The sequence below is a fragment of the Schistocerca nitens genome, chromosome 4 (genome assembly GCF_023898315.1).
Source record: "Schistocerca nitens isolate TAMUIC-IGC-003100 chromosome 4, iqSchNite1.1, whole genome shotgun sequence".
NCBI classification, from domain to species: Eukaryota; Metazoa; Arthropoda; class Insecta; order Orthoptera; family Acrididae; genus Schistocerca; species Schistocerca nitens.
This window is the reverse complement of record NC_064617.1, coordinates 506,249,103-506,321,191: the sequence shown is the minus strand read 5'-3', so window position 1 is coordinate 506,321,191 and position 72,089 is coordinate 506,249,103. Positions and strand designations below refer to the sequence as shown.

General features: G+C 42.0%; 2 protein-coding genes across 2 annotated transcripts; both read left to right on the top strand.

Annotated features, from left to right (window-relative positions):
- Nucleotides 1-12,124: 12,124 nt before the first annotated feature.
- Nucleotides 12,125-44,066, top strand: LOC126252395 (cuticle protein 16.5-like). Its single transcript, XM_049953286.1, has 4 exons — nt 12,125-12,133; nt 12,839-13,042; nt 30,339-30,542; nt 44,025-44,066. Exons 1-4 carry the CDS (start codon nt 12,125-12,127, stop codon nt 44,064-44,066), a joined length of 459 nt encoding a protein of 152 aa, XP_049809243.1.
- Nucleotides 44,067-44,444: 378 nt separating this feature from the next.
- LOC126252869 (cuticle protein 16.5-like) lies at nt 44,445-47,021 on the top strand. Its single transcript, XM_049953823.1, has 2 exons — nt 44,445-44,480; nt 46,737-47,021. Exons 1-2 carry the CDS (start codon nt 44,472-44,474, stop codon nt 47,010-47,012), a joined length of 285 nt encoding a protein of 94 aa, XP_049809780.1. The 5' UTR covers nt 44,445-44,471; the 3' UTR covers nt 47,013-47,021.
- Nucleotides 47,022-72,089: the final 25,068 nt, after the last annotated feature.

Below are 72,089 nucleotides of genomic sequence, written 5' to 3'. Positions count from 1 at the left end.
TTGGCGTCCATCTTTATAGTGTAAAACGATCATCAAGAGAAAATAAGGGAAATCAGAGCACACATAGAATTATTTAAGTGCTCTATAATCCGCGTGCCGCTCAAGAGTGAAACGTTAGAGAAATTGCTTGAAGTTTGTACGATGAAACATATGACAGGCAGTTACTTGGAAACTGCAGAGTTATCAGGTAGACGTAGACGTAGATGAAAGAGAAACATTATAGTGCTACTTAAAGTAAGCTCAACGAAAAGACTTTTTGAATCCTTAAAGGAGGCTCAAATGGTTCAAATGGCTCGAAGCACTATGGGACTCAACATCTGAGGTTATGAGTCCCCTAGACTCAGATCTACTTAAACCTAACTAACCTAAGGACATCACACACATCCACGCCTGAGGCAGCTTTTGAAACTGCGACCGTAGCAGGAGTGCGTTTCCGAACTGCTCGGCCACAGCGGCTGACTCGTTAAAGGAAGACACTTGTCACTTCTGAGCACTGTTGATAGTAAAGAACCAGTGTTAATCATGTGACAATCCACTGCTGGCATAAGCCATAACAGGCAGTGTGTAGATGCCAGACAGTGGTATGGAATCAGCGCAGTAAGACCTAGAGACATGACAGATGGATGGTAGACGCTACCTTGGTTGAATGTAACCGCGGCCACACCGTGAATGAAGTTGTCCTGTTCGTAGGTGTGTCAACAAGGACTATCAAAACGAAAGGCAAAAAATTTGGGTAACTCCCCACCAACTTCAGGCGAAATAGCTGTCCTTTGAGCCTGCACAGCCACCAGAGATGTGGTCACTTGATTTGTTGAGGTCGCCAGTGCAGCCATGAATTACTCCCTGGAAGGGCCACCTATGTCGCTCCGACTGTTTCTACGTCTTTTCTCATAACTTTTTGTAGTGTGAATCCTAAAAAGTCTCTCAGAAAATGAAGAAAGTGGGGTAAATCATTACGTTAAGGCTTGGTAAAAAGCTCTCCAACGTCGCGCACTAGTAGCAGCAGTAAACATTTCATTGTTGTTGTTGTTGTTGTTGTTGTGAGCTAAGTTAATCTATTCTGAGCCTCTTCATGTCTGCATAGTTAAGGAAACCTACCGCCTTCTGAACCAACTTACTGTAGCCAAACTTCATCATCAAACTATTCTTGGATACCTTGGGATGTGTCTTATAAATATACCCGTTCGTTTAGTCAAGTTTTACCACATACTTCTCTTCTACATAACTCGATTCAGTATTTCTTTGTTACTAAGCCAACTACCCTTCTAGTACTCTCTTCTCACGTGCTGGGCGTTGTGGCCTAGCGGTTCTAGGCGCTTCAGTTTGGAACCGCGCAACCGCTACGGTCGCAGGTTGGAATCCTGCCTCGGGCATGGATGTGTGTGATGTCCTTAGGTTAGTTAGGTTTAAGTAGCTCTAAGTTCTGGGGGACTAATGACCTCGGATGTTAAGTCCCATAGTGCTCAGAGCCATTTGAGCTTCTCAAGTGTTCCTATTTACGGTTTTCTAAATAATGTGCATTAAACGAAAACAACATACTGCCCTAACAACAGGATGCTCGTAATTCAACAGGTGTTATATCATTGAAAAAATGCTTCCTTAACTGTGGGTGTGGATATGGAGGAATAATACTACTGGCTAAATAATATTTGAAGCGCATCGTTTAATCAACAGACATTAAATGACGTAAACGTGACACGAGGAAAACGGAGACGCAGCGCCTCCTTAGAAGACATATAATGAAATAATGTACTGTAATTCAAATTTTAAAGACTGACGTGGAATAAACAAGATTTGAACTTTTGTATCTGTAAAATTTAATTATTCAGAGCCAGTGTATATGGAACTACCGTTCATCTTGCATCTCCGAAATGACAATTTCGTGGAAGTGTACGAGTAAAGTTACTGGAAATGTAGCGCGTGGAAAATTAAGTTTTCTCATCATGAATTCCTTACTAATTTTTTGATTTGTGCGTATGATGTTCTGGTATTTTAATGACGTCAGGCATTTCGCTTTTTTCTGCAGTAGTTACGTTGCTTTGAGCTTGCATACTTCATACATGTTCTGATTTGCATATGACATATGTTCCATAAAAGATCGACGAAAATAATTAAATTTGATAGAATAAATAAAGACAGGACCACTTAAGCTGTAAATCCTTTATTTGTAAGCACAACCAGTATCTCAACATGTTAGCTACATCATCGGGAGCAGTCTGTACAAACTAATAGACAAACACTCACGTAAGGTAGCAATGAAACACAACTAAAATGAAAATTTGTATACGGAATGAACACACCCACAAAATATAGTCATAAACAGATCTAAAAAAGAGAATGGTATTACCAAGTATTCACAGCCACAAAAAATTCTTTTTGTAGTGGACGTCAAAAATAGCATGGAATGCTACCGTGATACCTATAAATGAGGAAACTAATAAAAAGAAACACTAATAATATTCTATCAGATACATAAAAACTAATAAACACCACTCACCCGGAGTGACAGTATCAGGTGAGCTAACGGGATTCCTATATGCCAAATGATGATCAAATAATGAAAACATTGAGCAACTAACGCACCAACACTTGCCTAAAATGGATTAAAACAGTTATTCAGTGTAAAAGAGTAGTTAATTCCCCCAAAATATCCGTCCCAAAACTATTTTAAAGCTTAGCACGCGAAAGACATGACGTAAATAACGGGAATGAATATTATCCCGTACTTAAACAGCTGAATCGGCAGAAAGCAACGCATAGCGGGGGCAGATAGCAGGAGGCTGAACTTATCTACAGAAATGCGCTCACCGAATCGTGTAGTGAGCGGAACGCAGTTGCAGCAGCACCAGCTAGCGACATGGACAGAGCAGTCATGCGCCGTGCGCATGCGCAACTGCGAATAACTAGACAAGAGAAATGATAGCTGAACTGATAAGAAGTCTAGATAATTCCTTACAATGCGTCTATTTCTCTTCTTTAAGAAAATAAAAAAACGTAAATTCGTAAAAACTGTTATTAGTGTCAATGTTGCAAAAGGTAGCCAAAGGAAAAGCATCGCGTTAATTGCTGCAGAACTACTTAAAGGTTATCAAACATGACATGTAACGATATGTAAAGAACTAATATATGCTAGGATATAGATTAACGTGATGCCCTGTACATGAATTGTGCTTAATTTAAATTTAAGTAAAAAGCATGAAGCATCTCTAACAGGACAAAGTATTCCAAAATAGCACCAAAGCGAAGCTGGAATAAACCGATCGAGTCAAGGTCATAGAGGGGGTTGGATGAAAGTGAATAACAAATTTTTGCCCTTAAAGTACCGAATCACCACAACAGGATGATACAACGTAATAAAACATAACGAAACGAGAAAAGGCAGGACGCAACTCACCGTGGGCATAAGCAATCACTGAACGCTGGTGCAGTCTGAACTGCCCTATAATCCGCCGTGTCTGTGCTCAACTTGCCCATTGAAGGTACTTTCACGGAACTTTTCCTGAGAACGCATAATTTCCATATCCTCAAGTATATACCGCCCTTATGTGCCCTATGTAGGATCTGAATTTAGCTGGAAAAGTGTAGTTACAGTCTGTGTTCTAACAGCTGCGAACTTAAGGCCAATTCGAATTTCCCAGCTCCTGGTGCTCTTTAAATCGTACATCAAAATTTCTACCCTTCTGGCCGATACATCTTATTGTGCGGTCATCTTATGAGGTGCAATATAAGCTAGTCGTTTTAAATTTATCGGAAATAATCTGTTCTTTATGCCTAAAAACCTGAACCACACTTTTGGGAATAAAGTAAGCTGGTTGAATCTTCCTTGAGTGCAATTGCCTACCAATTTCTTCAGAAATTCTGTGGAATTCTGAGACGTGCTGATAGTCCTGAGTCCTTACACGATACATAAGAAGTCTTCTCGGAAATTACCAATATACAAATGGGATTTCTGAATGAGGATCCAGCAATGTAATCTCTCTTTATGTACAGAGTGTAGGTGGCATTATTTCTACTTAAGTTGTGGGACTGCGCTGAAATGCTGATCACTTGCATATCCAAGCATGTTTTACACTTCATTCCAAGTTGACGTTCCATGTATAATGTCTTCATGGCGTTGCAGTTTTGGTGGTCAGCGGTGTAACTACTTTAAATAAAGATAATAAAAATGAAGAATACATTGTGTTTCTTTCTCGACGCCTGTCAAAAGCATCCTGATTCGAAAGTTAATTTATATGAAGATATTTCAGTATTCCTGGAACACCGAACTATCTCGATCGGCTAATAAACCTTCACTAAATTTGGAATACATGCACTACAGAGATACGAGTTGGATGCCTGTTATAATGTTGTTGTTGTTGTTGTTGTTGTTGTTGTGGTCTTCAGTCCTGACACTGGTTTGATGCAGCTCTCCATGCTACTCTATCCTGTGCAAGCTTCTTCATCTCCCAGTACCTACTGCAGCCTACATCCTTCTGAATCTGCTTAGTGTATTCATCTCTTGGTCTCCCTCTTCGATTTTTACCCTCCACACTGCCTCCAATACTAAATTGGTTATAATGTTGAAGAATTTAATATGCGACACAGTGTTTCGCAGGAGACAGACGATCAAGAACGAAACTTGAGAGTACTTATAACGTCAATCCTAAATGAGTCGCTAGCAATGAACGGATCACTTGTCGTTCACATTTTTTTTGTATTGACGCATTTCCGGCGCAGTCCATCCGGCAAACCAAAAACCAAGTCATAAGGGCAAGTATCATTGTGAAAAAGTCATCTAGATATACACACATACTCCGAAAGTCACAAAACGGTGCGTGGTCGAGGGCACCATTTACTGCTACTATTCATTTCCTATCCTGTTCCACTCGGAGATAGAGCGAGGGAAGAACGACTGTCTGTATGCCTATGTACGAGCACTAATTTCTTGTATCTAATCTTCGTGGTCTTTACGCAATATGTACGTTGGCGGCCGTGTATTTTAAAAAATTTTTATATATTAATAAGAAGGTCTTGTCAGCCACTCTCCAAACGTATTTCATCTCAGAAATTCATGTCATGAAAAATCAATAGTGCTGATTACAACATAATTACTGCAATACTAAGGCTGTGTTTTTTAGACTGTTTTTGTTCTTCCTCGCAATACCGGTTGACTTATTTGAGATGATATTTTCCACTGCTAAAAGCCTCAAAAATCTAATTTTATATGTTAGACACAAGTAGGTGTATCGGAAAACTTAGTAACAGATTAATTATAAACCTAGATTATTTATAAACATAGTGATCATTATTGCCGGCCGCGGTGGTCTAGCGGTTCTAGGCGCGCTGTCCAGAACCGCGCGACTGCTACGGTTGCAGGTTCGAATCCTGCCTCGGGCATGGATGTGTGTGATGTCCTTAGGTTAGTTAGGTTTAAGTAGTTCTAAGTTCTAGGGGACTGATGACCACAGATGTTAAGTACCATAGTGCTCAGAACCATTTGAACCATTTTTTTGATCATTATTTCTAGAAGAATTAATATGAGAGACCGGTTACTACTTGACGAGCGAGCCGATAATTCTGCGTCACATTCAACTGAAATTGTCTCGTATTAGAATACATTGACATATTTTCGGCTTAGAGTACACGAAAGTATGGTGCATTGTTAAGATTTCGTTCACGTGATGTGTTTACCTAGCTTTAAGAACAAAAAGTTTTCCATCATGTCGAAAATTCACTAAAGTCATCAGAAAACGGATTTTCATAAACTGGCCTTATAACACCTAAATTATTTTTTGACACAAATAAAACTAAAATGGAAACACTGTGCAATTCTTACAGAACACAATCATTTGAGTTCCATATCCTGGTTGATTCCTGTAATACTCACTAGGATGTAATAAAGTGCACACCATCTGACACTTAGGGGATTCCTTATTTGAATTCTATACAAACGACAAATTTCTTCTAATCATGCCTCCTACAAAACAGCGATTGAGATGGACAGTGTTGCACTATGTATAATGTGAGAGACACGTTATGTTACTGAAAGTGGCGATTGGCAGATCATACGTGAGTATTTTACAAAAAATGAATGAAACTTAAGATTAGGCACGTGGTCCGTGTGGAAAGTGACAACTCCGGTCCGTGCTTCTGTCGCACTGTCAGTCCGAAAGTAATTTTGAACTGACTATAATGCCCATAATGTTTCCCGTCAAGGCACTGATACTGTGTTACTGGGTCAACGGTCGCTGCCGCTTGCAATGCAGGTGCGGCTCCAGTGCACCCTTTCAGCATGGTAAACAAAATTCACCAACATTGGATCGTACGTAGCCGAGCCTAGGCCCCTGGCACCACTCACGTATGATCTGCCAATCGCCACTTTCAATAACACAACGAGTCTCTCACATTATACATAGTGCAAGACTTTCCATCTCCGTCGGTGTTTTGTAGGTGACATGATTAGAAGAAATTTGTCGTTTGTATAGAATTCAAATAAGGAATCCCCTACGTGTCAGATGGTGAGCACTTTATTACATCCTAGTGAGTATTAGAGGAACCAATCAGGGTATATCCCACTCAAAACGTTCATACCCTGTTGCTACTGGTACGCTTGAGTCAACAGTCTTGGCTTCTCACTTTAAAGGCAAAAAGGCAACAAATACGTAGGGTTCAAATGGTTCAAATGGCTCTGAGCACTATGGGACTCAACGTCTGAGGTCATTAGTCCCCTAGAACTTAGAACTAGTTAAACCTAACTAACCTAAGGACATCACGCACATCCATGCCCGAGGCAGGATTCGAACCTGCGACCGCAGCGGTCTCGCGGCTCCAGACTGCAGCGCCTAGAACCGCATGGCCACTTCAAATACGTAGGGGGAGGGAGTATGGGCCTATGTTCACACTGCCGCGCTGCATAAAGTGCTGCTAGATAAAAGTTTTCTCTCGTCCTAACTAGATGGGTGACACAAAGTCTGAATGCATGCCAGACCTGGCCCGGCTGTCAGACGGCTGTTGAGTACTGCTCTGCAACAGTTCGGCGCTCTGCTGGCATCGCTCGGAAATCTTCAGGGCCTGCAAGGCTGTTGTACAGTGAGTGTGATTCTCAGATCCACTAATGTAACACGCATTCCTGGAGTAAGGAAGACAACTGCTCAGTGCTAGAATTTCGCTTTAACTGCACTGCCCTCTAGAATCATAACTAGTCGCATACAAGAAGCATTGAATTTTACGCAAGAAAAGGAACAAACTGACGTTACATATATAAAAATTAAAATAAACATAATTTCCTAAAAATCTGTATTGGACGACAGGGCGCGCTGAAAGCAGAGATTTTTTGTCCTTCTGCAAAAACTTCAAAAACGTCCACTCCCACTCTCCACTGCTCGAAAAACATACAAAATACCAACAAAACCCCTACACAAAAAGTACATTAAGTTTCCTACAAAAGTCGGGTATAACATTCTGTTGTCACATAAGAGGGTCGGAAGCAAAGCGAAAAATAGGAGAAATGCCTTCTGTGTCCTACAGCTAAGCGACCCCTCCGACCTGTCTATGTCTCATCGGCGCTATACTTCGGTGTATTAAGCTTAAAACCGGTTGTTTTGAAAAAATTAATAGGAAGTAATGATTGACGAAAACATTAAAAAGTATATTTATAAGATAATAGCTCAAAATGGCTCTGAGCACTGTGGGACTTAACATCTGAGGTCATTAGTCCCCTAGAACTTAGAACTACTTAAACCTAACTAACCTAAGGACATCACACACATCCATGCCCCAGGCAGGATGCGAACCTGCGACCGTAGCGGTCGCGCGGATCCAGACTAAAGAACCTAGAACGGCTCGGCCACTCCGGCCGGCAAGATGATAGCGAACAGAAAGCTAAATATGAAATCGGCTTGTAGTAATGTGCATGTGTCATGAAATTAATGAATATCGAGCCCAGGACTCGCTCATCACTTCGAGTACGTTCGACAATTAGAAAAGAAATATGGAATATTGTGATATAATATTCAAAGAAAAGGCAGATAAGTCGTATAGTGACATTAGAAGCACTGCAAGTAGGGTTTACAGGACATTGCCAAGTATAAGGAAGAGGCTCACACTGCGAGACACAGCCCCTACTTGAGCTATGGTGGGTCTATTTAACAGGTCACAGTCCATGTCCCAAACATTTGCATTCATTGGGATGTGGTAACACACAAATCTGCGAATGTGTAGAGAAGATACAGCTGATCATGTCGAGAGACTGCAGACAATTAGGTTGCGGTCTGCAAACAATTATTGAAAGTAACCAAAACTTGTGCGCTACAGTCGATATGACGGAACATCGAATATCTAAAAGGCAACTGATTAATTTTCAGTCTATAATATCAATTGGACGCTCTGAGTATCAAAATAACGTCAACAAATCACCAGAAGCTTATATAAGAAAAAAGAAAGCTAATATAAGAAAAAAGAAAGAATTATATGACAACCCATCCAGTTATGCGTAGACTTTAGGATTGCTGGGGCATGCTCATATCATTGTGGGTGATGTAGAATAGTGCAGCAACAACAGGTTCAGTAGGAGGTATAGCTGTAGTTAGTCGGCAAACCTCGTGTTATTCTGAGGATAACGGCAAAAATCTAGTAATACAAACTGGAAGTTACTCACTTGTAACTTGAATTAACCTCTTTTATTTTATGTTTTTCTTTTAATGGATTCTTACTTTTTTAGTGTTTTGTTTTATTTCTGTAATAATATTACCAATGGTTGCTTTTGATATAACGTATTAATATGTACATAATATAAAACATTGTACATTACCATAATTATTAAATATGTATGACGTAATTAGAGTTTCCATATAATAGGTCTAAAATTCGTGGCAATAAATTGTACTGAAAACTGACTAGTGTAATATCCATCTGTACTGATGTTATGTGTGCAGTTTACTTAATTCTCTCCGTTTAGCTGTTGATGGCCCAAGCAATGTCTCTTGGACCGCGTAAAGTCCACGTGAAGAGTACTCGGCAATGTAAGGTCCAAGCAAAGCGTCAGGGGCTGTTTATGGTCCAGGCTGAGCAGTGATATGTTGTTTTATTCAATTGAAAATATTGAATTGAATGATAAATATTATGATAGAGAAAAATTGATTACTAAAGATGCAAAAGTCCCCAAAATATTGCATTAATTGATACCTTCTAATGTTCTCGCAGAAGAACAAAGATATCACTACTGTTCAGCGCATCTACCACCGATACCATTCATCAGAATAGCAAACCTGATTAGTGCCTGTTGTAGGAAATTATGTCCACATTAATTTTTTTTGAGTGGTCACCTTCGGAAAACACATACATGGTGGCGCACGATAAGTCATCCGATTCAATTTTGATCCTACAAGTGTACTATTAGGGCAATAGCTTTCAAATTGAGCACTCAATTTCGTGCCATTCATGAAAATTACGCCAAATGTCGTTGCGAGTTCATCGCTTCCGTTGTGAGCCCGCCATTTCAGTTTGCCGCGATGACGAGCAAAGGATGGTTGACCGTCGCACAGAAGACGAAGATTGTGTTACTGTTCGAGGCGACGAACAGCGTTACACAGAGAAGGTTTCGTGTTCATTTCGGTACACGGTGGGCTCCCAGCCCACAGACAATATGCAGATTACATCAAAAATTTAGTGGTACTGGATCTGGTTTGGAGTGTCAGCGGCCACATGCATGTACTGTATGTGCGAAGCATAGAAGCAGTTCGAGTTACTTTGACTCGTAGTCCGAGTAAACGAAGAAGAAGAGCCAGTGCCAAGTTGGGAATTTCACGACTATCTGTACACAGAAATATTCAATCCGACCTTCGCCTGTATCCATACAAGATCACTGTGGCGCATAAGCTTACTGCGAGAGATAAGAAGCAGAGAGTGCAGTTTGCAAGGTGGGCAGTCGGAAAGACTAGGAGGCAGCGCTACACAACACATGGTTTTCTGACGAAGCTTATGTTTTATGTGAATGGTGATGTGAACAAACAGAACGTTCGATCCTGGTATATGAACCTCCGTGAATAATCCACACGGAAGACACCTACGGGGAGAAAGTGTGCGTGTGGGTCGCGATGTCAAGCCATGGAATCATCGGTCCGTTCTTCTTCGATGCTACACTATTTACACATGCGGTAAAACCAGTTCTCTCGTCAACTCATCGACTAATGTCTTCCATTGCAGACACAATGTTTCATGCAGGATGGAGCACGCCCCCATACTGCCAACGTTGTACTTGATTTCCTACACGAAAGACTTGGCCTTAGGGTATTGTCAAATAGATGTCCAGAACGTTATACAGGAGGAGGAATGTGGCGGCCCCACAGCCCGGACATTAACCCATGTGACTTCTTCTTCTCGTGGTTTCTTAAAGAGAAGGTGTACCACAGAAAACCCGAAAATGCAGTGCAACTTAGGGCCATCATTGTGTAGTTGTGCCGCGCCATTCCAAAAGGTTTGTGTCGGAGAGTAGTCACAAATGCGACTTGAAGAAATTGTAAACCAAAACGGTAGTCATATTGAACATGTGATTGATTAGGTTGTATTTTCAAGCTGTATTCTTTACTTCTACATCAATAAATTACAAATATTGTCAGCAACAAATGTGTTATTCATGAAGCAAATGCCGGCCGTTGTGGCCGAGTGGTTCTAGGCGCTTCAGTCTGGAACCGCGCGACCGCTACAGTCGCAGGTTCGAATCCTGCCTCGGGCATGGATGTATGTGATGTGCATAGGTTAGTTAGGTTTAAGTAGTTCTAAGTTCTAGGGGACTGATGACCTCAGATGTTAAGTCCCATAGTGCTCAGAGCCATTTAGCCATGAAGCAAATCAGGTGCCTTATCGTGCCACACCCTCGAGATTTAGAGATAAAAGCGAAAAACTGAAAAATGGTGAAAATATTGATGTTTTTTGCATTGTCTGTTGCGTAGCCAAGCCCCAACATGGTAGTAAACATGTAATTCAGATTCAGCTCCCAAAAAAAGATATATAACGGCAGTCATAAGAGATTCCGCAGTTACCATTTGACTGGCCCGAAAGTAAGAAAACAAGAGTTGAAAGAGAAGTCAAGGTAGCTTTTGTTCATCTCAGAAAACTATATTCATCGTTCCTAGATGAAGAATTTAGCATTTAAAACATGGCAGACGTTGAAGGAGGCTATTTAATTTCATAAATACCATTATCTACCTTTTTTATGATTTTAAAAAGTATTCCACTTGCTAGAGAATCAGTCCTGGTGTTCAAAAATATGACGGTTAATTCACGTTTTGAGAGAAGGTTCCGCAAAGCAACAGATAAGCCATAGAAACATTCAATGGCTTTTGCATCTGAAGACAAAAAGTAAATGGAGAGAATAATCAAAGGAACAGAAAAGTAAATATGACATTGAGCGGTAATAATAGACAGAGAACACAAAAATGTGTGGAACTGATGTACTGTACAAATATTAATAATCAAATCCTCGTCTCGCAGACCATATGATCATTTACACGAAAATTTTCGCAGGGGAAGCAAACATAAGATTAAAGCATGCACTTGACTATGAGATGAATAGAGACAGAAGACAAGTTCTCCTTGCACAATACACCGTCCTAGTGCGACGACATCCCTTCGAATAGTAGATTAAAATGGTTAAAAAGAATACATGCAGTTGCATTTGCATTGTCTGGAATCAGCCTATGAACATCCAGATTTGAGTACTTCTTTCTCACGTTTATCTATGTGTAGACATATTCAAACATAGCACTGTTAAAATATAAAGCACAGACCACAGTTGTACATTATTCCAGCCTGAGATCTGGTCTAATGTAGCAGTTCACAAAACTCTAATCTCTAATGAACTGAGAGCTGAAAACTCACCAAGTGCTCCCAGGCAATGACGAACATAGCGATTAGTTGCTCGTTTCTGGGATGGAAGCAACGCATAACCATTGGTTAACGCTGGTCCTCGGCTAGCTGCTCGCGGAGAAGCACGCCTGCACTGAGTGGAGATGCGTAGCCCTGTGACGTAAGGCGCTGATCGCTCGCCAACGTTGCGTCCACCGCTGCCACCGCGCCTGCAGTCCGCCTATAAAAGCCGGCCGCCCTAGCCACTGAACACTGTCTTGTCCACTCAGACGCCGTCAACATGTTCAAGGTACGTATGATGCTGCTTGGCAACCAGTGAGCTGCAACAACTGTTTTAAAAAGGACAGTAACGTCAGCAACACTGTGAGAAATCTCTGGGCGAATCAAGTGACAAACTGGAGACCATTTGTTTAAATGTGGAAAGGTCCAGAACAGAGCAATTCTTAGATTAGAGGAAAAAAATTTTTAAGCAGTTTTGTAACAAATTCCGATCAATTTTGCTTATAACCTTCCGAGCAGGAAAGGGTATGGGTTAACCCTTTCGATCTTCCACCTCTCCAATTAATCTATTGAAAATATTCTGTTATCAATTTACAAATCTAAATTTTTCCACTGGACATCGAACTTTCAACCAAATTCCTCGTTTTATTCTAACCATAGACGTTGTGTCGATGACAATGAGGCAGTGTAAAAGAAGTTATCATCTGCGATAATTAAAGGTAAGGTATTTAAGAAAGACCCCTGATATATAACTATAGCAAAGCCTAGAGCAATTTTATAATAAGACTGATGGGTACAACACGTGTTAACGAAGTTACGTTTTCTTAGAAGGGAGTGTAATGTGCTTTTACCGACACAGTATCCACTCTACCTTCACACTCAGCTGACATTAGATAGTGTTAATACATTGATCAATTTATATCAGTTATCACGTATTGTGTGCATTCTTGTTAGAGATGCTCTCTAGGACCCTTGTTGTTCTTCCTGCTTACAGCTTGTTCTGGTGCTGGCTTTGGCCGCCTGCTGCGTGAATGCCGCCCCCAAGGCCGGCCTCGCCCCCCTGGCCTACTCCGCCCCCCTGGTGGCCGCCGCCCCCGTGGCCTACGCCGCCCACGCGCCGGCCGTCGTGACGGCGCACAGCTCGCAGTACATCGCTCAGAACTTCAACGGACTCGCCGTGGCCGCCGCCGACCCCGTCGTCGCCGCCGCCCCTGCTATCGCTGCCGCGTACCACGCCGCGCCCGCCGTTTATTTCAGATAAACAGTTACCTGCAACCTCTTCATAAGGATAAATAAAGTCATTTTAATTGAAAGTGTCGTGTTCATGTTATTGTTTTTGTAAAGCTCCATTCATCCTACTTTCTGTACATTCTCTAGAACAAGTATCATTACTTCACAAGTTACTAAAAGTATGCCTGTTGAATGACATCATTAATATGCTACAATTATTTGTACATTTCTCTGTGTAGGTGGTACACGAGAATGAGTTGCTATTCGGAAATGGTAATTACTGACAGAGAGGCTTGCCAGAATTTGTTGTTCTCGGGCAACAGTTTCAAAGAGAACAGGAGTGAATCATCCGACAATCAAAACCAATTACAAAATGATTTATATAAAATACATGTATGGTGCGAAAAGTGACAATAGACTCTAAATAATAAAAAGTGTGAAGTCCTTGATATATGGAACAAAAGAAAACCACTGAATTTCCTTTACATGATAAATCATACAAATGTAATGACTGTCATTTATCGAAATGCTTAGCGATTGCAATTATGAGTAACCTAAACTGGAACGATCACACAGACAACGTTGTATGTAAAGCAAACCAGAGACTGCAAATTGTAGGCGCAATACTTAGAAAAGGCAACAACCCCGCTGAAGAGACTGCTTATACCACGCTTGTCTCCCTCTTCTGGAGCACTGTTATGCATTGTGGGATCTGCATCAGATGAGGCTGACGGCGGACATTGAAATAGTTCAAAGAAGGGCGGTTCGTTTTGTACTATCGCGAAACAGGGGAGGGATTGCCACAGGCATGTCATTTGGGATGGCAGTTATTAAAACAAAGTCGTCTTACGTTGCGGCAGGGCCTTCTATCAAAAATTTCAATAACCAACTTCCTACTTCAATTGCGATAATATTCTGTTGGCGCTCACCTACACAGGGAAAGCTGATCATCATGATGAAATAAGGGAAATCACGGCTCACACAGAATGATTTAAGTGGTCTTCTTCCCGCTCGCCTTTCAAGTCTGGAACGTTAGATAAACTGTTTGAAGTTGGTTCGTTGAAACCTCTTCCAATCGATTAATTGTGAATTGTAGAGTTATCACGTAGATGTGGACGTAGATGAAAGAGAAACATTTTAATGCTGCTTAAAGAAACTCAACGGACAAAACTTTTTGCAATCCTTAAAAGAGAACACTTGCCGCTTTCGAGCACTGTAGATAGTATAGAGTTAGTATTAATCATGTGACAATTCACAGCTGACGTAAGCCATAGCAGACAGTATGCCGTTGCCAGTCAGCGGTATAGTATCAGTGCAGTAAGATCATGAATGAGGTTTTCCTGTTCGTAGGTATGTCAACAAGGACTGTCCAAACTAAAGGCAAAAAATTTCGTTAACTCGCACCCACCTGGGGAGAAATAACTGTCCTTCGAGTCTGCACAGCCACCAGAGGTGTGGTCACTTCATTTGTTGGGGTCGCCAGTGCAGCTGCGAATCGCTCCTTGGGGGAGCCACTTGTATAGTGCCATTCGTACGTCTTTGCTCACACTTGATGTAGTGATAATCATGAAAAGTCTCTCAGAAAATAAATAAAGAAGGTTAAGTCATTACGTTAAAATAAATCATTACGTTTAGCGTTCTTAAAAAACTCTCCAACGTCGTTCAGTAGAAGTAGCAGTAACTGTTTTATTGTTGTTGTTCTTGCTGTTGTTGTTGTTGTCGTGGTGAGGCTGGTTTGATGCAGCTTTCGACGTTGCTCTATCCTGTCTAAGCCTCTTCATGTCTACGAAGCTACTCCACGGTAGTTCCTCCTGAACAAACTTACAACAGTCAAACTTTGGTTGCCCTCTACAATTTTTACACATCGCACTTACCTCCATCATCAAACTATTACTTGATGTCTCAGGATGTGTCTTTTAGGCAAGTTCTGCCACAGCATTCTCATCTCCATTATTCAGTTCAGTACCTCTGCATTTGCAAGCCAACTACCCATCTTTTCTTTTCTGAACTATTTACGGTTTTCCAAATGTTGTCTCCATTAAATGGAAACAACGTACTACATGAGAAGCTGTAAGCATGTCATTACACACATTAAACAGATGTATGTCAGTCAAAAATGCTAGCCAGTTCATGTGGCTATAATAGAATCATATTTATAGCTACATAATATTTGAACCACATGGTTTAATCTACAGACACTATGAGACATAAACGTGACAGGAGAAAAACGGATGATTCATAGTAACCTTAGTATATAATCGATTGCAATTCTAATTTTAAGGACAGAAGTAGGAAAAACATGCTTTGAATTTCTGTATCTGTAAAATTCACCTATTCGGGGCCAGTACATGGAACTACCGTTCATCTTCCACCGCCGAAACGACGGAATGTAGTGGAAAGTTAGAGTAAAGTTACTAGAAATGTAGTGGGTTAAAAATTAAGTTTTCTCAGCAGGAGTCCCTTAAAATGTTTGGATTTTCGTGTATACATTTCTAGTATTCTAATGATGTCAGGAATTTAGCTTTATCTGCAGTAGGGACGTTGCTTACGTTCTTATATACTTCGTATATGTTCTGATTTGCATAATATATATCTCTTCCAGAAAGGATTGACGAAAATAATTAGATTTGAAAGAATAAATAATGAATTCTGCACAGAAAAGACAACTTCAGCTGCAAGTCCTTTATACGTATATAGGCAGGACCAGTTTTGCAGCATGTTAACTGCATCATCAGATTCAGTCCGTACAAACTGACTGACAAAAACCCATGTAAGGTAACAAGAAAACATAACTAAACGAAAATTTGTCTACGTGATGAGCATACCCACAAAGTCAAGTCATGATCAAATCTAAAAAAGAAAATGGTATAACCCAGTATTCACAGCCAGAAAATTTTCGTTAAATAGTGGACGTCAAAAAGGAGTGCTCCCGTGATACCTATAAAGAAGGAAACTAATAAAAAGAAATCTTAATAATTATCACATACCTAAAACCGAATAAACACCACTCACCCGGAGTGACACTATCTGTTGAGCTAACGTGGTTCATAGATGCCAAATAATGATCAAATAATGAAAACATTGAGCAACTAACGCTCCAACACTTACCTAAAATGGATTAAAACAGTTATTCAGTATAAAAGAGTAGTTAATTCCCCCAAAATATCCGTCCCAATGCTATTTTAAAGCTTAGCACGCGAAAGACATGAAGTGAATAACGGGATTGAATATTATCCCGTACTTAAACAGCTGAATCGGCAGAAAGCAACACATAGTGGGGGCAGATAGCAGGAGGCTGAACCTATCTACAGCAATGCGCTCACCGAATCGTGTAGTGAGCGGAACGCAGTTGCAGCAGCACCAGCTAGCGATATGGACAAAGCAGTCACGCGCCGTGCGCATGCGCATCTGCGAATAACTAGACAAGAGAAATGATAGCTGAACTAATAAGAAGTCTAGATAATTCCTTACAACGTGTCTTTTCCCATTTTTTAAGAAAATAAAAATAAGTAAATTCGTAAAAACTGTTATTAGTGCCAATGTTGCAAAAGGTAGGCCAAGGAAAAACATCGCGTTAATTGCTACAGAAGATAGCAACTACTTAAAGGTTATAAAACATGACATGTAGCGATATGCAAAGAACTAATATATGCTAGGATGTAGGTTAACGTGATTCCCTGAACATGAATCGCGCTTAATTTAATTTTAAGTAAAAAGCATGAAGCATCACTAACAAGACAAAATATTCGAAAATAGCACCAAAGCGAAGCTGGAATAAACCGACCGAGTCAAGGTCATGGAGGCTGTTGGATGAAAGTGAATAACAGATTTTTGCCCTTAGCGTATCGAATCACCACATCTGGATGGTACAACGTAATAAAACATAATGAAACAAGAAAAGGGAAGACGCAACTCACCATTGGCATAAGCAGTCACTGAACGCTGATGCAGTCTAAATTGCCCAATAAACCACGATGTCTGAGCTCAACATACCCACTGATGGAACGTTCAGGGAACTTTTTCAGAGAACACATAATCTCCACCACTTCAAGAATATACTGCCCTTGTTTGACCTCTGTAGGACGTGAATATAGGTGGAAAAGGATAGGTACAGTCTGTGTTCTAACAGGTGCAAACTTAAGGCCAATTCGAATTTCTCAGATCTACGTGCTCTTTAAATTGTAAGTGAAATTTTCAGACGCGTGGTAGATACAGACATCAAATGAGGTGCAATATACGCCAGTAGTTTTAAATCACACTTCTGGGAATAAAGTAAGCTAGTTGAATCTTTCTTGAGTGCAATTATCTACCGATCTTCTAAAAAAAGGCAGCATGATATACGAGTACCGTGCGTCGAAATCTTCCACGACGTTCGACTCTGTGCCTCTCTAGTGTTATCACTGGTTGTGCCGAATCTCTTTGCCAGAGAGGCTTCTGGTGCGAATTGGTCCGCGACGCGGCGTGGCTCGGGTAGCGAAGGAGTCTTGACTTGGCAGCGGCACGAGGAAGATGGCGACGGCGCCCTGTGCTGGGAGCAGTCCACGTATGTGCCGGAAAACCACTTGACCGCACCTGGAGTGATAGCGCCGCCTAGTTGTAGTTGGGAGCCGTTGATCGGGAAGATGTATTTTGGTGAGGAGCTATCCCTTTGCATGCAGGAGCGTTTCGGTTGCACAGTACTTGTGTTGCCCGAAGGAGATCAGCAGTTAAAGCAACCGTTCAATGTCTGTACAGCCGCCGCTGTAGTGTCGCTGCGCCCTGCTTGAATTGACACACATGTACTGGATAATTCTACGTGGAGCTGAGTAACTTTGTTATCGAGTACTTGCTCATCTGTATGTTGTAGTTGTTTGTCTTGCAAAATTGTAATTGAGTTTTGCTCTTGTGGGGCGTCATTAGTTTCAGTTTTTCGTGACTGGTCGTTTGCTTGTTTTAACTGTTCATGTTACGAGGTTGTTATTGAATTTGCCCTGGCGAAAGGCCATTGACTGTATGCATGTGTGGTACCAGTGGTAACTTATTTATGTATCAGGTCTTATCACGCCAATTTAATTATGTATGTAATGCATCGTCAGGAAGTGTGCGGAAGACTGACGTGTGAAATAAAATGTGAGTGCAAGATTAAGACCGTTAAGAGTGTAGATGGCGTTATTTGTACTTACGTTGTGGGACTGCGCTGAAATGCTGATCACTTGCATATCCAAGCCTGTTATACACTTCATTCAAAGTTGACGTTTCTTGCTTAATGTCTTCATGGCGTTGCAGTTTTGGTGGTCAGCGGTGTAGCTACTTTAAAAAAAAGATAATAAAAAAGAAGAATACATTGTGATTCTATCTCGACGCGTGTCAAAAGCATCCTGATTTGGAAGTTAATTTCTACAACGATATTTCAGTACTCTTGGAATACAGAACTATCACGATCGGATTCTGAACAATCACTCAATTTGGAATACAAGCACTACAGAGATACGAGTTAGGTGCCTGTTAAGATGTTGAACAATTTAATATGCGGCACAGTGTCTCACAGGAGACCTGCAACCAAGAACTAAACTTGAGAGTAGTTATTACGTCAATGCTAAATTAGTCGCTAGCAATGAACGGACCACTTGTCGTTCACAATATTTTTGTATTGACGCGTTTCCGGCGCAGTCTATCTTCACAACTTCTGCGAAGCCAGAAACCAAGTCTTAAGGGCAAGTATCATTTAGAAAAGGTCATCTACATCCAAACACATACTTCGAAACTCACCGATGTACTGCTACTATTCATTTCTTATCCTGTTCTACTCGGAGATAGAGCGAGGGAAGAACGACAGTCTATATGCCTCTGTATGAGCACTAATGTCTTGTATCTAATCTTCGTGGTCTTTTCGCAAAATGTACGTTAGTGGCCATGAATTTTCATAATTTTTTACATATTAATAAGAAGCTCTTCTCAGCAACACTCCAAACGTATTTCATCTCAGAAATTCAATCTATGTCACAGAAAATCAATAGTGCTGAAAACATGGTGCAGCTCTTACAGACAATCCCAGACGCATAGAAGAAGCATTGAATTTTAGCCAAGCAAAGGAACAAACTGATCTTACATACATAAAAATTAAAATAAACATTATTTCCTAAAATTTGATTTTATGACGAGCGGTATCGGAGACAGAGCGCGCTGAAAAGGAGCGATATCTTTGCCCTTCAGCAACAACGTAGAAAACGCCCACTCCAAACCTCCACTGTTCGAAAAACTTACAAAATACCAACACAAACCCTACACAAAAAGCAGATTAAATTTCCTACAAGAGACGTGTATAACATTCTAATTTCACGTAAGAGGGCCGAGAGCAAAGCGAAAACTACGAGAAATGCCTTCTGTGTCCTACAGCTAAGCGACCCCTCCGACCTGTCTGTATCTCATCGGCCCTATACTATCGATATATTAAGCTTGAAAGAGTTTGTTTTGAATGAATTGATGGGAAACCATGTTCTGACGAAAAGATTAACAAATTATATTTATAAGATGACAGCGTACAGAAAGATAAACATGAAATCTGTATGCAACATCGAGCGCAAGACTCGTTCATCACTTTGAGTAGGTTCTCCACCTGGAAAAAGAATAAGGAATTTTGTGATGGAATATTCATACAAAAGTCAGATAAGTCGCATAGTGACATTAGAAGCACTGCAAGTTGGGTTTACAGCACATTGCCAAGCATCAGGAAGAGACTCACACTGCAAGACACAGCCCCATCTTGAGGTCAAGTGCACCTATTTAACAGGTCACGGTCCATGGCCTAAACATCTGCATCGAGTCGGATGTGGTAACACACAAATCTACGAATGTGCAGAGGAAGACATCGCTGATCATGTCGAGTTACTGCAGACAATTAGACTGCGATCTGCAAACAACTGCCGGCCGAAGTGGCCGTGCGGTTCTAGGCGCTGCAGTCTGGAACCGCGAGACCGCTACGGTCGCATGGATGTGTATGATGTCCTTAGGTTAGTTAGGTTTAAGTAGTTCTATGTTCTAGGGGACTAATGACCTCAGAAGTTGAGTCCCATAGTCCTCAGAGCCATTTGAACCATTTTTTTGCAAACAACTATTGTAAGTAACCAAAACTTGTGCACTGCAGTCGATATGATAGTATATCGAATAATTAAAGGCAACTGCTTAACTTTCAGTCTATAATATCAGTTTGATGCTCTGCATATCAAAATAACATCTACAGATCAGAATAACTGTATGCACTGAAGAGCGAAAGAAACAGGTACAGCTGCCTAATATCGTGTAGGGCCCCCGAGAGAAAGCAGAAGTGCTGCAACACGACGTAGTAGGGACTCGACTAATGTCGGAAGTAGTACTGGAAGGAAATGACACCGTTAATCCTGCAGGGGTGTCCATAAATCCATTACAGTGTGATGGAGTGAAGACCTAATCTGAACAGCACGTTGCAAGGCTTTCCACATATGTTCAATAGTGTTCATGTCTGGGGAGTTTGGCTGCCAGCGGAAGTGTTTGTACTCAGAAGAGTGGTCCTGGAGCCAATCTGTAGCATTTCTGGATGTGTATGTTGTCGCAGTATTGTGCTGGAATTGGCCAAGCCTATCGGATGCACAGTGGACACGAGTGGCTGCAGGAGATCAGAGAGGATGCTTACGTATCTGTCACCTGTCAGAGTCGTATCTAAACGTATCAAGGGTCCCGTATCACTCCAACTGCATACGCCCTACACCATCACAGAGCCTCCACCATCTTAAACAGTCTCCTGCTGTCATGCAGGTTCCATGAATTCATGAGGTTGTCTCCATACCCGTACACGTTCATCCGCTCGACACAATTTGAAACGAGACTCGCACGACCACTCAACATGTTTCCAGTCATCAACAGTCCAATATCGGTGTTGACAGGCCCAGTCGTGGCGTAATGCCTTGTGTCGTGCAGTTATCAAGGGTACACGGGTGGGCCTTCAGCTCCGAAAGCCCATATCGAAGATGTTTCGTTTAATGGTTCGCACGCTGACACTTGTTGATGGCCCAGCACTGAAATTTGTAGCAAATTTCGGAAGGGTTGCACTTATGTCACGCTGAACGATTCTTTTCAGTCGTCATTGGTCGTGTTCTTGCAGGACCTCTTTGCGGCAGCTGCGATCTTTGAGATTTCATTTTTTGCCGGATTCCTGATATTCATGGTACACCCGTGAAATGGTCGTATGGGAAAATCCACACTTCATCGCTACGTCGGAGATGCTGTGTCCCGTCGCTCGTGAGCCGAGTATAACACCACGTTCAAACTCACTTAAACCCTGATAACCTGCCATTGTAGGAGAAGTAACCGATATAACAACTGCGCCAGACGCTTTTTGTCTTATATAGGCGTTGCCGATCGCAGCACCGTATTCTGCCTGTTTACATATCTCTGTATTTGATTATGCATGCTTGTACCAGTTTCTTTGGCGCTTCAGTGTATGAGGAAAAACATAAATAATACGAAAAAAGAAAAGGCAGAATGCTGTAACCAGCCATACGGACATGCGTGGACTCTAGGATTGCAGAGGCATGCACATATCTGTGTGGGCGATGTAGAATGGTGTATGCTTAGAGGTGGGTATAGTTACTAAGCAAACCTTGCTTTATTTAGAGGATGCCAATATCATACCTAGTAGTATAAGCTGGAAGTTATTCATTTGGAACTTCAGTTAATCCCTTTTATTCTATGTTTTTATTGATTCTTACGTTTTAATGTCCTGTTTTACTTCTACGTATTACCGATGGTTGCTGTTAACATAATTTATTACTATGTACATAATATAAAGCACTGAATGTTACAACGATTATTCAATGTTTGCGACGTATTTAGAGTTTCCTGATAGTGGGGCTAAAATTTGTGGCGATAAACTGGACTGAAAAAGTGAACTGTCCATGCACGAAGAAATACCTGTACTGATGTTGTCACGTGCGCAGTTTCCTCAATTTTCTCCATTTAGCTGTTGGTGGGCCAGGCAATGTCTCTTGGGCCGTAGAAGGTCCACGTGAAGGGTATTGGGCAATGTAAGATTCAATCAAAGCGTCGGGGGCTATGGATGGTCCAGACCGAACAGTGAGACGTTGCTGTTCTTCAACCGAAAAAATTGTAATTGAGTGATTAGTATTATGATAGAGAAATATTGATTACTGAAGACGCACAATTCTGCAAAAATACTGCGTGAAGTGATACCGTCTGTCGCCTCTGCTGATTCGGACAGTGGTACTGCACGGAGCTTGTCCAAGTCGTCTTCGTCTTCCGTATGAAAATTGTCGTCGATGTTGATGTGATGCTCCTCACATCGCTGGCACTGTTTCGTGCGCAGCAGTCCTGCACGCCTGCAAGCCTACACCCACATCGGTCTTGGCGGTCTGGTTTGCAGCTGGAAGAGATAAGTGGAAGAAGCTTGTCGGAAGCCGGAGGTTTCGTTGTGGTATTTGGAGACAACCCATTTTATTTTTTCAGCGTCAAACCTCACTCGTCTGGATCCAAGCAGTTTGAGATACACTGCTGCACCTGATGGAGAACTCTGAATGTGTGTTTCTGAGCTGCAACTTCAATGGGAGGTAAGGAAGCATGTGTGCTGATATCTTGTAACCTGATGTCACATACTGCTTATACCTCGGCTTGTTGACTGTAGTAGTTGGGTGATACCGCAATGAATGGTAATCAGATATTTTCCCAAGCAGCTGTTATTTCCTTTGGATAGGCTGAGGGATCAGTGAAGTTAGTAATGTATGATTCAAGATCCGGATTTTTGGAGAAGGATTTCAGTAATTTAATTCTGCCAGGGTTGAATAACTCGGACGCAGAGTCGCAACAGTTCATTGAGTGGAGGAAGATAATTTGTTAGGCAACACTTTTCAACACTGCACTTGCTGGATGGTAGAGGAGCTGAGGGGCTGTACCTCTTCCTGGATTGAGGAAATATACATTACAAGGACACTGAAGACCTATTATCATGACAAGAAGGTTAACACCTTCCCCACAATTGTGAAGTCTTGTGAGCCAAAGCCAGAGATTCCGCAGTACATACTATGTGTGTATCATCAGCTGCCTGCGTAGAGGCGATTCCACTTACATTGCACTTTGTCATCAGCATGGAGACTAGTCTATCCTTGTTTTTCACATTCAATAGAAAATTTACGTGTACAATTGTTGGTGTCATGACGCTGCTAAATTATATCACCACAAACTGGGTTTTGCTCAACCTATTCAAGCGCTACATTGACTTGGTTGGATTCTGTCCATCTGAGTACCCATCGAACACAAATGTCGCACTTTGGTTGTTCTTCCTTCTTACACACTGGATATAACAGTCGCAAATTTGTTCGAGGGTGTGCCCGTTCGACCATATGAGCGTTTGGCGTCATTGGCCGGGAGGCTCCTTATGGGGCTGGTCCGACCGCCTTGGTGCAGGTCCTATTACATTAGACGCCACACTGGGCGACCTGCGCGCCGGATGGGGATGAAATAATGATGAAGAAAACACAAAACCCGGTCCCTGAGCGGAGAAAATCCCCTACCCAGCAGGGAATCGAACCCGCGCCCGTAGGACGGCATCCGTCACGCTGACCACTCAGCTATCGAGGCGGACTCGACCATATAAATATGTGCAACATAGTCTCCATCAATCACATACTTGTATCAAGTACAGTGGGAACAGAAATTCACAAAACGGGTTGTTTCCCATTCCGACAACGAAATCCCCGGCTCTCGTGAACCTTCTTCAGCTTATATTTTGAAAATGCAAGACAGACTGCCAACGTAGGTGCGGGTGTAGGCTGACAGGACTATTTTGCACGAAACTGTGCCAGCAGTGTGAAGGGTCGTGCTCAAACATCGACGACAATGTTGATATGGAAGACTGTGACGATCTGGAGTAACCCCTGCAGTCCCACTGTCTGAAGCATCCGAGGCGACAGAAGACCTTACATCTGCACCTTCTAATGCCCAAGATACATTGTCTGGATCACCAACAGCTAAAAGGAGAAAATAAAAAAAGTGCACACATGATATCAGTGTAGGTATATCTTCATTCATTATGGTAAATCCGGAAGAAGCGTAGCATGCGCTATATAGGATGATCCATTGACCGCGATCGGGCCAAATATCTCACAAAATAAGGGTCGAACGAAAAAACTACAAAGGACGAAACTCGTCTAGTTTGAAGGGGGAAACCAGATGGCGCTATGGTTGGCCCGCTAGATGACGCTGCCATAGGTCAAACGGATATCAACCGCGTTATTATAAATAGGAACCCCCATTTTTTATTACATACTCGCGTAGTTCGTAAAGAAATATGAATGTTTTAGTTGGACCACTTTTTTCGCTTTGTGACAGATGGCGCTGCAATAGTCACAAACATATGGCTCTGAATTTTAGACGAACAGTTGGTAACAGGTAGGTTTTTTAAAGTAAAATACAGAACGGAGGTACGTTTGAACATTTTAATTCGGTTGTTCCAATGTGATACATGTACCTTTGTGAACTTATCATTTCTGAGAACGCATGCTGTTACAGCGTGATTTCCTGTAAATACCACATTAATGTAATAAATGCTCAAAATGATTTCCGTCAATCTCAATGCATTTGGCAATACGAGTAACGACATTCCTCTCAACAGCGAGTAGTTCGCCTTCCGTAATGTTCGCACGTGCATTGACAATTCGCTGACGCATGTTGTCAGGCCTTGTCGGTGGATCACGATAGCAAATATCCTTCAAGTTTCCCCATAGAAAGAAATCCGGGGACGTCAGATCCGGTGAACCTACGGGCTTCGACAACCAATCCACCTGTCACAAAATTTGCTATTCAATACCGCTTCAACCGCACGCGAGCTGTGTGCTGGACATCCAACATGTTGGAAGTACATCGCCATTCTGTCATGCAGTGAAACATCTTGTAGTAACATCGGTAGAACATTACGTAGGAAATCAGAATACATTGCACCATTTAGATTGCCATCTATAAAATGGGGGCCTATTATCCTTGTTCCCATAATGCCGCACCATACACTAACCCGCCGAGGTTGCTGATGTTCCACTTGTCGCAGCCATCGTGGATTTTGCGTTGCCCAATAGTACACATTATGCCGGTTTACGCTACTGCTGTTGATGATTGACGCTTCGTCGCTAAATACAACTCCTGCAAAAAAATCTGTCATCGCCTCGTAATTTCTCTTGTGCCCAGTAGCAGAACTGTACACGACGTTCAAAGTCGTCGCCATGCAATTCCTGGTACATAGAAATATGGTACGGGTGCAATCGATGTTGATGTAGCATTCTCATCACCGACGTTTTTGAGATTCCCGATTCTCGCGCAATTTGTCTGCTACTGATGTGGGGATTAACCGCGACAGCAGTTAAAACACCTACTTGAGCATCATCATTTGTTGCAGGTCGTGGTTGACGTTTCACATGTGGCTGAAAACTTCCTGTTTCCTTAAATAACGTAACTATTAGGCGAACGGTCCGGACACTTGGATGATGTCGTCCAGGATACCGAGCAGCTTTCACAGCACACGCCCGTTGGGCATTTTGATCACAATAACCATACATCAACAGGATATCGACCTTTTCCGCAATTGGTAAACGGTCCATTTTAACACGGGTAATGTATCACGAAGCCAGTACGGCCATCTTGGATTTGTAAGATACGACGTATCCCCCCTCAAGATCGGAATACATGCAGAAATAAAATCCGCTTCATATTCCACGCACTTTACGTTAGGTATACTTGCCGAACAAATGAGGCAATAGTTTTAAATAAATGACAACATTTCTGTTGATATTTTTATCACTTAGCATGCATTTCACACAGTGTCAGGAAGATCAAAATTATGCAATATTCCCAAATATATATAAATTACCGGATTACTTGTAATTTACTCGCCAGATACTAACAAAATAAGTAAACCCAATTTATAAATAAAATTATATTTCTAATTTTTAGAGCAAAACACCTTCTCAAACTAGTAGTTGTATGTGGTTTATTTTGGGCTTCATAAAATTGCCTGCCTTTTGCAAACGGAAACCACAGACCAAACCACGCGATCTTTGTGACCCAGAAAGGCTGAAGGAGGTTATTACCAGAATACAGGTGGGGCATATGTCTCAGTTTTAATGTTTTCAACAATCAATAAATTAACTAGTTTACGTAACTAGTATGTAAACCAGTGAACTACTTATATATTCATATTTTATTAAAATAACTGTTGTTAACACTTCATTATTTGTTCTTCACTCCAACATACACACACACACAGACACACACACACACACACACACACACACACACACACACACACACACACACAGTGTGTAAGGGATAGACGCTGAAATATAAAGATGTTTTCATGGTCAGATATTACTTTTAATTGTTACACTGAAAAAAATAAAGAAATATTTTTATTGACAAATGGTATGTTTCGTTGTATACAAAAGTTTTTAGTAAAAGTGCACCATCGAACGTCATATATGTTATTTTGAAAATCTGTGCCATTTCTCCCGGATTTACCCCATAGTTCACCACATGACTTATCTGTCTTTTATCTCCATATTCTAAATTCGTTATTTCTTTGTAGCCCAATCCTGGGCTCAATATCCGTTTTATGACACATGTACAGTACTATATACATATTTCATATTTAGCTTTCTATTCAGTGTCATGTAGTTAATATGTCGTAAATATAATTTATTTATGTTTTAATCAAAATCGATTTATTTTCATTAAAAACAGCCAATGCACCGAAAGTATAGCAATGGTAAGAGATAGAGAGTTGGGTGGGATCCTATGTCTATAGAGTGCAGAAGACATTTTCCTTAATTTTCGCTTGTCTCTGTTCCTTACGAGGAAATTGAATGTTACAGACATCTCTTGGAGGAAATTTAATTTGTTTTCACGTGATGTACGGTTTTTTATGATAACATGAATATTTTTGAAGTGATACAGTATGGGAGTGGGTGTCTTTGACGTTTTCGCAGAAGGGCAAAGAATTGCTAATATTCAGCGCATGTAGCACCGATACTGCTCGTCGGAAAATCAAATGGTTCAAATGGCTCTGAGCACTATGGGACTCAACATCTGAGGTCATTAGTCCCCTAGAACTTAGAACTAGTTAAACCTAACTAACCTAAGGACATCACAAACATCCATGCCCGAGGCAGGATTCGAACCTGCGACCGTAGCGGTCTTGCGGTTCCAGGCTGCAGTGCCTTTAACCGCACGGCCACTTCGGCCGGCACTGCTCGTCGGAATAACACACCGTGTTAGTGCATGTTGGAGGAAATTATGTAAAAAATCTGTGGTAAGATCTTACGTGACCAAACTGCTTAGGTCATCGGTCCCTAAGCCTTCAGGCTACTTAATCTGACTTACGCTAAGGACAACACACACACACCCATGCCCGAGGGAGGACTCGAACCTTCGACGGGGAGAGCCGCGCGGGCCGTGATAACACGCCTAAGCGGAAATTATGTCTACATTAATTTTGTGCAAAGTGGTCATCTTATGAAACCCCATAGTTTTCGTAATACAAGTGAAAAACTGAAAAAATGGTGAAAAATATTGATTTTTTTTCATTGTTAGTTCCTAAGCCGTACTCCAAAACGGCAGTAAACATGGAATTGGATTCAGAATCCCAAAAAAAAAAAACATATATAACCGCTCTCAAAAGACTTACCGCAATTACCAGTTGACCGGCCTGAAATAAAAAGACCAGGTTTGAAAGAGGAGTCAAGGTCGAATTTTTTCATGTCAGGCAACTATTCTCATCGTTTCTAGACGAAGGATTTAGCTTTTTAAACTGGTAAACGCTGAAGAAGACAAGTTCGTTCCATAAATACTATTCTCTATCTTTCATGATATTGAAAAGTATCCCACTAGCTTGAAAATCATTCCTGATGTAAAAAATATTTCATTTGATTAACATTTTGAAAGAAGGTTGCGCAAAGTAAATGTTAAAGCCTTAGAGCCATTTACTGACTTTTGTATTTAAGGTACCTGAAGACATAAAAGTGGATGGAGAGAGTAATCAAAGGAACAGAAAAATAAATATGCCATTGAGTGGAATAATAGACAGAGTGTACAAAAATGTATGGAACAAAAATGGTTCAAATGACTCTGAGCACTATGGGACTCAACTGCTGTGGTCATCAGTCCCCTAGAACTACTTAAACCTAACTAACCTAAGGACATCACACACACCCATGCCCGAGGCAGGATTCGAACCTGCGACCGTAGCAGCAGCGCGGCTCCGGACTGGAGCGCCTAGAACCGCACGGCCACCGCGGCCGGCTGTATGGAACAGATACCTTGTACGAATACATATAATCAAGTCCTCATCTCGCAGACTCTCTCATCATTTGCACTGAAGTTTTCATAGAGAAAGCATACTCAGAGTTAAGCATCCAGTCGACGATGAGATGAACAGAGAGAGAAGACAAGTTCTGCTTGCACAGTCCACCACCCTAGTGCGATGACATAGTTTCCAATCGTACATTGCAATGGTTTAAAAGAATACATCCAGTTCCATTTGCATTGTCAGGAATCAACCCATGTACTTCCAGATTTAGTATTTCTTTCTTATGTTTGTCTTTGTGAAGACACATTTTAACGTAGCACTGGGAAAATATAAAGCTGAGGTGGAACGTACGTCAACCGGAGAACATAATTGTAAATTATTCCAACCTGAGATCTTCTTTAGTGTAGCAGTTCCAAAACACTAATGTCTAATGAACTGAGAGCTGAAAACACACCACGCGTTTCCTGTGAATGGCAAACATAGCGATTATTTTCTGTTTTCTGGGATGGAGGCAACGCGTAACTGGTCCTTGGCTAGCTGCGCAAGGGGAAGCACGCCTGCGCTGAGTGGAGATGCGTAGCCCTGTGACGTAAGGCGCTGATCGCTCGCCAACGTTGCGTCCACCGCTGCCGCCGCGCCTGCAGTCCGCCTATAAAAGCCGGCCGCCCTAGCCACTGAACACTGTCTTGTCCACTCAGACGCCGTCAACATGTTCAAGGTACGTCTCTAGCTTCTGGTCAATCAGTGAGTTGCAAGAGTTGTTTGAAAGAGCACGTTAACGTCAGCAACACTGTGACAGATCTCTGGACGACTCAAGTGACAAATAGCAGAGCATCTGTTTACTTGAGTAAGATCTGGAACAGACAAATTCTTACACTAGAGGAAAATTTTATGAAAATAGTTTTGTAACAAATACCGATCAATTTCGCTTATTGCCTCTGCAGGGCTGATAGGAGAGATAGTTCCAGATGTGTCGGCACCGACTTCTGTATCTCAGAGTTCCTTATTTGTTCCTGACTGAGCTATTTATTTTATTTCTTACACTTTTCTGACTTACGGATTCTTATTTCTCATCTGTCCATAACTGAAGACGTTTCGGTTGCATGTTGTTTCAGGAATGTACCAAAACTTAATCTCAAGTTATAGCACCATTTAATGTGGCCTAGTGTGCATACGATTTTATAAATTTTACATTGACTGAATGTTTCTAATTTTAGGTTCCAGAGCCAATTTTGTATCATAGAGCAAAATGAACGGTCTAAAATGATGATGCCGCACAAAAGTAGACTTCACTGAAATACGTGTTTTTAAAGGACATACTTTGTATATCAACGTAATCGCAGGAGCTAACTCAAATTGGATAATTTGTCTTGGATAACAAACTCCAAATCTTGTGCTGTTTCATGTAGAACAAAAAGTCACAGTGATACTAAATGTCTTCTTGAAATATGGCATTACAGGCTAGTTGAACATTCTGTACAGCTGGTCAAGCACTATCAAGCTTATTCGTACTCGTGCATAAGACTTTTGTTCTTACAACGTTCTTCCCACTCATTCAACGAGTTAACATAACTGGCTTTACCACTGTAATTAGTATATCTATGCAACAGATGTACAGGTTTACGTTGTTCATTTTCCACAGCCTTATTAACAATACATGGAACTTTCAACCACTTTGCTCATTTTATCCTAATCATGGATAGAATGTGTTGCTCATAAATAGAGAGAATAAAAGAAGTCATCAGATGTTTTAAATATAAAATATCTGAAAGGTACTCCTAACCTATAAGAAAAAACAGACTTTAGAGCTATTTTATAATAAGACTGATGGGTGCAATATGTGTTAACAAAGTTGTGATGTTTTCTTAGAATGGGGCCTAATGGTTTGCTTCAGTGTTTATTCAGACTCGAAAGACAGTGGTAACTCAACACTTTTCCTGTCCTACAGATTGTCCTGGTGCTGGCTGTGGCCGCCTGCTGCGTGAGTGCCGCCCCCAAGGCCGGCCTCTCCCCCCTGGCCTACTCCGCCCCCCTGGTGGCCGCCGCCCCCGTGGCCTACGCCGCCCACGCGCCGGCCGTCGTGACGGCGCACAGCTCGCAGTACATCGCCCAGAACTTCAACGGACTCGCCGTGGCCGCCGCCGCCCCCGTCGTCGCCGCCGCCCCTGCTGTCGCTGCCGCGTACCACGCCGCCCCTGCTGTTTATTTCAGATAAACAATTACATGCAACCACTTTACAAGGATAAATAAAATCAGTTTAACTGAAACTGGCGTGTTCATGCTATTGCTTTTGTAAATATTCATTCGTCCTACTTCCTATACAGCCTCTAAAATAAATACGATAATTTCACAAGTTAAGTGTCGCCAGTTGGATGACGTCATTACCACCCAAAATGCTTTGTACATCTGCCTGTGTGGATTTGCTATTCAGAAGTGCTAATTAATCATAGACAGGTTTGCCAAGAGGTGCTCTTCCCAGGCAACACTTTCAAAGAGAACAGGAAAGAATCACCCGATGATCAAAACCAATTACAAAAAGATGTAGACAAGATATATGTATGGTGCGAAAAGTGACAATGAACCCTAAATACTGAAAATTGTGAAATCATCTACATGATTACTAAAAGAAGAAGCTTAATTTCAGTTACACGATAAATCGTGCAGATGTAAAGGCTGTAGTTTAACTGAATACTCAGCTATTGCAAATATGAATAACTTACACTGGAACGATCAAAAAAAAATCAAATGGCTCTGAGCACTATGGGACTCAACTGCTGTGGCCATAAGTCCCCTAGAACTTAGAACTACTTAAACCTAACTAACCTAAGGACAGCACACAACACCCAGCCATCACGAGACAGAGATAATCCCTGACCCCGCCGGGAATCGAACCCGGGAACCCGGGCGTGGGAAGCGAGAACGCTACCGCACGACCACGAGATGCGGGCCTGGAACGATCGCATAGACAATGTTGAAGAGGAAGAAAACTAAAGAATGAGATTTGTTGGCACAAGGTTTAGAGCAGAGGTTCCCAAACTTTTGTTTGTCACGCCCCCCTTCTGCCGAAAAGAAAACTTCTGTGCCCCCCCCCCCCCTAAAAAATATAGAGATTTTTATTAATTATCAAGAAACTATTGAAAAATTTGTGATGGTGACGTCATGTAACATGGTGGACTGTTAATGTATCGAGTCATCAGTCTAGTGATTATAAGCCACTCCTAAAGTAAAGAAAGTCCATGGTAAACAAGGAAAAATATTTGCGACCTTTGCAGATTAGTGGATGTGGGTCATTATTTTCAGTTGAGTGTAGCTTATTACTTTCACTCACTATCAAAAATAGTCACTCAGTCACGGTGTTAACGAACATCACAGATTTGTACGCCTATAGCGCTCCCCATTGTCATTGCGCATAGGTTGGCATTTATGTCAACGACGACAGTTACCGAACGGCGACAAAGGCCCAGTTACCAGAACCAGACAAAAAATAAAAAATAAGTTTTACGAAATAATCGTGCAGACTACACAGAACTTTAAAAACTGTGAATAAAACAAATTCCTTACCTTGATTACATTCCCTTGCTGCACACCATTTCTTCACCAGTATACGATTGTAGGACTACTCTTTGCTTGCCATATCTAGGGTAAACTTTCGCTGTGTCTTCATCCAGAAGAAATACTATTATTAGTTGAAATAACATACCACACGTAACATCAGAATCCATAAGGATCACACGCAGTATTTATATTTAAATCAGATTCACTATGTTTATTTTATATTGTTTCTTCGAAATAGGTTTTTATAATTTTACAGTATTACCTACATGTAAGGATAGTTAGGAGGAAAATAACAAGTTCTCTTATAATTTGACGTATTTATTATAAAAATATTATTTCCACACACATATGGCAAGAAACAAACAAATAAATCCATGTGAAGGATTAGCTTGCATATTTTTTTACAAGATTTTGAATTCTTGGCTGAATAGTAGAAACTGCGCAACGTAAATCATTGGCAATACTGAGTTTACTTCTAAGCTTATTTTTTATCGCCACTACCGCTGAAAATGCTCTTTCGCACAAATAAGTGCTTGAAAATGGTAAATACAGTTTCAGTACTTGTTCTGCTGTGCTGGAATACTCCGTGAGATATTTCACCCAAAATAAAGGCTTATCCATCTTCTCAATGTCATACTTCGCTGCAGAATCATTTTTTATTTCTAAGACTTCCTCTTGTAGTGTGTCTGGCAACGCATCCACGTCAACGTGAAATGGATCCGTCGCTAACCTATAATAAATTTTATCATCACAACTGTTAGGGAAGTATCGTCGGAATTCATCAATGAGGTGCTGCAAATGGTTCGATATTTTACTCTTAGTATCAGTATCCTTAAAATCGTTTTGAAATCGGGCTTCTTCCAGGATTCCAAACAATCTGGGAAAGCAGGAATAATTGCAGGCTAAAACTTTACGTTTCCATAGTTACAACTTATCAGTAAACGCTTTGATAGCAACTCGATGAAAAATTATGTTTGACTTTCCACCTTGTAATTTCCAATTAATGTGTTTAAATATTCGAAAATATCTGACAGATAAGCCAATGCAACATGAACACCGGGCGTTCTAAATTCCACATACAATTCAGTTTGTTTGTTATTTTCCAAAAACTGCATCACTTCGTCTCGAAGTTCAAATAATCTTCCTAGCATATTTCCTTTTGAGAGCCAGCGTACTTCTGTATGAAATAAAAGTGTTTTATACTCTGCTCTCAAGTCTTCACAAAGAGCCGTAAATAACCTGGAATTTAAAGCACTCTTTTTAATATGATTCACGATTTTGATGCACAATTTCAAGACATCATTGAGTTCCTTTGGAAGTGTCTTACCTGCCAATGCTTGACAGTGTGTTACACAGTGGATAGCAGTAACACTAGGATTTTTTTTCTCTGACCATCTGCACGAATTCTGAATGACATCCAAGCATTGATGGGGCGCCGTCTGTGCATACGCCTATCAGTTTCTGCCATGATAACTCATTTTTACAAAAGAATTCAGAGACGTCTGCCATTATATGAATTGCTTTTGAAGTTGTCTTTAACTCTGTAGAAAATAGCAACTCTTCTTTAATTGCTTCATTTTCTATATAGAGAACGAAAGCTAGCAGTTGGCAACAATTCGCAACATCGGTACTCTCGTCTAACTGTATTGCGAAAAACTGCGAATGTTTGACGGCCGTAACTAATTGATTTTGTATGTCTTCGGCCATATCATCAATCCGACGTTTCACAGTACTGTCAGAAAGCTGTATTTGAGAAAGTTTTTGTTTACTTTCTGACCCAAGAACAATATCAGCAGCTTTCAACAAACAGGGTTTGACTAGTGTCTCTCCGATAATATGACTTTTCTTGGTCCTTGAAATAAGTAGCGATAACTCATACGAGGCTTCCAACACCTTTTCTGATGTCTGAGCGAAGGATCCAGCAGTGTCCAACTTCATTCGTTTCAAATTATCACATTTTGCAGCAAAAAATTCCTTCGGCTTCTCTTTCAATGCACCATGCTTTGCCCACAAATGGCGTTCCAGACGAGATGGTCTCATGGAATCATTGTTCAGTACCTCATAGCAAATAACACATTGCGGCTGGTCAACAGCATTTTTTTGTATTGAAGCAAAACCGTATTTGATATAATCATCATTACATTTTCGTTTTTTCACGACACTCATGGTGAAGTAAAAAGAAAACATGAAGTTAACAGTATAATTTGGCACTAACACTGATTTTACTGAGGCACAACTGTGAAAGATTCAACGTGATTTCAGCAAAATCCAATACATCAGATGTGTCAGCAACTGCAAACAACCAACTGAAATAAAGGAAAGCTACTGTCGTCTGTCGGCACCTCAGATGAGTGCCTGTGAGGAGTGGGGCGAGGAACGGGGAAGCCCAGCCACAGCGCAGGTTGTCAGTGCACTGTCTGTCTGCGACCTGGTGGCCGAGCAGGGCTCTTGCTGGTCAGAAACGGGCTTTTCACGGATTAGGGCGGAAACAGCCACAGGCAACCTAAGAATTTGCTACCTGTTCTGTGGTGCTGTTCTGAGCAGTGCAGCCTGGGGTTTTATGCGAAAATCGTTTTCGTGCCCCTATCTTTCGTTACTTATAAACGAAACGTTGTAAGTTTTGAGATAACATCAATGAATTGGTTGTCAAATTTCACAGTAATTAAGTAAGGTCATGGATACACCTCACACGTCGCTGGAAACTGTGCACAGTGCCAAGCAGTTATCTCTGCACTCGTACCAAAATAAGGCATCGTCGCAGCAAAGAACGTACACTAATTTCAAACGAAATTATGCCGTATTTCAAAAAGGCAGAAGAAAAGTAACTGTTTTGTCGGATAAGTAATCCGAATGAAAGAGCTGTAGTATTGACCGCTCGAAAAAAAAAATGGCCTCACTAATGGACTTCATTGTCTACCTAGCTGGGTTATGTTTCATTGTTAGCATTCACGACAATGTTTCCAGAACGGCGTGAAGTACGCTGCTCAGAACGAACACTTGTACTAGTTTCGCATTCACGTCGTGCACATTTTTCTGATGACAAAGGGCATAACCCTGGCGTCCAAATTACGAACCCGCCGCCATATTTGCAGTTACGCAGTATAATTGATTATTACTCTGATGAACATAGCCTACTACGGCTAAAAGTTATAACATGATTACGTTTAGTTCATGTGAACAAATGTACGGAATAGTTAATACCTAACTTTTCTGTTTTCCAATTGTCAGAAGTAAGTTGTTTACAAATCTGATATATTAGAATTAACGCATATCGCCTTCGTAATTTTGAGAGTTTCTGTGTGTGACATTCTAAACGTGACATTCTAAACGTGATCTTCAAAAGCTGTATGTTCTAGGATAGGTTATTGAGATAGGATTGTGGGAAGTGGGACGCCAAACGATTGCATTTAGCACCATAATCTATCATTAATACCTGCACATTCATTTTTATCAAAATATCGATATTAAAAAGAAATATCAGGTTTATACCGCTAATTCTACCCGCGCCCCCCTTGCAACATCATCACGCCCCCCCCCCCCCCCCCCAGTTTGGGAACCTATGGTTTAGAGAATGACAACTGTTCTACTAAAAAGAGTTTTTACACCATGCTTGTCTACCCTCTTCGGAAGTACTGCTGCGCGGTGGTAGATCTCCATCAGATGGGAGTCACAGGGGACATCGAAAAAGTTCAAAGAAGGACAGCTCGTTTTGTATTATGGAGAAATAGGGGGGTGAGTGCCACAGACATGGTACGTAAACTGGGATGGCAATCATTAAAACAAAGGCGTCTTCGCTAGTAAAATCTCTATATACAACTTTCTCCTCCGAATCCGAAAATATGCTTTTGGCGCCCACCTTGATAGGGAAAAATGATTATCATGAGAGAATAAGAGAAATCAGAGCTCGCGCAGAACGATTTAAGTGCTCTTTTTCCCGCACGCCGTTCAAGAGTGGAACTTTGGAGAAATTGCTTGAAGGTGGTTCGATGAAATTATTGTCAGTTGCAAAATGGTTCAAATGGCTCTGAGCACTATGGGACTTAACATCTGGGGTCATCAGTCCCGTAGAACTTAGAACTACTTAAACCTAACTAACCTGAGGACATCACACACATCCATGCCCGAGACAGGATTCGAACCTGCGACCGTAGCGGTAAAGCGGTTTCAGACTGAAGCGCCTAGAACCGCTCGGCCACACCGGCCGGCCTTGCCAGTTGCAGAGTTATCACTTAGATGTAGATGTAGATGTAGATGTAGATGAAAGAGAAACATTATAATTCTTCTTAAAGTAACCTCGATGAACAATTTCTTTCACGCCTTAAAAGAGCACGCTTGTCGCTAGATAGTACAGAGCTAGTATTATGTGAGAATCCACCGCTGACGTAAGCCAAGCCACAGCAAGAAGTGTGTACTTGCCAGGTGGTTGTATGGACTCATTTCATTAAGGTGGGTCGACGTAGAGATATGACAAATGGAAGAAAGGAGCTACCTTGCTTGGCTGTAGCCACGACCACACCATGAATTAAGTTGTCCAAATTGTAAGTACGTTAACGTGGACTGTCCAACACGTCTACGGGGAATATGGGACCACTCGCACACGTGCAACATGACGTAAAAGCTCGAACTGTTCCCAGATCTCCATTCAGATCGATATGTAGTGCAAATCCTAAAATGTGTTTCAGAAAATAAATAAACGACGGTAAATCATTACGTTAAGCCTTCGAAACCGCAACTGAAACATCGCTCAGTGGTAGTAGCAACAGTAGGTGTGTTATGGTTATTTTTGTTGTTGCTGTTGTTGTGATGGTGTACAGTCCAAAGACTGGTTTGATGCAGCTTTCTACGCTAGTCTACCCTCACTTCCCGTCTGCATAACTACTGCAACCTACCTGCTTCTGAACCAACTTACTGTAGTCAGACTTCGGTTGCCCTCTACACTTTTTACCATCACATTTCCTTCCATCATCAGACTATTCATTGGTGCCTCGGGGTTTATCTTATAAATCGATCCCTATTTTTTATTCAAGTTTTGGCACACATTTCTCTTCTCCACAATTCGATTTAGTACCTCTTTATTATGAAGCCATTTTCTCCACAATTCGGTTTAGTACCTCTTTATCATGAAGCCAATTATCCATGTAGTATTGTCTTCTCATGTGTACCTATTTACGGTTTTATAAATATTGTGCATTACGTGGAAACAACATATTGCCTCAACAACCGGATGCACGTCTTAGAACAGATGTTAATTCAATGAAAAAACGAGTTCTTGTCAATGGGTGTGCCTGCGAAGGTATATTTGTAGCTGCGTAATATTTGAATCACATGGTTTAATCTACAGACTCTAACCGACATAAACGTGACACGAAAAAAGCGGAAGATACCAGCATTTTTTCCTGTATAATTCACCTATTCAGGTCCCGTGTAAAGGGAACTCCTCGTCGAGGTCGACGTAATGGAGTACCACTATAGTCCCAGGAGAATAGAATGTTAGTGCACGTAATACCGTGGTGGAGTTTCAGCTGATTTTGAAGTATAATGAGCTAAAACAGACAAGGAGTGAGCAAGTGTGAGATGCATGACTGGTCGGTTCCTAAGGCCGCTACCTCACCTCGTCTCCTGGGATGTGTAGCGTGAGACCGAGCACTCCGCTCGCTGTCAGCCTTCGTATTCGCCCATCGGGAGTGCAGCCTCTAGAAATGCAGCCATGTCTTGTGGAAAATAATAGTAGCCAGCGTATATAATACAGGAAAAGTGGTGTCTACAGTGAGAGAAGTGTTACGTCTGTTCTCTTGTTCATTATAATCATAACATTTGACGCTTTATATTAACAATGGAAACACGGGAGTTGATCAACAATTCATTATGAAGAAGGAACTTCAATGCATAATTTAAATATTGGTTTCTACAATGGCTCAGTTAAACGCACTGTTGGCCAATAAAATGGCAACACGATGAAGAACAGTAAATAATGAAACTTTTTTACTGTGTGAATACAGTACGGTAGAAAAAATTGCAGGCATATTGAGGGTAACAAATTTAGTACACATAGCTCCCATCTCTGACACTAACAATAGCCGTAACACCGCTGGGTATCGAATAGAACTGACATTAAACGAAAGATACTTCGTTACATGCTGTTTCACTTATACGGCAGAGTTCATCATAGCAGTGGCTTGAGAGTTCTGGCGTCCAATCTCTGAAAGTGCCATTATTAAAAATTTCCAGTGGATGGCAGATACAGAGGTCATGTTGACAAGTATGTGAAATCAAACACCTTTCAGCCGTCTAGTTTCCAAACTTATTTTATTTGGCTACCAGTTTCGACGATTTAATACGCCATCTTCAGGTCCTTGACCGACGTGTAGGAAGATTCCACCTCGGGTCTGGTCAAAATAGGGGCCAACAATACTGGTATTAGTAGATTTCTTCTTGCTATAGTGATCACTATCCTTCAGAATGAGATTTTCACTCTGCAGCGGAGTGTGCGCTGATATGAAACTTCCTGGCAGATTAAAACTTTGTGCCGGACCGAGACTCGAACTCGGGACCTTCTTTGTGGGACTGCGCTCAAACGCGAATGATTTGCACATCGTTGTACATCCCAAATTGACGTTTCTCATGGAATTGCAATTTTAATGGCCAGCGGTGTAGCTGTGAGGGGCCTTCAGTAAGTAATGCAACAAATTTACTTTTCTCGCCCTCGGTTGAAAAATGTGTAATTTGTTGTGGGATAGCGTGGAATATTCCCTCTTTAACTCCAAAATGACGCCTGTAACAGAGGTACGTTCCAAGCAGAGAGCTGTTACTGAATTTCTCTACGTAGAAAATCAGAGCAGCTCATATATTCCTAGGCGCTTACAGAGCGGTACGGAGACTTGGCAGCGAACAAAAGCACGGTGAGTTGTTGGACGAGGCGTGTGTCATTATTGCAACTAGGTCGCTCAAACCTGTCCGATCTCTACGTGCTGGCAGGGCACACACAGCCATAACTCCTGCAATGTTTGAACTTGCAAACACACATTCGAGGTTATGGACGGATCAGAATTGAACACCTCTTTGCACAACTGGATGTCTCTGTTGGTAGTGTTGATACACTCGTCCATCAGTTGCGGTACTCACAGATGGGCGCCAGTTGGATTACTCGACGCCTAACGGAAGACCAGAAGGAGCAACGAAGGACCACCTGTTCGGTCCAATGAAGGATGCACTCTAGGGGAGCAGTACGCGAATGACAGGGAAGCTATTGATGCAGCAAAATGTTTGTTCCGACATCGACCAATAAAGTGCTACCATGCGCCCACACTGGCCCTCCCAGTAAAGTTGTGTAACACCGTCGCAATGGACGGAGATTGTGTTGAAAAACGTGTTTTTGTAGCCAACAGAGTGTACAATCATATGATGTATTGAAATCCTTAATAAAACCAACCTGCTTTCAAACAGAAAAGTGATGCATTACTTATTGAAAGTCCTTCGCACTTTAATGAAGAAAATTAAAAAGGAGAGTACACACTACCTCTTTGCCAGTATGTGTCAAAATCTGTCTAATTTGAAAGTTAATTTCTACGACGATATTTTAATATTCCTAGAAGACAGTATTGCGATCGCATACTAAACATTTTGGAGTACAAGTACTACAAAGATACGTCATGAACACCTGTTACTTACGTCCTGCGACCAAGAAGTAAACTTGAGAGCACTTATTATGTCAATGGTAAATGAGTCGTTAGAAATGAACGGGTCACTTCTCGTTCACAATTTTCTTTATTGACTCTGCCAAACACAATACGAAGACATGTGGAGAAGTGCAATTCTAGGAAGTAATTAAGAATAGAGATAGAGAAGGTATTGGAGAAATATTCAAAAATACTCATACCAAATGGAATAGAAATCACAGAAAGTGTGGCGTCACATGCGTCCGTCGTTACCGTTGGTGCTCAAGTAACGGGAGTCGCTGTTTCAAACTCTGATTACCAGATATTGCCATTAGGTGGTGTGGCTGCGTGGGTACAGGGGTGTTACTAATTTTCACAAAAATAAATGAACAGTAGTATTAAAATGTTGCAGAAACAGTTATCAAAATATAAAAATAAATACAAAAAAGTATACACTACAGCATGATGCATTTACAACTTAATTGGGGCTGTTAGGGAAGGGGAAGGTAGGATAACAGAAATAGAGAAAAGGAGGCGGGGGAGATTTGGAGAATAACAGGCCAACCACAGTACAAAATTCGTACAAAGAACAACAAAATTTAATGCAACACAAATACCCTTAGTACTACACGACGTAACGGTCCACTGCACCGACTCAATATTTAGCAAGCCACAGGGTTTTCTAGTAAACTAGAAATTTGTAAGCGAATTATGCACTTCCAAGTAACACAAAAATGTTTTATAAAACCTAATGCAAAGGTCTATTAGAATATAAGATTAATTATATGTATATATTAGTGGAAGATGAATAACTTCCGATCGTTGAGAGCAGTAGTTTTGTGTGCTCTGCTGAATTTTTAAAAAAATTTAATTTGTTTGTAATGGTTTCCGTTGCCTATTACATACTACAAGGCTGTTCATAGTTTCACTAATGTGTATCTCTTTTTAAACAAGACCGTCTGTGATTTTAAGGTTGTGGAAAGTATTTTAATTTCATTCGTTTCTTAGAATTCACTAAAATAGTCCTGACTGCAAGAGATGTTTATTATAGTTGGTAACCGGTTTCGATCTATAATGCAGACCGTCTTCAGGCCGTAATCACCATGATGGTGGCCGGTAGCAGTGGATGGAGCAAGATCCATAAGGAATCGGGCGCAGCTGCTGTTAGTTTCTTTCTCGGTGGTATTCTGATTTGTTAATATAAGGTTGTTCACATATGTTATCTGAGTCCGCGCATCCCATTGTCGCTACATGTGCTGCAACATTACGTCATAGCACCTTGATGTCCCAGTCCTATTGGGTAAGTGATATTATTTTTTGTGTTTCTTGATTGATAAACCTGTCTAGGCTCACAACGATCGAAAGTTGTTCGTCTTTTCCCAATTTGTATACAATTTGTCTCATATTCTCATGGTCTATAGGGTACGGATTTGGAAAACACTGTTTTTCACTACTTTTTGTCTTTGTTAACCTATTCGTAATTACGCTCAGTTTATATTTTGTTTTTTTACTTCGTTATGTAACGATGTTTAGTGTTATTTGGAAAAGGACGCATTGCTTACAGACGCAAAGATTACTAGAAAACTCAGTGGCGCATTAAATATTCAGTCTAGGCAGTGGCACCATTAATACAATGAAGATGTGTGCCCCCCTAAGCCATGATTTCTTCCTTTGTCTATGACCAACTTAAACATTTTTGTCATGTAACAACAAGGATGATTTTGGTGCGTTGGTTTTTTTGTTCTTTGTATAAATTTTGTATTGTATTAGTGTCCCAATACACTGCTCTTCCCTGAATTTTCTCCTCTCCTGTTATCGTTTCTTCCCTTTCCTTACCGGCCCTAACTCAGCCATGTATGCGTTATGCTTAAGTGTGTAATTTTTTTGTATATTTTATTTACTTTTATTATAAGTTTTTGTTTCTGCTTCTGTACAATTTTTAATACTATTGTTTTCACGTTGTTCATTAATTTTTGTGAACGCTAATAACGCCACGTACCCATACAACGTCTCCACCTAGTGGCATTTTCTGGTAGTAAATATTTGAAACAGTGACTCTTCACCATTTAGGCGCTGATGGTGACGACGGACAAATGTGACCCCATACTTCATATGAAGGTTATTCTGATGCTATGAATTCTTTATTTTGGAATTTTTTAAAGCTCTCCATGTCATTACTGAAAATGACTTTTGTAAATTACGTTTGTATTTATGATTTTATATTTTGTTTCGCAGACGTTCTGAAGTTGAGCTGCGCAGGAAACGTGTCAATACCAAAACTTTGGAGTGACAAGTGACCATTTCGTTTCTAGCAACCCATAATAAGTGATCTGAGAAATACATAGAATGCATAATAAGTTATCAACTGAGACCCAAAATCGACTCTGCCATATCACCATTATCCACGCAAAAAAACATGGTATTCTAGTTTGTCTCTGGTGGCAAAGGAGAAGCATTCCTGCTTAATAGGATTATACACAAAGTTTGGCCGTAAATGAAATAGCTCTTTTTCTAGACTCGCCGGATATTCCAGCTACGGTAATGAATGGTGAAATAACACTTCATTCTGGTTTGGAATTGTCCGCCAATGAAAGCGCAAAAGGATTCTAAATTTGCGTTGCACGGAGAATGTCGACAAGTAGAAAAATTCTGAGACTGTGCAGCGTTATGATCTGAAATGAAGGTACAATGATTCGGGTGCAAACATTTGAAGCACTGAATAAAATTCTTCATAATGAAAAAAACAGTAAGTGACTAATCGGAAGCGTCCCATTCATATTGTCATCATGATGTGTACATCACGATGATAAACGAAGTTCAAAGGTCAGTTTCCAAGAAAGTATCTGTTATGGTCATTTCTGTTCACTCACAAGTTAGAACGCCACAAAATATCTTTATTATGCTCCAAGTAATACAACTCTGAAAGTAGTTCTTAAGCTAGTGTTTGAACCATTTAATGTTATCCACTGAATGAACAGGAGGTGAACGATGACCACCATAGTTTCTTGAACTTAATATCACACATCGCCGCTGTCCCATCTCTAACTCACTGTGAATCCACAACTGTTTGGAGTCTTACGCAGAATATTTATGCAATTAAATTCTTCTGCTTGCAACTCGTTATCATCTATTCTGACCTCTGAGAAAGTGAAATCCTAGAGGCAGAATTTCAGAAAAGCTACTTTTTGTTCTAGATCTCTCGATTTACCTAACTACATGTGAGGATTCTCCACGAAAATGGTTTTCTTATACTGCTAACAATATCTGAGAAACGATTACCACTTAGTACATTTATCAAGATACAACATTTATCAATATCTTGAATGTGCGAAATAAAAAAATCTTCTAATCTCGTCTTTTAGGATTAAGTATTTGAATCTCAGTATGCATTGCGTCATGTACTTCGCTACAGAATTTACAGCCACCGTATTGGGCGTAAACATCTCGGAAGCATGTTACTTTACCTCTACTGTGACCACACCCTTTTCTTCTTCTAACTGTCAGTACAGGTAAGGATGGTAAAAGCAAGACAAGGCAATTTCCGGGTTAAAATTCTGTGCTTATCTTAGAAAATACGATCTCTTATTGCTGTATACTTCAATATGGCTGTCTCTTACCATCAGACTAACCTTTATTATTTAATTCCAGGATCAAAGTTGGGTTTATCGGATAGTACGGATATTAATCTTTATTTATGAAAGCTTACTTTCTGTGCCCAAGTGCGCTTTATAAAAACATGTTCTGAAGATTCTTCCTTGAGATAAACACAATTTTTTTTCTCTTCATCCATAATCGTCTCGGTGACGTTTCACAGTCATAAATGGGTGTCCATTTTCTTCCCTCCGACAATAAGTGGAAGTTAAGGAAAATAAATTCAGTTTGCAACTGTTGTCATTAAATTCAAAAAGTTTCAACCCGAATGTATACCTTACTTTGTTGTCCATGTGTCTGTCTTCTGCAGTACAGCTGATAGTTCAATGCAGTTTTTAATCTGCTCTATGTTTTATGTGGAACGAAATAGATGTAGGACTACAACGGATTATTTTGTGCTATGTTAACGTTATTTATCACACTCCTGTTGCCGGCCGGGGTGGCCGAGCGGTTCTAGGTACTACAGACTGCAACCGCACGACCGCTACGGTCGCAGATTCGAATCCTTCCTTGGGCATAGTTGTGTGTGATGTCCATAGGTTAGTTAGGTTTAAGTAGTTTTAAGTTCTAGGGGACTGATGACCTCAGAAGTTAAGTCCCATAGTGCTCAGAGCCATTTGAACCATTTTTGAACACTCCTCTTATTTATTTGTTACTTCTACTGTCACACGTCTATGCTAATTATATTTATTGTCTGTTTACTAGATTAGTTTAACTGTCTACCTATGTTTCTAATTTATTTGACTTTCTTTTTGGGTTACTATGTTTAACAGTATGAACGAGCACTGTACGACTATAATGCGTTCAAGAGGTGAGTGGGTGAAGAAAAAATTAGCTGTGTTTTGCTCAAGGGATCTTAGAATACATACGATTTTGTTTTTAAACAACCAGGTTGTCAATGCAGATGAAATAGCTGGGTCAACTTCTGAGCAGTACCTCAGTTCAATAGTGTGCAAGTACAGGACCTGAAAATTCGCGTGGAGCGTGGTGCTGGAGACATCCCGGTGTCTTCACAGCATTACGTATGGCGCCGTTGCGCTGCGGTGCGTTGCGTTATGTTACGTTACGTTACGTATCGCATCCTCACGGCCTGGAGCAACACCCTGGCCGGCACCCAGCATGCAGGCCACGCCCGCGTCGCCTCCGCCTATAAAGACGGGCCTCCGTCCTGGCAGCGCCACTGTGTCCTCAGAAGACAGCAGCTCCTCGCACCGGACAACATGATCAAGGTACTCTTTCCGTCGGACGAGCAGTCTTTACTTGTCTTTCGAAGACACCTGTAGTGTGTGACGATTGTGTTTGCAACGAGGAAAAGAAAATTTTGGCGACATATTTTGTTTTCTGCATGTACACTCTTTTGTTTGTCAGTGGAAGATTAATACTCTGTGATACACACCTGCAGTTCGCGGGCAATGCGCATGTGCTGCCTGAATCAAAGTTTCGATCATCCACAGGTTCACGTACGAGTGAGTGAAGAGTAACCTGTGCGAAGTTGAAGCTCTGACTCATTCCATGTGGCTTCATTAGTTATTGAAATTGGCTACGCACTGTCAGTGAAAGGCAGGCGTCAGGGATCGTATCAGGTCCAACAATAGGTTTAACCTACGCTGTTTCTGAAGCAGTGATTTCATCGGCGCAACATAGGCTTTGAACCTCGTCAGAAACTCTTCTGAAAGGATGTGTGTGAATTATAGCAAAACGTTAGTTTGAATAACCGGGAACAGAATCGTACTCAGTGGCTTTTCAGTTCTATTTATATGCTCGCTCTCATGTAGAAAACGTTATAATGACATATTTATTATAATTGACTGATTGCTCTAACTTCCACCCAGTGAGAAACGACTTATAATATTATCCCGGACACGGAGGGGACTTTTTTTAACACAGCGTTTGTTGATTTGTCTCCAAACAGAAAAGTGCGAACTTTTATCCGTTCATTATTTAAACTGAGGCTCCTTTCAGGATTTCACATTAAAATCTGCGTTCTGATACTTCAGAAATGGCTCATCACATGACTTTTATCTCACGCACACGAGCAAACTGTAGACCAACAGTAGTACCCACGGAAGAAAATGATGTCCTCTGCGACACTTAAAATTACACGAACATTTCTGTTCCTTCATACTGTGTGTCGCAGGAAATCATGTGTTATGTCTGGTTCTGCAGGTAACACATGATATACGCTGCTAAATAAAAAAATTTTTCGAGATGTATGTTTACGTACAAATGGTCAGTTCGTTATAACGTCAGGAAACTAAACTCTTGAAGGAAACATACGGTACTTTTACACCTTTTATCGATTTATTTCCGCTTGGTTCTTTGCCTACAGTAATTAATATCACTATACATCCTTTTCGTAACTTAGAAAACTGTTGTGTCGAATTTCGTTGCCTTCCTGCTCTACCTTCTTTGAGTATGAAAACTTATTCCGCTACCAGGATTAAAAAGAGTCGTCCACGAGGAAAAGTTAACCCACCCTTCCGTCCACCACACACGATATTTTAGAAAACTTGATGACGAAGAACAGCTGTAAATGAAAGGAACATCAATAAATTATTTGAGGATTCCTACTCTATACAAATTTTTTCTGATAATAATTATCAACAGCCATGTCTTTACTGTCTTTTTAATTGTTCCTGGACTCAGTATGAATATTCCAGTGAAATGAAATGAGGGTTTGGCGTCATTGGCCGGGAGGCCCCTTGTGGGGCAGGTTCGGCCGCCTTGGTGCAGGTCTTATTACATTCGGCGCCGCATTGGGCGACCTGCGCGCCGGATGGGCACGAAATGATGATGAAGACAACACAACACCCAGTCCCTGAGCGGAGAAAATCCCCGACCCAGCCGGGAATCGAGCTCGTAGGACGGAAATCCGTCATGCTGACCACTTTTTTTATCTCATTTTGTTCGGTGTAGTTCCATTTGTCCGGGATAGACGTTCTATGACGTCCGTTTATGTTCTTCGTTGATACATTCACTCAGGTATTTTTTTTTTGGAGGGGGGGGGGGGGGGAGGGCAGCTAACCCTCTGGCCGAGCACGCTGAGCCATCGGGGCGGACAATATTCTAGTAACTCTACATTAGTTATCATTTCTTATAATTTCTCGTCCTGTGAGTACTATACCATAGTTAACAATTAAGCACAGACGCTAGATGCTCAATCGCAAAGTAAAATGGATATACAGTGTTCTTTAATGTTCAACATTAGGAATTTCATTATGTCTAGTGAATTTTTTATGTGAATGCATGACTGGTGTTTGTACTGCAATTGATGAAAACGTTCTACCACCGCTGAAACACTGCAAGAGACTTGTCATTACGGTTTCCTGGAATCTTCTGAGAGCAGATGGTGTTTCTCGCATACAGAACTTTGTATGTGAAAATGTGAGCAATGTCCCACTATGTATGATGCACAAGTATTACCACTGTCAAAATAATGCCACAGTTGTATGTGCCCAATATAACACTGTATTTTTTTTCTACAGATTGTCTTGCTGCTGGCTGCGGCCGCCTGCTGCGTGAGCGCCGCCCCAAAAGCCGGCCTCGCCCACCTGGCCTACTCCGCCCCCCTGGTGGCCGCCGCCCCCGTGGCCTACGCCGCCCCCGCGCCGGCCGTCGTGACGGCGCACAGCTCGCAGTACATCGCGCAGAACTTCAACGGACTCGCCGTGGCCCCCGCCGCCCCAGTCGTCGCCGCCGCCTACCACGCAGCCCCCGTCGTTGCAGCTGCATACCACGCTGCTCCGGCGATACTCGGCTGATAAATTACAGCCAATTCACTGTGTGAAAATGTAAATAGTAAAGAAATAAATAACTAAACTGCAATGATCTCTATTTTTGTAAAAAAGATGCAATTATTTTTTTTTCTTGAGACCTTCTTTAGTCAGATTAAGCTCAAAAATGAGTCATCATAGGAGATGAATCTACCATGAATATATTTGGGCAACGGAGGACAACTGCAGCACTGCATAATTTTCCCTTTCAGAAGTTAATGACGAAAGCTAGAGCACAGGCAGCGATGATGTATTTTAAGAACTATTGCGGGAAATTTTTAATGCCAGTTTGGCTTTTAGTATTCATAGAGAGTTAGACAAACAAATCACAGGCGCTTTCCCCATGAGAGAAAATTTAGTGAGAAAGTCAGATAAGACTGCGCGGCAAATGATGATAGAAGATAGTGTGATGTGAAACGACTCACTAGTATTAGCTTTAATTTTATGTTTTGTAGCAATGGATGCTTGGGATGTGCTGTGGGACACATTGTTCCACAAATAGAAGTCAGGATGTGTGATGAGAGCCCCTATTTTGCAGTATGCAAAGAGGCCAAGTAGGCAAACGTACGCCTCATTCCAAATGCATTTAGGTGTCAGACAGCAATTTTCAAACATTTAACATACACTACTGACCATTAAAATTGCTACACGAAGAAGAAATGCAGATGATAAACGGGTATTCATTGGACAAATATAGTATACTAGAACTGACTCGTGATTACATTTTCACGCAATTTGGATGCATAGATCCAGACAAATCGGTACCCAGAACAACCACCTCTGGCCGTAATAGCGGCCTTGATACACCTGGGCATTGAGTTAAACAGAGCTTGGATGGCGTGTATAGGAACAGCTGCCCACGCAGCTTCAACATGATACCACAGTTCATGAAGAGTAGTGACTAGCGTATTGTGACGAGCCAGTTGCTCGGCCACCATTGACCAGACGTTTTCAACTGGTGAGATATCTGCAGAATGTTCTGGCCAGCGCAGCAGTCGAACGTTTTCTGTATCCAGAAAGGCCCGTACAGGACCTGCAACATGCGGTCGCGCATTATCCTGCTGAAATGTAGGGTTTCACAGGGATCGAATGAAGGGTAGAGCCACGGGTCGTAACACATCTGAAATGTAACGTCCACTGTTCAATGTGCGGTCAATGCGAACAAGACGTGACCGAGACGTTTAACCAATGGCACCCCATAACATCACTCCGTGTGATACGCCAGTATGGCGATGACGAATATACGCTTCCAATGTGCGTTCACCGCGATGTCGCCAAACACGGATCGACCATCATGATGCTGTAAACAGAACCTGGATTCATCCGAAAAAAATACGTTTTGCCATTCGTGCACCCAGGTTCGTCGTTGAGTACACCATCGCAGGCGCTCCTGTCTGTGATGCAGCGTCAAGGGTAACCGCAGCCATGGTCTCCGAGCTCATAGTCCATGCGGCTACAAACGTCGTTGAACTGTTCGTGCAGATGGTTGTTGTCTTGCAAACGTCCCTATGTGTTGACTCAGGGATCGAGACGTGCCTGCACGATCCGTTACAGCCATGCGGATAAGATGCCTGTCATCTCGGCTGCTAATGATACGAGGACTTTGGGATCCAGCACGGCGTTCCGTATTACCCTCCTGAGCCCCTCGATTCCATATTCTGCTAACAGTCGTTGGATCTCGACCAACGCGAGTAGCAATGTCGCGCTAAGGCATACCGCAATCACGATAGGCTACAATCCGACCTTTATCGAAGTCGGAAACGTGATGGTACGCATTTCTCCTCCTTACACGAGGCATCACAACGACGTTTCACCAGGCAACGCCGGTCAACTGCTGTTTGTGTATGAGAAATCGGTTGGAAAGTTTCCTCGTGTCAGCACGTTGTAGGTGTCGCGACCGGCGCCAACCTTGTGTGAATGCTCTGAAAAGCTAATCATTTGCATATCACAGCATCTTCTTCCTGTCGGTTAGATTTCGCGTCTGTAGCACGTCATCTTCGTGGTGTAGCAATTTTAATGGCCAGTAGTGTAGATAGTCAGCGTGACAAACGCTGTGTCCAAAAGAGCAGACACCAAGTGCAATCCGCAGCTATGATACGTATTACGTCAATTATAGGTGTAGGGGGTAGAATGGAAGAAGATCATTTGCAGAAACCAGCACGGTTTTGGGAAACAGCGGTCATCTGAGGCACAGCTGGCCCTCTCTGTGCATCATATACAACAGGCTCTAGACACCGGCTCCCAGGTTGGTGCCATATTTCCCGACTTTCGAAAGGCGTTCAACTCCCGCACTCTCGCTTACTCCAATAAGTGCGTGCTGACGGCCTATCGGATGACACATGACGTTGGAGAGATAGTTTTCTAACAGACAGGGAGCAGTATGTCGTCCTGAACGGCGTGACTTCAAAAGAAACAAGAGTAACTTCAGGTGTGCCCAAGGACAGTGTAGTAGGTCCGCTGCTTTTTACGATTTGCATAAACGATCTGGTTGAGGGTACTGACAGCAGCATTAGACTGTTTGCCGGTGATTCTGTAGTCTACAGGAAAGTAGTATCACACGAAAGTTGTGAACAAATCAATGAAGATTTGCAGAAAATAAATGCGTGGTGTAATGACTGGCAGTTACCTCTCAATATTTGTAAGAGTAACCTACTGCGTATAAAAAGGCGAAAATCCCCATTAATGTACGAGTACAAAATAAATGCCCAGTCTTTGGAAGCGGTAACATCCGTCATGTATCTGGGTGTGATTGTTCGAAATGATCTCAAATGGAATGATCAGATTACACAAGTAACGGGCAAGGCGAACTCTAGATTGCGGTTTATTGGTAGAATCCTAAAGTTATGCAGTCCTTCAACGAAGGAAATAGCTTACAATACGTTAGTTCGGCCACTCTTAGAATATTATTCGTCTGTATGGGACCCTTACCTGTTGGGTCTGATTCAAGAGATCTAGAAGGTCCAAAGAAGAGGGGCAAGATTTGTGACTGATACATTTAGCCATCGTGAGAGCGTTACAAATCTCATTGAAAGTTTGAAGTGGGACACACTTGCAGATAGACAACGCGCTAAACAGAAGGAGCTGCTCACTAAATTTCGAATTCCGATCTTCGTCGAGGACGTGGAGCATATTACCACCAACTTTCAAATCGTGCAATGATCACCATTGAAAGATGAGGTAAATTATAGATCGTACTGAGGCATTCAGACAGTGGTTTTTCCCTCGCGAGATCCGCGAGTGGAACAGACGGTGGGAAATATGACTTTGGCGCGAATTGTGCCCTCCGCCACACACCGCTTGGTGGCTAGCGGAGTATGTATGTAGATGTAGATTCAGAATGGAAAGGAAAGGAACTGTTGATGTCAGCTGCAACGGGACGTTACGTGGAATTGAAAGCGATGAGTTAAAATGTGTGGTGGACTTGGACTCGAACCCATCATCACATGTTTACTAGGCATCTACATCTACATCTACATCCATACTCCGCAAGCCACCTCACGGTGTGTCGCGGAGGGTACCCTGAGTACCTCTATCGGTTCTCCCTTCTATTCCAGTCTCGTATCGTTCGTGGAAAGAAGGATTGTCGGTATGCTTCTGTGTGGGCTCTAATCTCTCTGATTTTACGAGTATCCTCATGGTCTCTTCGCGAGATATACTTAGGAGGGAGCAATATACTGCTTGACTCGTCGGTGAAGGTATGTTCTCGAAACTTTAACAAAAGCCCGTACCGAGCTACTGAGCGTCTCTCCCGCAGAGTCTTCCACTGGAATTTACCTATCATATCCGTAACGCTTTCGCGATTACTAAATGATCCTGTAACGAAGCGCGCTGCTCTCCGTTGGATCTTCTCTATCTCTTCTATCAACCCTATCTGGTACGGATCCCACACTGCTGAGCAGTATTCAAGCAGTGGGCGAACAAGTGTACTGTAACCTACTTCCTTTGTTTTCGGATTCCATTTCCTTAGGATTCTTCCAATGAATCTCAGTCTGGGATCTGCTTTACCGACGATCAACTGTATATGATCATTCCATTTTAAATCACTCCTAATGCGTACTCCCAGATAATTTATGGAATTAACTGCTTCCAGTTGCTGACTTGCTATTTTGTAGCTAAATGATAAGGGATCTATGTTCCTATGTATTCGCAGCACATTACACTTGTCTATATTGAGATTCAATTGCCATTCCCTGCACCATGCGTCAATTCGCTGCAGATCCTCCTGCATTTCAGTACAATTTTCCATTGTTACAACCTCTCGATACACCACAGCATCATCTGCAAAGAGCCTCAGTGAACTTCCGATGTCATCCACAAGGTCCTTCATGTATATTGTGAATAGCAACGGTCCTATGACACTACCCTGCGGCACACCTGAAATCACTCTTACTTCGGAAGACTTCTCTCCATTGAAAATGACATGCTGCGTTCTGTTATCTAGGAACTCTTCAATCCAATCACACAATTGGTCTGATAGTCCATATGCTCTTACTTTGTTCATTAAACGACTGTGGGGAACTGTATCGAACGCCTTGCGGAAGTCAAGAAACACGGCATCTACCTGTGAACCCGTGTCAATGGCCCTCTGAGTCTCGTGGACGAATAGCGCGAGCTCTGGTTTCGCACGACCGTCTTTTTCGAAACCCATGCTGATTCCTACAGAGTAGATTTCTAGTCTCCAAAAAAGTCATTATACTCGAACATAATACGTGTTCCAAAATTCTACAACTGATCGACGTTAGAGATATAGGTCTATAGTTCTGCACGTCTGTTCGACGTCCCTTCTTGAAAACGGGGATGACCTGTGCCCTTTTCCAATCTTTTGGAACGCTACGCTCTTCTAGAGACGTACGGTACACCACTGCAAGAAGGGGGGCAAGTTCCTTCGCGTACTCTGTGTAAAATCGAACTGGTATCCCATCAGGTCCAGAGGCCTTTCCTCTTTTGAGCGATTTTAATTGTTTCTCTATCCCTCTGTCGTCTATTTCGATATCTACCATTCTGTCATCTGTGCGACAATCTAGGGAAGGAACTACAGTGCACTCTTCCTCTGTGAAACAGCTTTGGAAAAAGACATTTAGTATTTCGGCCTTTAGTCTGTCATCCTCTGTTTCAGTACCATTTTGGTCACAGAGTGTCTGGACATTTTGCTTTGATCCACCTACCGCTTTGACATAAGACCAAAATTTCTTAGGATTTTCTGCCAAGTCAGTACATAGAACTTTACTTTCGAAGTCATTGAACGCCTCTCGCATAGCCCTCCTCACACTACGTTTCGCTTCGCGTAATTTTTGTTTGTCTGCAAGGCTTAGGCTATGTTTATGTTTGCTGTGAAGTTCCCTTTGCTTCCGCAGCAGTTTTCTAACTCGGTTGTTGTACCACGGTGGCTCTTTTCCATCTCTTACGATCTTGCTTGGCACATACTCATCTAACGCATATTGTACGATGGTTTTGAGCTTTGTCCACTGATCCTCAACACTATCTGTACTTGATACAAAACTTTTGTGTTGAGCCGTCAGGTACTTTGTAATCTGCCTTTTGTCACTTTTGCTAAACAGAAAAATCTTCCTACCTTTTTTAATATTTTTATTTACGGCTGAAATCATCGATACCGTAACCGCTTTATGATCGCTGATTCCCTGTTCTGCGTTAACTGTTTCAAATAGTTCGGGTCTGTTTGTCACCAGAAGGTCTAATATGTTATCGCCACGAGTCGGTTCTCTGTTTAACTGCTCAAGGTAGTTTTCAGATAAAATACTTAAAAAAATTTCACTGGATTCTTTGTCCCTGCCACCCGTTATGAACGTTTGAGTCTCCCAGTCTATATCTGGCAAATTTAAATCTCCACCCAGAACTATAACATGGTGGGGAAATCTACTCGAAATATTATCCAAATTATCCTTCAGGTGCTCAGCCACAACAGCTGCTGAGCCAGGGGGCCGATAGAGACATCCAATTACCATGTCTGGGCCTGCTTTAACCGAGACCTTCACCCAAATTATTTCACATTTCGGATCTCCGTCAATTTCCTTCGATACTATTGCACTTCTTATCGCTATAAACACGCCTCCCCCTTCACTGTCCAGCCTGTCTCTGCGGTATACATTCCAATCTGCATTAACCACTGCGTCACCTTTCCACGTATCCGCAGTCCTGGTCAAAACAGTTCCAATCGCTCTGAGCACTATGGGTTTAACATCTGAAGTCATCAGTCCCCTGGACTTAGAACTACTTAAACCTAACTAACCTAAGAACATCACACACTTAGAGGCAGGATTCGAACCTGCGACCGTACAGCAGCGCGGTTCCGGACTGAAGCGCCTAGAACCACTAGGTCACAGTGGCCGGCTCAGTCCCAGTCCATGTCCTCCATGACGCTAATTTTAGATTCCATGGAAGCCAGTTGGTATCTTGCATATGCACTGAAGATTGTCGATTCATTGCCCAACGAAAGACCATATACTCTGCATTCATGTAACTGATTCACCTCGATGGGAAAGGAATCCAAAATCTCCGGTGCGGAATCAGAATATCGTTGGGCCCCCAGCTGGAGCATGGAGGACATGGATGCGGACTGTGGATAGTTGGCACTAGGTGGAAATATGTGTCCGGATGGTGCAGTGGTTAACGCAACTTCCTTGTGAGTTGCAGATCTCGGTTTTGAGTCCTGTGCGGTACACATTTTTCGGTCGTCGCCGCCGATTTCGCATAAAGTCCCGATTCATCAGTTTACATAATAACTTTCAAGAAGGTTTTGTCCAGCTTGTACTTAATATTACAAGTTGTATATCATGGTGCATGAAACATTTTCGTTCCTAAGGTTTCGTCCAGAACTATGCTGGTCGTCCTCAGTGTGCACGTGGTTCTGTTGAGCCTTGTCGATGACAGATCACACGTCAGCAGGCCACATAAACAACGTAAAAATGGTTGCACTAGAAGCTCACACGTGATCAGCACAGATAATCTTTGTCAAGGACAAAACTTAATTATCGAAGTGCAGTCTGTGAAAGACAAAACTTGGCTAGGGATTCTACCAAGCTATTTTCCACAAATCACCAAGTTTCACAGATTCTTCTTCCCTGCTAAGCTTATTCTCATATTTCGATAGCTTCTCTATATAGCAGTGGATAGATAAGGTTTTAATTTCGGAAACAATTCATGATTTCCTGACTGGAGGGCATGCTCTGCAATACCTGATTTTTTCTACACATTTTTCTACACATTTTTCATGTCTACATATTTATTTCACAACCTAGTGCCCTGGCGATGAACAAATTTTCCCAACCAGAGACCAGTTCGTTGATACCATCACTGTACAATGGTTGACTTCCTTGTTGGAGCTACGACCTCGCCCTTGTTTCCACCCCTTCATCACTATCAAAGTGAAGTCCTCCAAAGCCGGCCGAAGTGGCCGCGCGGTTCTGGCGCTGCAGTCTGGAACCGCGAGACCGCTACGGTCGCAGGTTCGAATCCTGCCTCGGGCATGGATGTGTGTGATGTCCTTAGGTTAGTTAGGTTTAACTAGTTCTAAGTTCTAGGGGACTGATGACCTCAGCAGTTGAGTCCCATAGTGCTCAGAGCCATTTGAACCATTTGAAGTCCTCCAAGGTGTTCTTTAAGTTTTGGAAAGAGATGGAAATTGGATGGCGCCAAGTGAGGGCTGTATGGAGAATGATCGATGGTAGTGAACCCAACGTGTCGGTCTGTGCAGGTGTCGCAGCTCTCGCGTGTGGTCTGCCATTGTCGTGCTGAAGGAGAGGGTGCTCCATGTGTCGACGAACTCTTAGAATTCGAAACTCGACTACAGCACACTGTTTCTCACACGACGACATAGTTACGTTACACACCGCTATGTTACACGCTACAATTCCGAGCCCTCAAGCGGCAAAGATCTCCCAATATATAGACATGAAAGTTGAAGATGAATGTTACTAACATTTGTTTTATTTAAAAAGCTTTGTGAGTTTTCACGTAAAAATTTCCGAGACATTATTTCTCAGCTCATCCTCGTATTCTCGTTAGTCCACAAAGACATTTAATGTTCCTTCATAGCTGTCTCTGAGCTTCCAATATAGATCTTACAACACGTAAGAGGAATTTTATATTCGCCGCATGCTGACAAAGAAGAGTTTTTACACTTTGCATATCTGAGAATTTGGCACACATTTTCTTTATTGGTCTGAAAACCGATCAGAGGTTATGGTTCTGTAAAATCTTCTCATTAAAATCAGTTAATTTTTTTATAAAAGGAAGAAAACTACTGTGTTTTCAATTGTTGTGTTTTATCCTTACTCTTCGGCCTACCGTTATCTGATAGTAGAAATCGATGTACTACTTTTTATGAATAGCCATTTTTCTCTGAAGACTGCTTCAGAAGTTTTAACTTGACGTCCAGGCACTCAAACGTGCAAATTCTCTGGACTCTTCCGGCGACACTTTTGATGGTACGTTCAAGCCCAACCCCTGTGGTAAAACATCGGACGTTGTTCGGAAATAACAGATTTCTTATATTTATTGCACTGAAAGTATCTGCCCAATAGTGCAAATTTCGACTTAATGCGCTGTGTGTGTGTCTTGTCTGGAAACAAATTAATTCCCTTACTCACGGTCCTTACTGTTCACAACAACTCTGACGAGTATACCCTTCACCCTCAAGTACACACTGAGTACTGCCCGGTTCTGTCTACTGTCTGTTTATCCGGCAGTGTTATTTGTGCGTTAACAGCGATACACAACAATGTGGCTAGGTTTACTGGTCAAAAGCTGACCGATATGCACCTCATACGTGATTTGACAGAATGTAGGGAAGGAGTACCACAAGGATCTGTACCGAGTGATTAGTGTACTTGATCGCCTCAGGGTTGTTATACTAGGACACCTAAGGGGGGGGGGGGGTTCGTTGAACCCACAATTTTTTTATGTCCCCTGCTTTTACCCAAGTAACTTTCATACTACATATTCCCTTTGAGTTGTTGTTTGCTGGCTATTTTAGGAAATGCTAGTGTCAATATATTTTATAGACAATACCTGCTTTGAAAGGAAAAATAAATAAACTTATTATGGGTCCAACAATTCCCCCCCCCCCCCCCCTTAGGCTTCCATGCTATAGAAAATTTCCCTTAGTAGAATTTCATATTTCTAATCTCTACAACAATGCAGGTTAGTTTCTTGTTGGTTGGTATTCTTGATATTCATAACAATCGGTTTACTTTCAGAGGAAGTGATTGTTGATGTCAGTCAGCTGTTATTTATATTGTAAACTTGCAGTGAGTTAGTGCAGTTCCATACTGTTCACACCCAGACTTAGATATGACTAAAAGAATACGCGACTCGTCTTTAGAAAGAGTTCTGAATGAAATTTTAGATGAAGATTTTGATTCGTGGAGTGAAAGTGAATATGAGGATGGTGCTGTGGAGTATGATTCAGATCGGGAAAGTGATGTGGATGTTAGAGAAGATGAAGGTAGCGCAGCTTCAGGCAGTGACCATCAGGATGCTATTGTGGCCAAGTCTGGAAGAAGGTACGTAACCACACAGCCTAGAATTCCTCGGAGGTCTGTTGCTAATATAGTATGAGAGCAGGCAGGAGTAACTCCAGCTGGTGTTTGCCATTCACCTGGAGAAGCCTTGAAGTTACTTCTTACGCCTGACATCATGCATGTTATAGTAAAACATTCAAATGAAGAGGCAGTTAGGCGAAATGTTACTTTGACTAATGAGAAAGAATTGTATGCCTTTATAGGAATCCTGATACTTATGGCGGCAAATAAGGACAATTCTGTCAGTGTACACGATCTTTGGTCAGACCTAATGGTTCGGCCAGTTTACAAGGGTATTATGGCAAGAGAACGTTTCAAGGAACTTATTGCTATCACAAGGTTTGATGACAAAAGTACCCGCCAGCTAAGAAGGGAAGCAGACAAGTTCACAGCAATCCGTGATGTTTTCAACAAAGTGAATGATAGGTTTCCACTACTGTATAAACCAGGAGTCCACCTTACCATTGATGAGATGCTCAGCTTGGTTAGAGGGCGCTGCCCCTTCAAAGTATTTATGAAGGATAAACCGGGCAAGTATGGCATCCTTATACGCATGATGTCCGATGCAGTTGACAGATACGTCTTGAATATGGCACCCTATGCAGGTAATGTTCAGAATTTGTCGAAAGAAGAACGGGATTCAGCAGCTGTCGTCAAACGTCTGGTAGCACCTGTGAAAAATACTGGTCGAAATATTACTACAGACCAATACCACACATCGGTGGTATTATACCAAGACTACAAAGTTACTACAGTAGGAACTCTCCAGTCAAACAAGAAGCATGTACCAGACATAATGAAGAACACGTCAAATCGAGAGCTATATTCATCAATGTTCTTGTTCACAGACCCATCAACAGGTAGGCCTCCAGTAAGTTTGGTGTCCCACATAGCAAAAACGAAACCAAGTAAAAACTTACTGATGTTGTCAAGAATGCACCAAGATAAAGGCACTGTTGGAGGAGAGAAGAATAAAACCGAGGTAATGCATAATATAATTCCACTAAAGGTGGAATTGATACCATTGATCAAATGACGCGTATGTACACCTGCAAGAGGGGAACAAAGAGATGGCCTCTAACTGTATTTTACTCTCTCATCGACATTTGTGCTATCAATGCAACCACCATATTCAATCAATGGAGATTATTCTACAAAACAAAATCAAAGAAGTGACAACAGAAGCACGTCAGCCTCCTGCAGGGAAAGGTCGGTGCCATATTTGTGTAAGAGGAGCTAAAACAAAGAAGCAGAAGTGCAACAATCTAAGTAAACCAAAACAGTATTGTGGACAGTGTCATAAACATGTGTGTAATACACATTCAGAAATAATTGTTAAGTGTGTCTGTTGCCCTGAATTTGAGGACTCAGAGTAGTCTATTGTATATGAACACATCTGTATTTTGTATTGTAATACGTCAATTTTTTATTCATTCAATCCAATATTTATAACAATTAACAACATTTATAAACCGATGCCTTAGTTAAAATACATAAACCATTTTGAAAGTTGCAATTTTTCGTCAGTAAACTTACATAATACCTGTGGGCTCGCCGAATTCTCCCCCCGCCCCCTCCCCGCCTTAGGCATCCAAGTTAGAAAAAAGGCTCGGGCGTCCTAGGGTTAATAATGTACGTTTGGTGGTTAGATATTATAAGTTTTTCCTCTTTTTTTGAGTTTATTGAGCCGTCCGGCTCGCTTTTACTAATTTCATTTCCGATTATTTTCCTGCACCTTCTAACTTTTCGAGTACTTCGAGTGTTCTCTAGAAATTTACCCGCCAGAGTGCCCGCCTGTTTGGGTTCACGTGCGTTGTTGTGGGCTTTTCTTCGGGAGTAGCACCGTGCGTTGCGTGGTCGTCCTACGCAAGGAGTCGCAATTGACGCGGACGGCGACGACAGGCGCCAGGGCACTCGGCTGTGGTGTGTCTAATGTGGTTGTTACTCGTGTAGTACCGTTATCCGGCATGCCATTGCTAGACGCAAGTGTGTCTCGAAGAGCTCTATTAGCATCTTGAAGAGCAGATAAGAAGACTATGTGTGCTATTTTGGAATTCTATGGATCGAGCTCTTGTAGGATCTGCAATGAACTGGTGACGTTGTGGCAGACTGTTTTTGGAGTCTTGTCAGTTATTCTTATTCTGGTATCCTGCCGCCACCGTGTTAATTCTAGCTGGTCTAGAGAGCTAAGCTATGTGCCGGCTGTTTCCTTCCGTCGAATCCTCCAGAAAGCGATGGGAGTTTTGGTACTACTTACACTGTTACCGGGCCTTGGTTACATCTGAAATCCACATTATGTTTATTCTCACCTCAAAGTTTGAAGAGTGCTGTGACCTCAAGTTGATAGTGTTTTGTTAACATTCGAATCAACAGCTATTGCACCTAAAAAGTGTATAAGTGCCATCCCTTATGTTTTAGTTATGTTGGTTGCTTGTGGAAACAGATCTATGTTTCAGATATTCCAACCCAAATGCTATTCTCTGTTAACGTACTGCAAAGGCCACCTTGGTGACTCATGTTTTGTTAAAAACCCAGGATGCTGTCATTTGACAGTGGGGCTTGTACCTGTGTGTTATTACTTGGTGCCAGGTTCTTATCTGGGTTTTAATTTGTTGTGTTGTAGGCTAATCATTGTTTTTCTTGGAACTAAAATGGTTCAAATGGCTCTGAGCACTATGCGACTTAACTTCTCAGGTCATCAGTCGCCTAGAACTAATTAAACCTAACTAACCTACTGACAGCACACACATCCATGCCCGAGGCAGGATTCGAACCTGCGACCGTAGCGGTCGCTCGGCTCCAGACTGTAGCGCCCAGAACCGCACGGCCACTCCGACCGGCTTTTCTTGGAACTATCGCTGTTTCTAATTAGATGTATCAGTTCCTCTACGTAAATACTGTTTGAAAAGGGATTTACGTTATCTGATATTTGTTTATTTAACTTTAAACTTTAAAGTGTTCACTAGCTAAAGGCATGTAATTATTGTTGCTCATTTGAAAGTCTGTTCACTGAAGTGATATAACCCCTCTTACAAGTTTTAATAATTTATATGGTAACTGCATGTTCATTCTTCTGGAATTAAATTAAGCCAAAATTCACAAAAGCCCAGCAAAGTTTTTTAACTCAGCTTTAACTTGTTTAGTTGTTATCTATGCTCTATTAAAATTTATGTCGGTTTTGAAACCTTCTTTTCTTGTGCTATAGTGGCTTCAGCTTACTTTTATGTGCATCACCATCATATTGTGAGACTGTTATTTCTTAAGGTACGATGTGATCATAAATTGTAAATAAAGTATGTAGCATGTGTTTTTCGTCTCGCGAAACTTAAAAGAAGGTTGTTGGGTTTTAATATTGACGTTAGAATTTCTGTCTAACAAATAATTTTAAGCAAAATATGTAATGTAGTCTCGGCCCATTACCTTACCACTTCCTTCTCTCTCCTACCACTACAGCTATGTTCACAGAGGCTATTGTAATTGGAACAAGAAACAGAATATGCAAAGGCACTGGGACCACGGCCACATGGAGCCTGTCTGGAGATGAACTCCAGCCCGGACTACAAGCAAGCAGCTGCTGTCGCCACCCGCAAGCCTCCCCTTCCCTCCATCCTTCACGCAATGTCCTCTTGTGCTCTCAGCTTCATAACTCTTCATAACCATGCCGTCATACGCACCGCCTGATTATGACCCGCACGAATGTACTCCCGTAGTAGTCTTCCTGCCAACGTTCCGTTCGTGATAGAGTAGCTAGTTCTAAAAGCCCTCATAATGACCCAGAGACATTCCGTTAGTATAAGGGGCATATTAATATTTCATTATTTCAGCGTTAGTAATGAAAATATGTTATTTGCTTTGTAATTGTGATTTGTGAAGGTGACTCAGATTCAACAGTTGCATTTCAAATCCAACTGCCTCACCTAAACATTAGTGACGAATACAATCCATTGGACTCAATACTTGAGTGTCTCCCATTCAAAGATTTTGCTTATCTGAAATTCGATATATTTATGCACCGATACTCCCTATCCGTATCCAGTAACACCTGTGGCCTGAGGATGACGCGGCGGCCAGTCGCTACCGTTGGCCTTTCATGGCCTGTTCGGATGGAGTTTAGTTTTTGTTATTCACTGATACGTTGAGAAATAACATTTCTTAAGTAAATAAAAGAGTTGTAATTCATTTTTTCTTGAGTAATTAAAAGAGTTGTAATTCATTTTGAAATTATTTTACATAAATGAGGTAGCTAACCATGTGAGAAAAAGCATGCAAGAAACAGAAATTTTATGTTTTGTGCAGCATCGGTTTCTAATTTCTGTATAAATTAAAAATCTAAGAAAACGAGATTACACTCTACCGATGTTAGCGATAATCTAATGTGAGAATGTATTAGTAGTGATGTTTTTTTAAAAGGGCAAGTTTTGTATATCAAACATAAGGAGAGCTAAGAATAAAAAAAATTATTTTATGCAGGAAAAAGAAAATTTGGAAATGATCATATTGTTATTAATTTTAGAAGGAAATGATAAATAATCTCCCACATTAAAACTTTTGTGCAATTGAGATGCACTTTCACTACGCATGTGGTGCAACTCACATTCTGCAGTTGCAGTGAAACAAAATACTCTACGTCTACACATCTACATGGCTACTCTGCAATTCACCATTATGTGCGTGATAGAGGATTCATCGAACCCCAGTTTTTGTATAATTTATTGGCTTTTGGAATGTGCCCATACAGCCATTTCAAGACAGAAACTGTTATATTCAAATTGGTTTTGACAAATCATGGTAGGCATTATTTTAAGTCGTACTATTGTACCATGTGTCACAGTATTAATAGAGGACTGATTCGATGTAGAAAAGGATTTACATCAGAGTACACAGAGAAGAGTAAACAAGGCGAAAATGGAACACAGGATACACACTGGTAGTGCACTATAAAAATCCACTGGTAACAGCATAAGAAATGATAAATCGTTAATAAAATTCTTCTCGGGTATGCAGCCGGATCATGACGTCTTCAAGACACAATATTTCTGCGGTCCAACTGGCCGCCATCATCAGGTGAGAGCGCTGGTGCACAATCTCGCCGGAACTGACTTCCCAGCGCAAGCGGCAGCCCATATATAGGCCGCAGAAGGCCCACAACGCGTGCGCGAAAAGGTGCCGTAGCTGCCCTCTAGTGCAGTAAACATGCCGCGCCGCCGGTGGTGGAAAGAGGCGAAATCGAGATATCGCTGTAAAAAATAAAAGAAAATTAAAAAATTCTATTCCGACGATTGAGACGCAGACCGTTGTTTTTTAATGTCGGATAACACCGGGTCCCAAGTCTTACTTAAAAGATAGCCCTTGTCTCTATTAATAAGATTGTCAGATAAACGAATCTCTATTGATTCTTTTAAAATACAGTCCCAATATCGAGATGCAGGGGCAACCATTTGTGTCGCATCATATTGCATTCTGTGTCCCTGGGTGAGACAGTGCTCCGCCACTGCGGATTTCTCGGGTTGAAGCAGCCGTGTGTGCCGCTGATGCTCAACACATCGGTCCTGAATGGTCCGGATCGTCTGACCAATGTAAGCCTTCCCACAGTGGCAAGGGATCTTGTATACACCGGGCTTCCTCAAACCCAAGTCATCCTTAACAGAGCCAAGAAACGCTCTAAGCTTGGCCGGCGGACGAAAAATACTTTTGATGTGATATCTTTTTAGAATTCTTCCTATCTTCGAGGAAATGCTCCCAGCAAAAGGCAGAAAAGCCACCGATTTGCAGGTATCTTCTGGTGGTTCAGGCGATGGTCCAAACTGGAAAGCACGACGGATCTGTTTATCTGTATAGCCATTCTGCTTGAACACAACCTTAAGGTGGTCCAATTCTTGTGTCAAGCTTTCTCCATCTGAAATGGCATAAGCTCTTCTCGCCAACGTTCGCAGGACCCCTGTACGCTGGAACGATGGATGACAGCTAGAAGCATGCAGGTAACGGTCCGTGTGCGTAGGCTTTCGATAAACACTGTGTCCCAGTGTCCCATCATCCTTTCTGTACACCAGAACATCCAGAAACGGAAGCTTTCCATCACTTTCCACCTCCATGGTAAACTTGATGCTAGGATGCAGGGAATTAAAATGATCTAGGAGGCGGTCAAGAGCCTCTCTCCCATGAGGCCACACCATAAACGTGTCGTAAACGTACCTCCAAAAACAGGTTGGTTTTAAGGACGCCGTCATCAGCGCCATGTCCTCCAAATCTTCCATAAAAAGGTTGGCGACTATTGGGGACAGTGGGCTCCCCATAGCCACTCCGTCAGTCTGTTCAAAATATTTGTCATTGAATAAAAAGTACGTTGACGTCAGCACGTGGCGACAAAGCCTGGTTGTGTCCTCATCCAGTTTCTCACCAATTAATTGCAAGGATTCTTCCAGAGGAACCCGGGTAAAAAGCGACACGACATCAAAGCTCACAAGCAAATCGCAGGGACTAAGAGACAAGGACTTCAATCTCTGAATAAACACCATAGAATTGGGAATGTGATGTTCGCATTTACCGACGTGAGGGCCAAGAACAGATGCTAAATACTTGGCTAGATTGTAGGTAGGAGCACCCAAGTTACTCACGATCGGACGAAGCGGGACCCCTTTCTTATGAATCTTGGGTAGGCCGTATAGTCTCGGTGGCACGGCAGCACCAGGACGAAGTTTTTTGAGAACGTCGTCAGGTAAAGAACTCTTCTTCAACAGTGAAAGCGTCTTCCGTTTTATCCGTTCAGTTGGGTCGTCCTGCAATGTTCTGTATGCTGAGTCCTCAAGTAAGAGATCCATCTTTCCCAGATAGTCATCACGTGACAGAAGAACCGTTGCGTTGCCTTTGTCGGCTGGTAGAACTATCAGATCCTCGTCTTCTCTAATGGATCGGACGGCTGTCCTTTCGAGAGAGGAGATGTTACTCCGTGGAGGCGGCGCCCGCCGCAATGTATGTGAGACCTCTTGCCTAATCTCTTCAGCTTGGCCCTCCGAAAGGTTGGACACTGCTTGTTCGACTGCACAGATGAATTCGGTGATAGGCACATTCCTCGGTGTAGGGGCAAAATTCAGGCCTTTCTCCAACACTGACAGTGTAGCGTCGTCCAGTTCTTTACTCGTGAGGTTAATCACTGTCCGTCGACGGGTGTCGTCATCAGATATCATAGGTTGAGAACAAAGCCGTTGAAACTTAGAAGACTGTTTCCTGACGGAGCTCCTATGCGTCCAATCTGATAGTGCCCAAGAAGAACTATCCACCCATTCCCAGGATGCATCCGACAGCAGCGACGATAACTCCAAGTGCACGAAAATTAAATCCTTGGATATGAGATCCAGTTGTCTTCGAGTGAAGCGAATACGCTCCTTGACTAAGGCGAAACTGGCACGCTTCTTGATGTTGTTGGCCGTTTTTGTATCAATAAAATGCACAAATCTGGCAAACTTAGGTATCACTCTTCCATCGCGGCATCTCAGCAAAAAGGCGAGGGCACTCAGCAACTTGCCCTTCTTCTTACGAAGTTTATCAAACTTCTTCACGAGTTCCACCATCTCCTCCCCGTAGAGGCTTCTGATGTGACTACGAAGGCTTTCCCGGCGTAATAATTTATAAAATTCTTCTCGGGTATGCAGCCGGATCATGACGTCTTCAAGACACAATATTTCTGCGGTCCAACTGGCCGCCATCATCAGGTGAGAGCGCTGGTGCACAATCTCGCCGGAACTGACTTCCCAGCGCAAGCGGCAGCCCATATATAGGCCGCAGAAGGCCCACAACGCGTGCGCGAAAAGGTGCCGTAGCTGCCCTCTAGTGCAGTAAACATGCCGCGCCGCCGGTGGTGGAAAGAGGCGAAATCGAGATATCGCTGTAAAAAATAAAAGAAAATTAAAAAATTCTATTCCGACGATTGAGACGCAGACCGTTGTTTTTTAATGTCGGATAACACCGGGTCCCAAGTCTTACTTAAAAGATAGCCCTTGTCTCTATTAATAAGATTGTCAGATAAACGAATCTCTATTGATTCTTTTAAAATACAGTCCCAATATCGAGATGCAATTAATTGGTGAGAAACTGGATGAGGACACAACCAGGCTTTGTCGCCACGTGCTGACGTCAACGTACTTTTTATTCAATGACAAATATTTTGAACAGACTGACGGAGTGGCTATGGGGAGCCCACTGTCCCCAATAGTCGCCAACCTTTTTATGGAAGATTTGGAGGACATGGCGCTGATGACGTCGTCCTTAAAACCAACCTGTTTTTGGAGGTACGTTGACGACACGTGTATGGTGTGGCCTCATGGGAGAGAGGCTCTTGACCGCCTCCTAGATCATTTTAATTCCCTGCATCCTAGCATCAAGTTTACCATGGAGGTGGAAAGTGATGGAAAGCTTCCGTTTCTGGATGTTCTGGTGTACAGAAAGGATGATGGGACACTGGGACACAGTGTTTATCGAAAGCCTACGCACACGGACCGTTACCTGCATGCTTCTAGCTGTCATCCATCGTTCCAGCGTACAGGGGTCCTGCGAACGTTGGCGAGAAGAGCTTATGCCATTTCAGATGGAGAAAGCTTGACACAAGAATTGGACCACCTTAAGGTTGTGTTCAAGCAGAATGGCTATACAGATAAACAGATCCGTCGTGCTTTCCAGTTTGGACCATCGCCTGAACCACCAGAAGATACCTGCAAATCGGTGGCTTTTCTGCCTTTTGCTGGGAGCATTTCCTCGAAGATAGGAAGAATTCTAAAAAGATATCACATCAAAAGTATTTTTCGTCCGCCGGCCAAGCTTAGAGCGTTTCTTGGCTCTGTTAAGGATGACTTGGGTTTGAGGAAGCCCGGTGTATACAAGATCCCTTGCCACTGTGGGAAGGCTTACATTGGTCAGACGATCCGGACCATTCAGGACCGATGTGTTGAGCATCAGCGGCACACACGGCTGCTTCAACCCGAGAAATCCGCAGTGGCGGAGCACTGTCTCACCCAGGGACACAGAATGCAATATGATGCGACACAAATGGTTGCCCCTGCATCTCGATATTGGGACTGTATTTTAAAAGAATCAATAGAGATTCGTTTATCTGACAATCTTATTAATAGAGACAAGGGCTATCTTTTAAGTAAGACTTGGGACCCGGTGTTATCCGACATTAAAAAACAACGGTCTGCGTCTCAATCGTCGGAATAGAATTTTTTAATTTTCTTTTATTTTTTACAGCGATATCTCGATTTCGCCTCTTTCCACCACCGGCGGCGCGGCATGTTTACTGCACTAGAGGGCAGCTACGGCACCTTTTCGCGCACGCGTTGTGGGCCTTCTGCGGCCTATATATGGGCTGCCGCTTGCGCTGGGAAGTCAGTTCCGGCGAGATTGTGCACCAGCGCTCTCACCTGATGATGGCGGCCAGTTGGACCGCAGAAACATTGTGTCTTGAAGACGTCATGATCCGGCTGCATACCCGAGAAGAATTTTATAAATTATTACGCCGGGAAAGCCTTCGTAGTCACATGATAAATCGTTGTTGGTATACATTTGGGATTGTTTCATAAAATTTAGGGAGTGCAACCGCATAAATTTCACTTCTTCTTCTAATATTTCGGCTGTGTACTGTCCAGTCATCTTCAGAGGGAGCCGAGGTGACTGACGCTCCAGCACTTGCTCAGTCCTTGTAAAACCTTGGACGGCACCACTGCGCATGCGACCACAGTACACTAGGCGCCAGAGAAGTTGATCGGTGGTAGAGAGGTATAACACACGCACGCTATTAGATCTATGGCTGCGCAGTCGAGCGTTCTGGTGATACATCGTGCGTGTGTTATACCTCTCTACCACCGATCAACTTTCGGGCGTGCGTAAATTTCACTTCTTCTTCTAATATTTCGTCTGTATGTCGTCTGGCCATCTTCAGAGTGAGCCGAGGTGACAGACGCTCCAGCATTTGCTCCTTCATTTTAAACCCGCGGACCGCACCACTGCGCATTCGGCCACAGATAACCAGCCGCCAGAGACGTCGATCGGTGGCAAAGAGGTATAACATGTGCGGGGGATTAGATCTATGGCTGCGCGGTCGATCCACACGGTGATATCGATGTATCACTGCAAGCTGCACCGTCGCGACGTCTTTGTGAGTTTATTACAGAAAGTGCCAGATGCCATGATTTGTGCAAGCTGAAGCCACTACCCCTATCAATTAAATTCGTCGCCAACCGAATTTCAGTTGCTTCTGAAAGCAATCATCGGCAAATCATAGAATCCGGCACTTCCTGTAATAAACTCACAAAGTCATAGCGACGGTGCAGCTTGCAGTGATACATCGATATCACCGTGTGGATCGACCGCGCAGCCATAGATCTAATTCCCCGCACATGTTATACCTCTTTGCCACCGATCGACGTCTCTGGCGGCTGGTTATCTGTGGCCGAATGCGCAGTGGTGCGGTCCGCGGGTTTAAAATGAAGGAGCAAATGCTGGAGCGTCTGTCACCTCGGCTCACTCTGAAGATGGCCAGACGACATACAGCCGAAATGTTAGAAGAAGAAGTGAAATTTACGCACGCCCGAAATTTTATGGAAGAATCATTACACTGCGAAAATATGTAGGTGCACACATTTGAGATATTCCCAGTCAGCCCAAACTAACGACTGTATATCTAAATTAAGCATAAAACGTTCGTTGTATTTCCTATGAGAATTGTTTCAAAAGCTGTGGATAGAGAACTGAACATTCGTGCAGGCCTATACTACCATGTAGACAGAAGAACAGTTAACAAAAACTATAGTTTTATGCTACAGCCACAGAAGTAAATACACCGGTATTCAGGCGCGTATACATAGAAGTTACATAGTGACATGTATTGAGAGGCTGCACATTCCATATTCTGCCGATTAGTACTTGGGAATATAGTCAGGCAATGGAGCTTTCGTCTTCCTCTGCCATTATAACTAATACAGTGTTGACACTGTTGATGAAGTCTTAGAGTAGTTTATACGGTGCAAAAACGGTGGGTGCTAACAAGGTTTCGTAACTGCTTGGGAACTGACGACCAGGAGACCGAAGATTACTTGCTGGGACGTTTAGGTGTTCCGAGGATATTGCAGAAATATACAATTTGGATCTTCTTCCGCGCCTTAAACAAGCAGAGCGGTGCCGCATAGATTGAACTGATAGAGATGTTTGTTGAACTTACAATGATTAAATTTCAGCCATACTATAATTGTCGTGAAGTTCTTTGATTTTTGTGGCTTACTATACTAAGGTACTCTTGGAATCGTCGGATCAGCTAGCACGTAGTGACTGCCTTTGATTTTAGGTGTCCGCAACCATTGCTGTTTCCTGCCCGAAGACAACCGCTTCCTGAGCATGGGTGGCAGATCTGTGAGAGGGATTTTACCGTATTTAATACTTCCACTCAGAGTTGCCGGCTTTGCTACAGCATCTACTTGTTCATTTCCAGGTGTCTTAAAGTGGTCTTTCAAACATACCATCACGAAGTTGCGACAGCTCCTCTGCACCCGAAACACAACGTCGACAGCTGCTGCAACTATGGGATTCATACAACTGTTATGATGGTTTATAATCAGTTGTAGGGATGACGGACTATGAGAGATGATGGTTATTGTGTCTGTTGTGGAAGTCTGTGCAAATAGTGAGGCTTCCAAAATGGATCGAACCACCTTCAAGCTGCTTCTCTACGGTTCCTCTCTCGAACAGAGCGCGGGAAAAGAGAACACTTGAATCTTTCCCTACGAGCTCTGACTTCCATTATTTTACTATGACGATCATTCTCACTACGTAGTTCGACACCAGCAAAATATTTTCACCTTCGGAGGAAAATGTTGGTGTTTAAAATTTAATGACAAGATCTTGCCCAACGAAAGACACCTATGTTTTTATGAATGTCTCTCCAACTCCGCCATCATATCCATGGACCTCTCGCTCCTGTTTTGCAATAATTCAGAATGAGCTGTCCCTCTCTAATCGTTTCCTACGTCCTCCGTCAAACCCATGTCATGAGGATCCCATACCGTGCAGCAATATTCCGGAAGTCGACGGACAAGCGTAGTATAGCACCTCTTTAGTAGATTTGTAGCACCTTCTAAGTGTCCAGCCAATAAGACGTAGTTTTTTGTTGTCCTTCCTTTCAACGTTATCTATGTTCCAGTTTAAGTTATCCATAAATGTAGTCCCTATGTATTTGGTGAAATTCACAGTTTTTAGATTTGTATGACTTTCTTTAATTTCACGGGGCAGCTTAAATCACTTGATAAAGCCAAGACCTTCGGTCCAAACTGTGTTCCAGTTAGTTTCCTTTCAGAGCATGCTGATATAGTAGCTTCATCCTCAGTAATCAAATACAACCGTTAGCTAGTTCAAAGATCCGCATCTAAAGATTGAAAAGTTGCGCAGGTCACACCAAGACTCAAGAATGGAAATAGGTGTAATCAGCTGAATTAGAGACCAATATGATTTACGTCGATCTGTAGTAGAATTTTGGAACATATGCTGTGTTCGAACATCACGAATTACCTCTGTCGTTCTGTGCCACTTCGTGCACTTTCATCTATTTTCTAATCAGTTTTGGAATGTCTTTCACAAGGAAGAGCTTCAACAGAAATAGAGTCACGTATGAATTCAGATGGTCACTTACTCTTATTGTTGAAAATAAGGAAAGCTTCCTATTAACTGTAACTGAATTTTCCGCCGACGCTTGATAGAACATAGGAAAAATGTTAAAAAGGAAACACGTACAAATTCCGTAGCCGCACAAATATACTTTGTGGGTAATTGCACATACATCTTTGCGCAAATAGCTATCAGAGCTATCAAACTCTCACGGGTGTATAACAGTTGCAACAAGCACAATTGCTAGCTTTTTGTTAAATACGAGGATTTCTGCGTAAAAAGTTTTTAAACATTCAGTATCTCATTATTTTATGCCCCTTCTTTGTATTTGTGTCAGTTACATCTGTATAAATTGTACGTCATTTTACCTGTGGTTGCGACATTCGTTAGCTGATGATGGCCATGCAGAACGTAAGCGAAGTGCTTCTTATTTAATGGAAATAGTTTTTCTTCCAATTCTGGAAGAATTCTCGTTGCTCATTGAATACAGTGCAAAGAAATGCACGAAACTCCAATAAGTTAAAAACTATTACAAGTAAAACAATTCACCAAATAAAAGTAACATTTGACGATCATATATGGGCAGCATGTACCACACTTAACCTTACTACACTGGTTCCCATCCTGGGGTAATTACCTCCTGAGTGAGAAAGTAAGTAGTTTTAAAAAATCATTCTTTCTACCTTGTTGGACTGATAAATTTAGGGAGGTAAGCAATTCCAAAATTGAGAAGTATGAACACTAATGCGTGAGAGACACTGTGAAGATTACAATGAATGCCTTAATGACATTATTTAACATTTGCACGCTCTCAGCGTAGCCGGCCACTTGCTTGGTGCGGAAAGCCAATTACTGAGTCGACTGGGTTACAAATTCTCTCATTGTTCTCCTTTCGTTAGTCAGTCGTTGGATCGCAACCAAGTTGACAGGCACGTCAACTAAATGTGACGTTTGTGCATCCGATTTCATGTATGTCGTGTTAAACGAGAAACAGAAGAAATTCTTCCAATCCATATGCGGCATACAGCAAACCAGTGCTTAACAGTATTAGTTAAAAACAGTCTCGGTTGCAATTTTAGTTTTTTATTTTTCAACGACGCGTTTCGCCTGAAGATGCTTAAAGAAGGCGAAACGCGTAGTTGAAAAATAAAAAACTAAAATTGCAACCAAGACTGTTTGTAACCAATATTAAAAAAGAGAAATTAAGTGACATTTTTCCTGCTCTAATGACAACCACTGAGTAAGAAATTTCTAATTTCAGCACAGTCTTTCGTTAACTATTATAGATAAACACTAGAGGTGATAAAATTTAAGTAAGTATGTTAAGTTTCTTCCTTATTTGCAGTTGGGGGACCACTGAGCATATGTGGCCCACACAGTTTCAGTCTAAAAGTTACTGCGTAGTAAGGACAGAACTGAATTCTGCATGTGCTTGGAGCCGGGTGTTTCATTGCAGCATAAAAGTTGCCCACACATTTCAAACTTGATCGCTCTTCGCTGACTCACTTCCACGCTAGCAACGTTCCAGGACATTGTGTCTGATTGTGAGAAAGACATTTCCAGTAGGATTCAAAATTTCTCTGGGGTGCTATCCCAAAAGCACCATATTCAAGATGCAATGTCACAGACTCAAGTCACAGTGTCGCAGATTCATTTGAGTTGCTGTCCGGACGCTGCTCTGTAATAGTACGTCGCAATTTTGCGTCCCAGACTAAACCGACAATTCTGACACTTAGTTCATGTGCATATAAATACATGGCATGACCGACATGTAAACAGGTACATGATATATTGTGGCGAAATGTGTATGGTAAGATGTATTTTGCATTAATTCCGTTCAAAACACACGTAACTCAAAACTCGTTAATGTAGTGAACATCAGTTACATTGACTCTTTACTAATAATGTTACATTTTAGCGACACTTCTTTTTCAAAACTGCATTGTGGTTTGCATCCTGCTCTTAAATATGTGTAACTAAGACAATTTTTTTCTTCTTTCAGGACCCACGAAGCGTCAAGGAAGGAAAAAGAAACGTAAACAAAGAAGCTTTCTGCAATGGAGTTCTACTATGATATTTAATAAAGCTTATGAAAAGCCTCCGTGCGTTCTGTGCAGTTAACTGCTGCCCGCAGGAGCATGAAACCCAGCAAATTGAAAGACGAATTTGAAAGAAGTTCCGCACACTTCACTGGAAAAGATGTTAAACTTTTCAAATACAAAGAAGCTGCACTGGAAAGTGGACGTACGGATTTATCGAGCTACTTTTTTCCAGTGAGCACCGGTTGGTCTTGAAGTTTCATACCGAATCGCTCTTCGAATGGCTGAAACCACGAAATCTTATACAAGAGGAGAGGGATTCATTAGACCTTGCTTACAAGGTTCGACGAACCGAGTTCTACGAGTTCAACACGTAGATAAGATGAGCAAGATACCTCTCTCAAAACCATCAGGAGCTATATCGAGGGTCTGAGTTTCGATATTTCGGGCACGGTTCTCAACGAAGTTACAGCAAGTCGTTTCCCTGCCCTGCAATTAGACGTATCTACCGACGTTGTATGATGTTCCCAGCTGCTTGTCTGTGTGAGATACTTAGAAGATGACCATCTGAGAGAAGGATACTGGTTGACGACGTTACTGGACAATGATACGAGGTATATCCGGAAAGTAAGTTCCGATCGGTCAAGAAATGGAAACCACCGTGAAAATCTAATAAATATTTGCACATATGTGTTCGACAGTGTCTCTAGTATGTCTGTCGGTTACATCACTTCGCTCTTTTCAGTTCTGACCACATGGTGAGCACATGAAGATGCGCAGAACTAAGTGTCTCCCGCCAAGTATGAGGGCCCGTTGAGAGATTTCACCTGATGTTATGCAGC

Bases quoted from the DNA above. Each gene is read 5' to 3' on its own strand.
- LOC126252395 (XM_049953286.1), top strand. The intron at 13,043-30,338 runs GTCGCCGCCGCC...CCTGTCCTACAG, and splicing joins TGGCCGCCGCCGACCCCGTC to ATTGTCCTGGTGCTGGCTGT. The intron at 30,543-44,024 runs GTCGCCGCCGCC...TATGTTTAACAG, and splicing joins TGGCCGCCGCCGCCCCCGTC to TATGAACGAGCACTGTACGA.